This window comes from Cupressus sempervirens, chromosome 1 (assembly GCF_028749045.1).
Source record: "Cupressus sempervirens isolate cs-2001-9-10 chromosome 1, ASM2874904v1, whole genome shotgun sequence".
In the NCBI taxonomy this organism is placed as follows: Eukaryota; Viridiplantae; Streptophyta; class Pinopsida; order Cupressales; family Cupressaceae; genus Cupressus; species Cupressus sempervirens.
In genome coordinates this window covers 217,621,877-217,693,965 of record NC_143118.1, presented here as the reverse complement: position 1 = coordinate 217,693,965, position 72,089 = coordinate 217,621,877, and the positions used below count along the sequence as shown (strand labels likewise).

The window sequence follows — 72,089 nt, the reverse complement described above, 5'->3', positions numbered from 1 at the left end:
CATGATCTTGGTGCTTATTTGAGACCATATAATGCCTTTTTTAACTTACATACCAATTCTCTTTTGCCTATTTTACAAAACCTTCACGTTGAACAAGACAAATGTATTCCCTAAAAATGTTATTTAAAAATGTTGATTTAACATCTATTTGATGAAGACCCCAATCAAATTTAGTAGCAGGAGTAATCCTTAGTCTAATAGTATTCATTTTAGATATTGGTACAAAAATGTCTTCATAGTCAATTCCCTCCTTTTGTAAGTATCCTTTTGTAACTAATCTAGTTTTGAATATATCAACAATGCCATCAACATTAAACTTTATTTTGAAGAACCATTTACAACCAATAGGTATTTTACTTTTTGGTAGTTTAATTAGTTCCCAAGTGCCATTATTCATAATTGAAACATATTCTTCATGCATTTCATTCATCCATTCTTTATGACTCTGAGCTTCTTCAAAAAAATTAGGTTCATCTGCACTCATTACTTGAGTTGTTAAAACCATAATCATTATACTTGATTGATGCCTTGATTTTCCTTGTATATCTTCTTATTGCTTCATCATTGGATGGAGTGGCCTCAAGTTGACTTGTCTCATGCCCACTTTGATCATGAGTTTGTTGATCTACAATATCTGAACTTTCATTGTCTCCTTCAAGTAGTTCCAATGAAATGGTTTTGTCCACCTTTTCTTCTTCTTGAACATCATCTGCAAATTCATGAAATACAACATCTCTACTAGAAAACACCTTATGAGTAGTAGGATTATATATCTTGTAGGTCTTGCGATCAATACAATAACCAAAAAATACACATTTGAATGACTTTTCATCAAGTTTTCTTCTATTCTCTTTTGGAATATGACAACATGCCTCACTTCCAAAAATTCTCAAATGAGTAACAAGTGGCTTAATTCCAAGAAGAGCTTCATAAGGATTTTTTTTTTGAAATATACTTGGTAGGTCTTCTATTTAACAAATAGACAGTTGTAAAAACTGCGATGAAGAAGCCCACATTGCTTGCGAATGCGACTAAGTCTGCTCCTCCTACACAAGCATCTACTCTTGTCCTTGTCTAGGCCTCTGTGTGGGCTTCCTCCAAGGGTGTGGTTTTTGCTATAATGCCTCTTGTGTTTACTTTCCCACCCCTGATTCCTTTTGTCGCGACAGTGCCCTAGATGGGTTTCTTTCTCTGGCTTTTGGTGCTAGTTTTGGTGGCCCATTTACGTTTGTTCCTGATGGGGCGGCTCATGTTTTGACTCATGTTGCAGGTGGCTCTACCATCTCTTTTGTTGATGTTACCACTTATGAGGCCATTATTAGAGGCCAGACTGTGTGATCGAATTTTTGTGATACTGTGTTGGTCACGGTATGTAACCTGATATTGATTGATTTAGAACTTGATATAGTTGATGAGATCTCTACCTATGTGGATGATTTCTCATCCACTACTAATATCTTTCATTTTAAGGGTTTATAGCCCTGTCTGTCAGACTTGCACACCTGGATTACCTATGTTTGGGAGCCCATCATTTCATAAATAGCCCAAATATACCCTGTGGCTAGGGTTTTTTTCATTGTGAAATTTGAAGTTGTTGAAGATAGAAATGCCATCTTGTGTTGTGGTTTCTCATGGGGAGAGAAGTTTCCCTTGATGGCTAAACCTTGGTATAAGGATTTTGACCTGTTGATGGAATCTTTTAATAAGATCCCTTTGTGGGTTAGGTTGTCAAATCTCCCCCTTCACCTTTGGGTAGATTCTATCCTAGAGGCAGTGGGAGAAGCCCTTCAAGACTTCTTGCTAGTTGATATGGCTTCATCCAATGTGTTTCTGATGATGTATGCTCGCATTTTGGTTGAGATTGACATTTCCAAGGGACTCCTAAAAATGATTAAATTGGCCTCTCCTCTTGGATCTTAGATTCAACATCTTGATTATGAGCGTATCACCTTCTACTGCAAGAAATGCCACAAGACAGGCCACCTTACTACCAGTTGCTCCTTTGATAAATCTAGACCAAAAAATTCCCCTTAGAAGGGGGTCTCAAATGATCACTACACAGTCTAGAAAGTCCCCTTTACAGGGGATGGTGACTCTTCTTAGGATACTTTAGTGGCAGATTCGACTACTGTCTCTGATTGCCTGTCTATTGCCCCAACAATGGTGACCTCATCTATTCACCCTCTTTTGGATTTTGTTACTAGTGATTCAAAGGTGGCTCCTCCTGTGACTCCTTCTCAAGCTATTGTTGGTCCATCTTTGGATATTGTTGTCCCTATTACTGGCGATTTGAAGGCGACTCCTCCTGTGACTCCTTCTCTAGTTGTTGTTGGTCTGTCTCTAGATATTGTTGTCCCTTCTTCTACTATGATCTTTTCCCCAGCTTTGAGGGTTTTGGGGGTTGGCTGTGGTGTTGCTAACTTTGCATGGCAGAAGGCTACTAGTTTGGTGGAGGATGGATGGACCACAATAAAAGGAAAAAAGGTCAAGCCCTCCACTCCCTCTTTTGATATGGCATTTTGTTCTCAAAAGATGGGACCAAAAGGGAAAGCCTGATGCGGCTATCCTATTTTTGGCTCTCCTAGCTCTTTTGGCCTATAGTTCTTTTTAGTTTGACATGGTTAGGGACTTACTATCTTTTCACCATGGGGTTTCAATTGCCTGGCCAAAACCAATTTTTGTGGTTGTAGTGTACTGTGTTATCTGTGATGCCACCCTGGTCACCTTGTCTTGGTTGGTTTCCTATTTCACCTTGGGTTGTAGTCTTATCTGGTATGGTCTTCATTGAATATCTTTTGATTTGTAAAGGGTTTCAGGCACCCTTCAAAACCTGTTTTCCTTAATCAAAAACAAATACACAGTTGTATTAATTGCTTCAACCAACACATTATTAGGGAGATTATTATCTTTCAACATACTCCTAGCACATTCAATAATTGTTCTATTTTTTTCTTTCAACTACACCATTTTGTTCAGGATTATGGCCAACTACATATTGCTTAAAAGAATGTGATTATCTTTACAAAATTTGACAAAAAAATGATAAGTATATTCCCCTTGATCTGATCTAAGAATCTTACTATTGTGTTTTTTTTTTCTAGCATTATTTTGAATTCTTTGAAACATTCAAAAACATCACTCTTATTCCTTAAGTAATATACCCAAGTGTAACTAGTGTGATCATCAACAAATATAATAAAGTAAGATCCCCCCCCCCCCCCCCCAAGTGATTGAGTTCGCATAGGACCACACACATATGAATGCACTAATTCAAGAATTTTTTTTTATTTTAATTTGGTTCTTATTGGAAATTCATTTCTATGTTGTTTGCCTAATGCACATCCATCAAAACTGGTTTGGTCATCCTTAAATATTGGAAGACCTTGCATCATTTCTTTTCTTTGTAGATAAATCAGATCTTTTTAATTTAAATGACCATACCTCTTATGTCATAGCTCTTCAGTAGATACACATGTAGTAGACATTTCATGATGACTTTCCATTTTGACATCAAATTTATACAAACCTCCCATCATGATTCCTTCAACAATCACATTATTATGATTTTCCATATCTTTAACTTGACAACCTGTCTTAAAGAATCCAACTTTTAGACCTTGATAAACAATTGTTGATACTAAAATCAAATTCTTCTTAATTCATGGGACATACATAATATTAGAAAGTTCCTTTTCATGACCATTAGATAGTTGTACACTTATATCACTGCATCCTTTTACATCATGTGACCTATTATCTCCCAAATAGATCTTTCTACTGTTATCTTTCTCTTGATTTATTTTAAACCAATTTATATGACATGACATATGGATTGATGTCCTTGAATCTATAAAACAATCATTGTAATCACTTAATTCAACTAAAAGAGCATAATCAGAGACAAACAACTTTAAATCATGAAAGTTATCACTTATTGTATCATCCCTATTCACAAAATTACCCTCGTATTTATTGTTTTTGGACTCATTATTTTTCTTCTTGTAACATTCATATGCATAATGACCAAGTTTTCGACAATAACTACAATTTCTATTTTTCTTTACATTTGATTTTGATGCTTCCCCATCATGATACATTTTTTATTCTTTGTTCCTTTGGTTGCAAAAATTCCCATCCTTTGTTCTTTGAACATTGTTTTCCTTTATATGGATTCTTGTCTTTCACCATCAAAGTTGACTCTACGCTTTGAGATCTTTTATTCACATGCTTCTTTCTCTCCTCTTCTTGTAGAAGGATACCTACCCAATTCCCAAAAGGTGTATTAAATTCTCTTGCACACAAACTAGTAATAAAAACTTGATAGTCACTAACCATTCCATTCAAAGTAATTGTTACTAGATCATTACTAGATACTTGTTCACCAACATCAGCTAACTTTTCCCTAAATTTCTTAACTCTTGGTAGAAATTCCCTAACACTTCCATTTACTTCCATTTTTGATGGACAATAGTTTTCTCTTTAAAAATAAAATTCTATTTGAGTTTGTAATCTCATACAAACCTTTCAGAGATGACCATGTACCACTAGAAGTAGTAATGTCTCTTATGTGAGGGATAACTGAGTCTTTTACTATCATGTTCTTTTACTAACATGTGCAAGATAATCTTGGCTTTTAATTCTCTTTTCTCCCAATCTTGGACAATAGTTGGTGTTTTTGTAGGTGATTTAGGCTTGACCTCTTTGCCATTTACAATGGCCCAAACATTAAGCTTCTCCATTGGAGTCTACATCTTAAAATTCTAATTAACATAATTGGTACCATCTAACTTATTTGATTCAATTAGATAAGAATCTACAAAATTGGCCATAACAAGAGAAAAATAACAAGAAAAATTTACCAAAAAAAATTCTTACACTTGAGAGTACTATTACAATGAGTACTCTTTCCCAATATTGCCAATTAGATCAGCACACTAGTTGATATAACTTGCAATAGCTCCTTCTTTTGCAAAAATATTATGTCTTCAACACTCCAAAGAATTTTGAAAACACCACTAAATGAATCTCAGACTTGGCTCTATTACCATATTGAAAAAATAGAGATGCAATACACAAGAAGAAAATAGACAAGAGAAGAAGAAACAACAACTTAATATTATTAAATAATGGAAGCCTATTTATACAATTGAATGAATAACCTACATTCCTAAAATATTTCAACGGATATTGATAACAAATTGTTAAGAGTTAGATAATGCACTAAGAGTATTTGACACCACAACAAGAGTAATGGACAAGTGGACTACTCTAGACAGGTAATTGGATCTAAGAGAAAGATCTATAGTTAGCCAGTTTTTCTAATTGGAACACTATGACACAATGACAATTAAAATGGACTCTTACTACCAACAACTCAAACTTGAGTTGACACATGTACATCATTGTTATTCATTACTCTAATAACTTCTTTATAGACATATTTATTCTTCCTTTCTGCCTCATTCATTTCAACGAACTCATCAATTCTTACATTTTCACTCCCAATCATAATGTTAGTAGCTTTGTTCAAACATTTATAAGCCTTGCTCTTAGATGAATAACCAGGAATATACCTTATTCTCCTCTTGAATCAAACTTACCATTACCTCTATCCTTGCGGATTTAACACCTACTTCCAAATATTTTGAAATAACTTACATTAGGTGTGTGACCATACTAGAGTTCATAGGGTGTTTTATTTGTTCCTTTCTTCAACTGAACTTGGTTGAGAGTATAATGATCATTGCTAATGGCTTCTCTCCATAATTTTTGTGCAACATAATTTTCAATCATTAATGTCCTTGCACAATCCACAATAGACTTATTTCTCCCTTCATTAATACCATTCTGTTGGGGTGTTCTCAATGCAAACAATTATCTCTTTGTACTATTTTCAACACAAAAGTTTGTGAATTCAATAGACATAAAATCACTTCCTTTGTCAAACCTTAAGAATTTCAATGGTTTACTAGTTTCTTTCTCTATTCTAGACCTATACCACTTGAACATTTCAAAATCATGTGATTTCAGTGTCATAAACACAATAGTCATAATTCTAGAATAGTCATCAACAAACAAGACGAAACATTTGTTACCATAATAACTTTCAACACCAATAGGACCACATATATTAATATGCACTAGTTCCAAGATGTCAGTAGAAGTGTGTGATTTTCTTGAAAATCTTGACTTTGTCATTTTAGCAAGTTGGCATTCTTTACACATAGCATTCTCAGGTTTTTGCAGATTCAATAAGCCTCTTACTCTTCTCTTTGTACTAACTTTATCCATGTTATCAAAGTTCACATGACACAACCTCTTATTCCATAACTAGACATCCTCAATTTTAGCAATTATTTACCTATATTAGGAGATCAAGATAAAATAATTTATCTTTTGTTTGTACTCATGTTCCAATTAGATTTCCCTCATCATCGTAGATCTTGACCTTTCTTTTCTTAAATTCTAATTTGTGACCTGAATTATTCAATTGAGCAACACTAAAAATATTATACTTTAGTCCTTGTACCCAAAAAACATCATTACATCTTATTCTATCATTCAACATTAAAGATCATTTACCTTTCACAAGACATGGAACATCATTACCTAGCTTAAATATTCCACCATCATCAATCTCTTCAAGTTTATCAAACTTACTTATATCACTAGTCATATGATGCAAGCATCTAATATCTATAATCCATGTATCATTCTTACTTACATGTGAAATAAGGGCTTTTTCATCTTTGTGCCTCTCTTCATTGGGATCTTCCTTCACTACAACATACACCATCTCAATTGTTTCTTTGTCATCATTAGAATTGGACTCGATGTGCTCTTCCTCAGCCATGTAGCATGAATTCTTGCCTTTGTCTTTGTAATCTATATTCTTTAAGTACTTGTGATCTTTCTTATCATTTATGTCACTCTTACTTTTGTCATGACATTTAGCAACAAAGTGACCAACTTCATTACACTTGCAACAAATTAGGGGCAATTTACCTTTGTGTTTACCTTTACCTCTTGACAACCTTCTTGCAATCAATACTTCAAGTTCATCCAAATCATCTTCAATTTCATATTCACTTTCTTCTTTTTCTTTGAATTACTGATGATTAGTGAAGACTTAAATGCATTTCCCACTGTAACCATATTGTTATCATAGTTTCTCAAATCAAATGCAATTAACCAATCAGCTAGACCATCTAGAGTCAAATCCATATTAGGCATAGCTCTAATTTCTTGAATTTCATAGACCTTTATAACATAAATGGGTAGAAGAGTTCTAAGAACTTTACTTACAATTTCAAAATCACTGATGGTTCCTTCTATAGCTCTGATTGCACTGACAACTTCTTTAATTCGCTTCACATATTGTGCAACACTTTCACCTTCTTTCATTCCCATGTCATCAAACTTACCTCTCATACTTTTTGCTTTGTCTTGTAGCACATTATCATCTCCTCCATGTACAAGTGTCAATTTATCCCACATTATTCAACAATAGTGTGATTCTTCATATCATCAAACTCAATGCTATTGAGTGCAGGTGCAATCTCAATCACCATGTTTTAATGATTCCTCTTCTCATTCATTTGTTCCACAGTCAGAGGACCATTAGGCATAGCATATTCATTCTCCAACCAGTTTGTGACATTATCTACAATGCTAGATATATGCAACTTCATTCTATCCCTCTATGTTGAGAAGATATCCCAGTTCAGCCTTGGTACCTTTCTCTTATACATCTTTGAATTTTAGCTTAAGTTCCTTTAAACTTCTTTCTCCAAAAATTGTGTTTTGATACCAAATTTTAGATAACTAAGAGGGGGGGAACTGATGTACTACAAGGTGGGAGGATCCCCAAAGGCGATGTTCTAGCCCTTAGTAAATAACCACACAACAACAATGCAAGATCTGATACCAAATCAGAACACTTTATTCATAAAATAATTGATTACATGTAATGTGTTAGGCTATAAGGCCTTCCTAGTTATGGCCAATTACAAATCAAGTAATAGATCTGTAAGATCCAATTCAAACCCTAGCTAGTCCAAATCCACAACTGGATAAGAACACCAAGAAGAATCTACACTTGTACCCTCAGGTCTACCAAGAAATCCTCTAGTTCTCAAGCCTCAGCTACTAGCCCCACTCACAAACTCACAACTCCACCACAATTCTATTGTAAACTACCTCACATTTAGTTCTCTATCCACATACTGAAGGAAACTCGCCCTTTAGCTACTCCATGTTGAACTCAAGATCCACTCCCTCTAAATGAATGAATGATCAAGACTCCACAAACACCCCTACTTATACCCAACTAAGCCACAGGTCGGCCCAATTCATTAAAAATTAAATTTAATCCTCACATTAAATATATGTTGAGCCACAAGTTAGGCTCCAACAAATATTAATTACCAAAATGCCTTAAAAGGCTTACAACAAAAATTAAATGCACATAAGAGAGACAATCAAGACCCAAATAGGTCCAAACAAACTTCTAGATTGATCCACATCATGATCACACACTACATGCATTAAATACACCAACTCAATTGAGAAAACCCACAAGAATTCCAGTTGGTCTAACACAATATGGAGTGTTAGCAACCTCCCAAGAATTTTCGAGCAACCAACACATGCCAATGAACCAACACATGTTGAGCACAACAAGTGTCAAGCTCCAACAATGATTGAACCCCACAATGACCTAGTACCTTTAGCGACCAAGCACCATGGCCAAAACTACGCCCAATAACGACTAAGCATCCACCTTTCTTTTTTGACTAAGCACCTCTAGCTTTCCATAAAAATGCCCGAATATTCAGGAACCTTAGAAACCCCTACATAAAAAATAGTTAAGTTATCCCATAGTCACTTCAAACACTTTAGTTCCAATTCAACTTCATAATCATCAATAGAAAACACTCAATTATCTCATCCAACTTATCAATTAATCCTTTCAACCAACTTACTTCAAATAGTTAACTTACTATTCTTTGCATTACTGAGTGTAAGTAAAATAGCTTAGTTATAACCTTACAATTAATGAGTTATTACTGAGTTATAGTAATATGTAGAACATGTAAAACAACTTGCCACATAAATAGAATTCACACATTTGACACCAACATTTTAACATGGAAACACTGTAAAGGGAAAACCCACCTGGGACTGACAACCAAAAAATATTCACTCTTCTGAAGTGAGCTTTGCTAGGAGCCAACCTTGTTAAAAGTTTACATACACGTTGATAATGTGACCTTGTTAGAGGATTTTAACCAAAAGATCATCTAGACCTTATCACTCCTTGATCCTATCTAAAGAGTGGCCTTCTCTAAAGGACTTATAAACGCCACTAATTGATGTTACTATATAGGATTCCATAAACTTGTTAAGGCTACTCATTGTTTTGAGATTTTCCACTACAATGGTTAGAAAGTAACAGTTGAAATGATTTCTTAAATATAGCAACTACCTTTGTTTTTTTAGATCTTCATTATTTACTCTTTCTCCTTCTGATCTCTCACTTAGTTGATTCACACCTTCACTTTCACCAACTTTTCTCCTCTTTTTCCTTTGCTTTGCTTTGTTCACCTTGATATGTTATTCTTCTTAATACTTCACATTCACAATAATATCAACACCACCAACATAATCAATAACATAATCAACAAACCAAAAATATCTTAAACATCTCCTAAAATAGTATTCCTCAAGCTTCTAGATTCTTCCATCTATTGTTGCTTAATCACAATCATTGATCTCAGGTTCAAACCAAATATTTCTATATTCAAATCACATACAATTAATCTAGTCACTTAGAAAGTAGAACTTGCATAGAACTTTGTGCTCATCCTTATCCTTCTTCAATTTCCATCATATGATCTTTATTGAATTTCTCCATTCATAGATCTTGCAACAAAATTTTAACTTTACCTTTTAACATCTTGAACATTCATAATTTCCAAATTAAGTCAACCTTGGATTCCAATCTCCAAACTTGTTCTTTCATTTATTATTTGACAGACATAACATTTCACTCAGATAATATATCACTTGGTCAATACTAGAATTTCTCAGGCAAAACTAAACTTTAACTAGTCATTGATAACTACAGTTACTCAGTGAACACTGACTTCCTTCTTTGACCTTGATACTCGATGTAGCTTTCAATAGCTCATTACAAGATTACACATTATTGTAAAACAATCAAACCAACATTACATTATAACTATCCAACTCATTCAAGTACCCATTGAATAGCTTACATATCAATACTCTAACTCATCAACATACTTTCTTCAAATCATCTTCATCGATCAAATGATATGGTACTCTACTTAAATAACACAATGTCTAATCAACTAAGACTTGCCATCGATGAAAATATAACAACTGATGTGACTCTTTCACATTACATTCATAGCATAATTAGTTAGGGTTAACAAAAGAGTAATTACGATTCACACATAGGAAGGAGTGAGTTGTGCATATAAAGTACACGCCACCCTATGAGTAGCCTTAATTAACATAAAAAATGTTCCCAAGTACATTGAATGCATCTATCCATGATTGATATAATTATGTCATATTATTTAATGAAAATGTTCGGTATTTAGTAAAATAGTTTAGATTAATAATTAAAATATTGATATTCAAAGAGCTTGTGAAAGAGGAGAGAAGATGGATTCATCAATACTATTTGTCCCTTTATTTGCTAAATTGTCCGCAGTTTTGTTACCTTCTTTGTATATGAGATAAGTCATGATTAAGAAACTTGTTACTAATTCCAAGGCTTTGGTTAATAAAGTTTACTTATTTTAATTAGGATTGGATAGCTTTCTAAAAGTATTAATCACTGTAGCTAAATCATTCTCGATTAGCTACTTAATAGAGATCACACTACATGAGTCTTAATTAGCTCCTCTATAGAAATCAATTTCAATTAATGTTTTTAAGGTTAATATTAGTTGAGTATATGGATGGATAAAGATGAGAAATAAGTTGGTACCATCCTCCCACAAATTGGAAGATGATCAAGGTGGGTATGGGTGGGGATAGAAGATGGTCTCACTTATCCCATTTGCACCTTTATTAGCCAATTTATCAGCCATACAGTTTCCTTCTCTATATATATGGTTAATAGTTTGTTTCTCAATGTTTTTAAATAACTCTAATGCCTTAGTTAGTAGAGAATTCAATCTCTAGTTAGGCATAAATTTATTTATGAATGCATTAATTACTATTGATGAGTCACCTTTGATTTCAACTTGACATAGTTTTAGTTTCAAGCATATACAAAAGCCCTCAATTAGGGCTCTAAATTAAGTTTCATTATTAGTAGTGCTGCCTATTGGTTCCATGCATTTGGCCAGAAGTTCACCTGAATGATTTATAATATAACAACCAATACCTGTTGTACCCAAATTACCCCTAGAGGCATCATAAGTTCAGCCCAAATCTCAACAGGTGGAGACCAAACACATAGTGCTCTTTTTCCCTTGCTATCCTTACCACCCTTGCCATAAAATAAGGGTGGTTTAAGTCTTGGCCATTAGCTCCTCATTTTATCATCCCATGGTGACATTGGTTTAGATGTCCCATTAAGGCTTAGCATTTTACAATTGAAGGTTTCAATTATGGATACTTCTATTTAAATAGTAAGTTGATCCCATGGCATACTAGTATTATTGAATATTCTTTTATTTCTCTTCTTCCATAATTCCCAAAGAATTATGGAAGAAAATATTATCCACAAACCATAATAAATACTTCTAGGATTCAACTTTGGCCAAGATGGTAATAGGGCTAAAATAGAGTTGGGTAGAGTCATCCTATAATTCATTTTACTGCATAACCAATTCCAGACTTTTGAAGCATATGCACAATTCAATAAGATACGATTTGCATCTTCTTCAGATGTTTCATATAAGGGACACCAAGGGGGCCCCTCAAAGTTAATCCTTCTGATTCTATCTACAATTAAAATTCTTTTTTGAAGGGATAGCTAGGAGAAAGCTCCAGCTTTTGGCAAGCATATGGAGTCCCAACATAAGGAATATGGTAATTCCACCTTAGGGTGATGCCTCAAATTATAAATTTAGTTATTGCCATCTTTTAAGATATATTATCTAGTCTTGTATCCATCCCATATTAGTTTATCATCTTGTCTTGTAAAGGTAATATTCCTTTCATTTAATATTTTAATGAATTTTACTTCCTCCCGAGGAGGAATATTCAAGGTTGAGAATGGCTTCTATTTCCATCTTGCAAAAGTATAACTATCTTCCTCAACATAGTTAATGAGAAATGAACCAAGTTTATCCTCTAGAATTGATCTTGTTGATTGAAAGTTTGCTATTTTGATAGTAATTTGATATCCTCCCCAAGAGTCCATCCATAATCACACTTGATCTCCTTTTTCAATCTTCTATGTAACTTTTTTTCAGAATGTTTGATCTACAACTTAACATGAAGTTCCATAACTTAGAACCCCTTAGAAGATTTCTAGTTCTAAGGACACTGAGTGGGTCACTAGAGTGCAAATATTTGTTATACAGGATTCTTGCCCACTTCAGGTGGGGGAATCTAATCATTCTCCAAATGAGCTTGACGTCAAGGGCCACTACTTGATCTTTCAAAATTTTTACTCCAAATCTTCCTTTTGACCTAGGTCAACAAACTTTATCCCAGGCCAGGAGGGATATTTTCCTTTAATCTTTAGAGCCATGCTAAAGAAAGTCTTTTAAAATTTTGTTAATATTATCCTTCTTTTGAGTTGAAAAATCTAGAATTGATAATTGGAAGATTGGAATACTTGACAAGACTGATTTGAGCATAGTTATTCTTCCTACTAAAGACAACCATTTTCCTTTCTAGGACTGAACCCTTGCTTTAATTTTACTTATTAGGATATCCCAACTAGAGGTATTTCTCTTCCCCTATTCTAGCTAGTTGGATACCTGAGTATTTGTAGGGAAGAGATCCCTTCTTAATGTTCATAATTTTGTAAATTTCCAATTCCAAAGCACCTGTGGTATTAAAAAAGAAGATTGTAGACATAGATAAATTTATTCCTGACCAAAAGCTATCATGTAAGTTTGGAGACTTTTTTAATAAACTTTTGCCTCTTTAATGTTGGCTTCCCCACATAGCACTGTGTCATCGACAAACTATTGGTGGGTAGTAGCATCTTCCTCTTAGGATAAAAAAAATGTCCTTAAGGGAATGATTAGTTTTATGGTTTCCTAAATCTCTACCCAATGCTTCAAACATAATGATGAATAGGAAGGGTGATATAAGGTACCCTTGTCTAAGCTCCCAAGAGGGTAAGAAGAATACCTATGGAGTCCAATTTACCATGATGGAAAATTCAGAAGTTGAGATGCATTCAAAGATTAGAATAATCAATTTCTTCGAAAAGCCAAAAGTTTGTAAGCATCTGCAAAGAAATCACCAATCAACTTTATAGTGAAGGGAATGTATCACTTCTTGGGCTATTACTATCCCATCATAAATGGATCTACTTGGGATGAAGCCAATTTCTTTTTCACTAATCGAAACTAGTAAAAGATTTAACAAACTATTGGCCAGAGTCTTGATAGCCGTTTATAGAGAGTATTACATGATGCAATTGGCCAAAATTCCTTAAAAAATTCACTGAATCTTTCTTTGGAATAAGAGAAAGAAAGGTATGGTTGACCTATTTAAGGAGGCTTCCTAAAATTCTAAAGCTCTCCAGGGCGTCTGTGATCTCATCTCCTAAAAAATGCTAGCACTTTTGGAAGAAACATGTTGGGAAGTCATCAGGTCCTAGGGACTTATCCGGGGTCGTTTGGAAAAAGAGCATTAGTGACCTCTTCCTTATATATTTTGTGTAATAATACTTTATCATGTTCACCTGAGATCAACTTAGGAATATTATTTAAGGATTTTTCGAAGGCTAGAGAGGATCCTTCCAAGTTTTTTAGCATATTCTCAAAGTAAGAAACTGCCTCTTTAGCAATTTTAGTAGGAGTTTCTATTATGGTTTTTTCTTTGTTTTTAATTTTAGCAATTTCATTAGTGGCTCTTTTCTATTTAGTACTATTACGAAAAAATTGAGTGTTTCTATCTCCTTCCCTTAACCAAGTTTCCCTAGATTTTTGTTTCCAAAAGCTTTCCTCTTTGGTTAGGATATCCTCCAATTATAATTTGAGGACCTTTTCCTTAAGATACAAACTTTCATCCACGTCTTTCTTCATAACCTTTGAGTTTACACTAGCTAGTTTAGATTCAATTACAACTTTAGTATCAAAGATGTTTCAAAACTTAGTCTTATACCAGTGAATAATTGATCATCTTAAGTTTCTATACCACCTTAAACATCCTAGAACCTACTACTTTTGAGTTTACCCACCAATCTTCAAGTAGGTTAATCAGAGATTCATCTTTGAACCACATTAAATCAATTTTAAATAGGTTTCTGGCCAGGGTTCCTTCTAATTTAAAAGTTAAGAGGATCGAGTAGTGATCAAATTCAGAGAAAGGAATAGTTTCAAAGAGAAGATGAGAGACCTCATTATGATTTTTTTCCTAAAATAAGTAATCTATCTTAATCTTCTGCTATTTGACTAAAGCCTTGTCTTTTGTTATTATAAGTAAAGGAATTAGCTTTGGATTTGATTTCTAATAGGGCAAAGAGATACAACTAATTATTAAAAACCATTGAAGCTTGAGACAATTTTACCAATCCTCCTCTGTCTTTTGAAGAGGTTGATATTGCATTAAAATCCCCTCCCAAAATGTAGAGGGTGTTAATTGACTACAAAACATGGTCCAAATCTAGCCAAAGGGTTATTTTCTCTATTGTTGGCGTAGACCCATAAATATTAAGCATTATATATTAAATATTATAATTAAGAATTTTAACTTGAACATATACCTGGGACCTTTCCCACCTTAGGGAGTGAGATAAATTAAATGAGGATTCCATATAATTTCCAAACCTCTAGATGCCCCTATGGCAGTGTTACTTTCCTAAAACACAATTTTTTCCCAAAAATACGAAGCTCTTCCTAGGTCATTTAAGTTGCTTAAATTGTAATCATATTAGGTTTATATTAGGTAAGATAACACTTTCATAAGTGTTGTTTGTTAGGGGTATTTAAGCCCCTAACATTCCATATAATGACCTTCATTTCTCAATGGGAAGGAACTTTCCCTTCCCTGCATCAAATAGTTTGGTCAATTCAGTTTGACCTTCTGCTAATGCATCTTGAGATCTAAGCTTATTAAGAGGTTTTCTGTCTCTTTTCTTAGGGACTTTGTTCAGATTTGGAAAGGCCTGAGGTTCCTGAGATTGTTGCAAACCTCTAAGGTTATCCTCTTCCCCATACCAACTATATCATTCCTCATATCCTCATGGATGTAACCTTTTTCCCCAAACATCAAGAATTTATTGATTAGTTTATCATTTTTAACAATGAGACCCTCTTTCACTGATTCATATTTACACGCATTGATAAGATATTCAATGAGTTGAGCACAAAAGGTTTCCTAGGAGCTCTTACTATTTTGATATGGAACATATTATTTTGTAGGAGGAGCTTAAGGGGTTATAACAATTGAGGCAAGGGGCACCTTTACAGCTAGAGTCTGAGGCAAAATAAGGGATTCACCTAGATATCTGCTAGATACCACATTATTATCCAAAACCAATTTTGGAATGGAGTTTATTTTTGGAGCAAGCTCTACATCCTCACAGATCATTGTATGCAGAGTAGAGGGAGCCACTTCCTCTAGCTCCTAATTTTCAATAGTTTCTCGTTCCTTGATAATGGGCTCTAGTGGAGCTCCCACCATACCTACAGTAGGAGAGGATGACCTATTTGAAATAATAAAACCTCCTCCCTCAGGGTTGAAGGAGATATCTAGATCAAGGTTAGAAGAAGGCAACCCTTGTGAATTTAGAGATTTTAAATCTTTAAGTTTATTGCATCTCTTGCACGGGGGAGGTTACCAAGTGATTTTCTTAGAGATCCTTCCAAAGAAGATCTCTGGTTCTAGGAATATAAAGAATTGTTTGTAATAATCCTTAACTTTTTAAAATTCACTTTTGAGAATTCCATTTCAACCAAGAGTTTAACATTATTGTATGAGAAAAAATATTCTTCAAGGCCTTTAAAATCACCCAAAGAATTGCCTATACGACTAAGAATAGGCCCTTGCAGTAGTTCTACCATAACTTCCTTTAACATAACCCATTTCATTACTTTAATTTTTTCAAAAGAAAATGGATTGAAGTTGGGTTCCCATCTTATGAATTTTAAGTGACAGCCTTTCAGAAAAATTGGATCTCCATACAATAATTTTTCCTTAGTTCTAGTGTAGAGCAATCTAAGAAAATAACATTGCTTTTAAGGTTACAAATTCTTACATGATCCCCAAAGGTGGATTCGAGCCAATCCTAAGTTGGGGTTCTAGAGGGATCTTCTAAGTACCATTTAGTGAAAAGACCATTGGTACGATAGTAATCCCATAGCCTATTAGTGTAAACATCATTGATAATTAGGGTTTTGGGTTCACCAAGAGACATCCCAAATACCCTAGTATAATTAACCTAAATGTTTGCCTCTAATTATGGGGAAGAAATCCGATGATCCACGACCGTATGATGCAAAGGAGAAGCCGAGGGAGAGCCCTTATGAATGTTATAAGGGCCAAGAAGAATTGCATTGACATTCAAAGCTTTACTGGACCAACTTATGGGGAGAACCCATATTTGTCTATTCGGAGATAGTCCATTAGGTTTATCAAAGTGGGCATTAGTTTGCTTGATCCTCCTCTATTTAACATTAAGATTCATTATCTATTAAAATTTATTTATTTAGTTTGAGAAAAGCAATTTTTTCTCTTATTATTTCAAATCCCAAAGGGACATCTTTGTTTCTAGCGTGGTTGCTCCTAAGTAGTTCAAATTAACTTGTAGGTTTCATGTTGTTGTTGGAAAGAGGACAAGATTTGTGAATGTTATTCAATACAAAACATATATATATATTATAAATTTTTTTAACAAGTTCATATAATTAAACTTCCAAATAATAAAACAAAATTAAAATAAATAATCTATTATTTTTAAAAATAATGTAATTAATATTTTTTTTCATAAATCCCTAAAATAAAACTTCATATTTAATTTCATGGAATTTATAAAAATCATAACATAGTATGCATTTCACTCATTTGATGAGAAAATTATAGTTTTTCCATCACTTAATACTTAGTAGTCTTAATAGTTTCACAAACACACTTGTGAGTAGTACTTTCTTCCTCTTCTTGTTGGGTTGACCTGCTATGGGATTACTATCATACCAATGGTCTTTTCTCTAAATGGTGTGGAGAAGATCCCTCTAGAACCCTAGCTCAAGATTGGCTCAAATCCACTTTTGGGGATCATGTAAGAATTTCTAACCTTAAAAGCAATGTTATTTTCTTAGATTGCTCTACACTGGAACTAAGGGAAAAAAATTGTATGGAGATCCAATTTTTTTGAAAGGCTATCACGGTTTTCTTCCTCTTCCTATTGGGTTGACTTGTTGTGCATCAATGTGAGCAACAAAAAAAGTAATAGGAAAGAGGGAAGCAGTGGAAGCAATAAGAAAGTGGGACCACAGAGCGACTGAGTAATGTGGAAGGAGGGTTTAGCCCACAGACAATAGGCAACAGGCAATAGAAGAATACAAAAATACAAATCCCAACATCGAATGCAAACTTCAACGGGTTTGTTTGCTACATTACCTATCTACTTTTATTAAACCAAAATTGGTTGACACGCATTCTACATTGGTTCAATATCCTAAATATTTCCAAGTTGGAAGGGCACCTGCCATTATTTCACATGGGGATCAGTCAAATGGAGTCAAAGGGAAAGTTAGTAGTGGTCTGTCATGGGTCAAACACATAAATTTCTCAAAGAGCAGTAGGGAATAAGGTTTTTATTCAACCAAACCTAATGGATGACACCAATTTCAACAATAATTTTCAACTGTTGGGTCCAATGCTCAATGCCATATATCAGGAGGGTTGTAATCAATTTTTGAGAGAGAAAACAACCAGTCACACAAAACCACTATCTATGGTTAACACAAATGGTTTAACGGGTGTGTGGGAGGGTGTCATGTTGGACTTTCTGCAAAAAAAGGCGAGTAATGTGAACAGAGGGTTGATACTGGTAAATGTAAAATAATACAAAAGGATTTTAAAATGCAATTAGATCTAGAAGTTCAAGCAACAACATAAGAGATGTCTTGTAATGATTTTGTCGCATGTGAATGACATCTCAGATAATATTGGACAAATCAATGGGGAACAAATAGGGCTAGAAGAGAAAGGACATGGGGAATCAAAGGCAGGCAGTAGCAAGCGAGAAATATGAATCATTTACATACCAAGGAGAGGTAGGCATAGGGGCTAAAGCATCCAACTTTTTAGAATCATAAAGAGATAAAATATATTACAACCTAACCAATACACCATTAACGTGGTGCCCAAAACTATATGTACAACAACTCATGAACTTAAAAAAGAGGCTTGAGGCTGTGGAAATGAGGAATTGGGAAGAAGAGAACAAAGTGTATGAGGAAATAGAGTACACAAGTCAGGTGGAGTGGGAAAAAAAATCTTTAAAGGACCATATCTTAGACATGTAGGAGAAAATGGAGATGGGAAAACAAGATCTAGAAACCATAAAGCAAGAACTTGAGCAATGGAGAATAGTTGGAAATGAAGGGACATGTCTAACAAATGGAGCTGACATAACATAAATAAAGGACATTCAAACATACATGGTGGATATTGAAGTCAAAGAGTCTTAATTAAAAGCACAAATAGAAGAAGCAAGATCTTGGTCTTAGGTGGTTAATGGATCAATGGGCAAAAAAAGGAGATTATTAAACCATAAGTCAAAATACAAATGAAAGTAGAGCAAGACAGATGAGGCAAAGTGGCTAATATCATAGTCAAAGGAGTGAAAGATTTTAGAATGAATGAGAAAACATACATGCTAATGAGAGATTTTCTTAGAGATTAGCTAAAGTAGATAGGTGGCAATCAACAAGAAAACATAATTGGTAAATAGGTAGACAGAGGGAGGGGTAGGCATATATAGGTTACCTTAAAAAATATAGAAGATAAGAACAACATTCTTAGGAGTAGAGGGCTATTCTGAGACACACATTTTTATTTGGATGAAGATCTTACCTTTTCCCAACAAGAAGATCAAAGAAGGGAGTGGGAAAAGGTGAAAATAACAAGAAGTCAAGGAAAATGGGCCTTGTTGAAGAATGAGAAATCCCAAATTAGTGAGTTTTTCTCAAGGGAGAAATAGCAATTAGGGACCCCACAAGATTGCTTAAGTATTGTAAGTTGGAACTATAGAGGTTATCCATGGAGAAGAGGTATGAGATTGGGGCTCGTAGTGGAAGAGAGGGATATTATTATCCTTGTAGAAATGCATGAGCATGATGGTTGCAAAGTACTAGATTTCAAAGGTTACAAAAAAAAAAATCAGTTTAGAATAAAGGGAATGCAATTGGTAAAGGACATGGGTGGATTATGGTGTTGATTCGTGAGGAGTGGTGTGGTACTGTGAAATTTGAAAAGGAGGACCCAAATAAATAGTATATTTGGCTGCAAATATTAGGGAACACAATAAATCCAAGGCTAGTTGCATGCTACTTTGCTACACAAAACTCTAAGTTTTACAAGAAGAGGAAGTTGGACAATGAAGATCCTTATGCATCACTGTAAAAAGACATTTTAAAGTTCAACAACGCTAGAGACATAATGCTAGTGGGTGACTTCGATGCTAAGAAAACTAACAATCAATTCCAATTGTTGACCAACAGTGACAAAGAGGCAAATAACCCTATATGGCTAGAAGAAGACAATGATAAGCTTTGGAAGATAGCCCCCTAGGCTGGTGAGGGAGGTGTCTCACACTTTAGAGCTGAATTACTAGGGATGTGTAGTGTGTTTGATATGGCTATTTGCAATGCATTGAAGAGTTGGCCAAAATCAAGATGTATCACGTGTAAAACGTATAATGGCCAAAGTGTGGTTGACTATGTAATCTGTTTGCAAAATCTTATAGCTAAAGTGCTTGAGTTTAAAATTGGTGTTTGACCTTTAGAGTTGAACTCCGATCACATGCCTCTTTTTTAAAGATGGACTTTGCCTCAAACAACCCACAATATAAACATGACTCATGTACAAAAGACAACAACCAATAAAGGCAAATGAAATATCATTTTAAATTAAGAGAACAAAGCCATTTTCAAGGAAGTGCTAGAGCAGCAACTTTGTGAAAGTAATAATCTTTTGGTGGATGTCAATTTCAATGAGAAATGTGAATCAATTCATAGTAGTGTGCTGACCTTTAGTGTACATAAGGCTCTAGATGCATGTAATAGATCAAACAACAAAAAGAAGGCTACTAATACTTCTCTAGCTAACCCATGGTACGATGAGGAATGTAAAGCAACAAAGAGATCTATGAAATAGAACAAAACAAACAAAGAACTCAAGAAATGGTATGAAAAATTGGTTCACACAAAGAAAGAAGAGTACATCACAACTAGAAGGCAAAAGTTAATATCCCTTGGAAAACATGACCCCAAGAAGTTTTAGAGAGAGTTGCAGCAAGAGAAAAAAAATAAAAATAACAACAGTATAGATGCTCAATGGATTGAGTATGCTAAGCTACTTTATGAGCGCCCGTAAGAGGAGAACACCCCTCCTTTTGTGAATACAATGAAGGAAATATTTATGGTTGAATGAAATCTCTTGAACGAATGTTGACTTGATTTCTTCCTCAAAAATATATTCATAACTTAAGCATAGCTAGATGTATTATGAAACAACAATAGAAACCAATAGATACTCCAATCAATATTAACTCGTTCTTCCTCAAAATAATATTCAAGATTCAAGCATGTGAAAATGTTTTACAAACCAATAGTATAAAACTAGTAAACTCTCATAAAATTCCTTAAAGCATGCTATTGCATTATACAATAGCAATACAATAACCAACATTCAAAAACCAACCTTAAATACAAGTTTATAGTCATATTGGAACACTAAGAGAAGAACCTATAAGTGAATATGAGACACCTGAAGTGACATCTCCACAGATAATGGGTTTTTGTCTATTGTTTGCCAACATGAGGGGCTACGTCCTCACACTAGCTAAAAGATGAAGCATCCTAGATAACTCTTGCAAGAGATAAACTAAAATCTAAATCATAAATCAGGCATGCCAAATAAATGAGTCTCTTCTCCTTTTATCCTCGTAGCTATGAATCTTTGACTCCCCTCCTAGCTTTTTGCCTTATCTCTCCTTGTCATTTTTAGCCCACTTTGAATATTAAATTGACCTTTTATAATTTGAGTTCATGCTTTCATTGTCAACTTTAATATCATATGAATGTGTCCTTTAAATTCTATAATGTCCCAAAAAGGGGACATTACAAATCTCCCCTCCTTAAGATTGCTTACCCTCAAGCAATCACTATTAGGGTCCCATATGAATCTGTAGGTAGCTTTGTAGCCCAGACTAAAAACAAATCCTACCACAATGTGAAGCAAGGTGTCAAATTGCAACCCATCCATCAACCAGATTCCTAGATCCCAAGTTAATCTGTGAAATGTCGTTGCATCTGTAGGTTGTACCACTCTGGTTATCATCACATCTAATCTCAAACTAAGTACAATCACAACAAAATCCTTAACAAGCTATAGATACACATGGTCAACACCTGGATCCCAAACCCTATTGTCATAACTAGTTGATACGATGAGGTAGAAATGTATCAATGAACTATGTATAATCTAGTAGATGGTGACAACCTAACCTAAATAGATGATGTAAGAAATAAGTTGCTCAAAAACTGAAAATGACACCATGGGCGCATCAAATACCATATTATCATCATCAATCTATAGAACCTCCAAGTACATAAGTACTATGAATAAGAATAAAGCTAAAGACCCATTCCTGTTGGTTGAAACATAATTCTCATCAACTCTCCAGCAAGATCTATTCAATGGCTGATGTAGGAAATCCATCAATCTCCTATGAGGGTTGAAATTGGGAACCATATTTGGACTGATCAAATGATAAGCAACAACAGTCAATTCACCACTCTCATCCTGTGACTAGGTTTCACAGCTAGGAACTATAACTGGATCCAAAATCCTCAAGTTTGGATCATTCTTTTCATGACAATCAAAAGGAGTGCCCTTGTTTATCTTAAAAAGAGGATTATCGAAAATCCAATCAGCATCCAGTTCAAATTTGAAGTTCTCTATAAGCTGAATGTGATCTAAAAATTTGATACTTGGTCTTTTAGGACAGTTGTCCAAGTCATAAGTCTATTGAATGCTATCAAGTTCCTCAATTACTTCTTGGAAAAACTACTGCCTCTCTTTATCCTTATGTTACTAAAAATGATTTGTGATCCTAAACTGATCTTCTGCTTTCTAAAGAGAAACCTAAGTCTCATCCGATGCCTCATGAGCATACTTAAGCTCCTTGTTGAGTTCCATAATCTCATTCCTTCTTTATTCAACTGATCAACATATATTCTAGCAACCTTAAGAATATAATCCCTATCAAAAAGCAAACACAAATAATCTAATTTCATAGTTTAAAGAGCCATTTTGACTATGTACAAATCAACAACAAGCCAATCTCCTTCCACTTCCCTTTGAGCCTTCTTGTAGAGATCCTCAACCATCTCGTGAGTGTTGTCATAACATACCAAAGATGCCACAACCATGTCTCACTAACCTTTAGTTGATTCTTTAAGGTATGCTTTCATTGTTATCATGTTGAAGCAATTTATCATCTTGCAGTGTCATCTTAGATTATTCCTTTGAATTCATGTCATGATCATAAGAGATGCATGGCTCATCGCACCTCCCAAATAATAGGCCTTCTTCCCCCCATTCTCTTGATTTATATGCAAAGACCAAAGTGTTTCAATGTTATCATTTGTATATAAAGACTCATCATACAAAGATGCCAACTTGCTATTACCTCATGTGCAACCGACCTCATCGACCTTCTTGTCAAAGCTAATCTCCAATTCACCAAAGTAGAAACTTGCACCCTGCATAACATCTTCTATGTGATCATGAGAAGGATGCAAATCAATGGTAGTTTACTACTCTTCTTTTTCAAGACCCTCTATTAGATGATTTTGGTCTACTGGAAATTCTTCATACACATTTTTGCATTGATCTTTTGCAAGGAGATCCTGAACCAATACCGAATACTTCCTTTTTGCCATATCAGTCTCATTTTGCTGCTCTAGATGAAAATCCATGTAATCACTGAATGATAAGTCATTCTAAACTTGGTTAGGAAGTTTTATATACTCTCTATAGTTATTGAGTATCTATACTCTTATATCAGGTTCAAATTCTAGGCTAATTGTTGTTGTCACTTCATAATATTTTTCATGATTTTATCCTAACCTTGTATTTTTCCCAAAGGTAGACTACTTGCTTGTGCAAGTGAATGTTTAAAATATCTCTCCTATGACACCAAATGTAATTAGTGAAACTATACGTTGCTTAGAAGATCTTTATTCCCTACACAAGAGCCTCTCCAGATCTCTGTCAATCTTTACCAAGATCTTGTCGTTTCCCCTAGATGCATTTTGTCAAACATTTGTCGTGAAGGGGTTAATGTGGTTATAATTTCATACATTTGACCCCAAACACTCAGCATTAAACACCATCATACACTTCTTTCTAGTTTGCAAATCAGACTTTAACATTGTTGGTGCTAGACTCAAATTCAAATCAATGTCACTGTTGCTAATCCAATTCTTGATGACTCCAACCATCTCCTATCGTGAATAGCTAGCTAGCCATTCAAGGTAAGATATTCTTAAGTTTAAAGAGTTCAAATTTGGCATAGGACATCTTTGTTACCAACCAATTAAAACTGGAGATTTTGAAAGATCTACTGCCTAAATTTCTCTGTACAAATTATTGCCCATGTCCTTTGTGATGCTTGAAAAAACTCATCAAGGAAATCTTTATTACTAAATGCACACCTCCAAGGTTACTCCTTGTACTCACAACTATCTACCTATTCCCAAAGAGTAATGATTGTGGATTTGAATGAATAATATCAGACTAGTGCAACCTAGAATCAACTTCAAAAATATATTTCTTCGTACTCAAGAACTCTTGCCCAAATTCATAAAAACTAATCTATAATATGGAGCAGAATCCTGGTTGGATCTATGTGTATGCCCAACTTGTTGAATTACATGATAAACACTCCATGGCAATTCAAATGTTGTGTACACTCTTCACTTTTGATTATTTGCTCATCTATCTGATTGTAAAGATACCCTAGCAAACGCTGCCTTAGTAATAATTGCAACCGATTTTTTTTCCCATTCATGAAAATATGTTTTTCATTCATGTTCACCATTTCTATAGTGGCATCCTTTGTGTTACGCGATTGATAAGAAACTTTGCCATTCAAAGTTCAAACTACACTTCCCCATCTGCCAGCAATCTCTGCAATACTTATTCCAATCATAGTTACGATACACCTATTCATAGTATTTGTTTGTAGTTTTGCACTGCTCAATGATTCTATTGTAGCCACTTGTAATTTGGATATTAGTAATAACAATTATATTGACATCTAGAGACAACTTAGGATTATTTTTTGTAAATGTAACAACTTCTTTCGATAACAAAGAAAAACTGACGCTGCTCAAAATGCTTTTGATGCTTCCAAAAGAAAAAGCTATGGTGTATTCAATGACTTAGGCCCACCACCTGTCTATTTGGTTTGAGTTGATAACTGAACGGGTCTGGTAGCTTTGCCAAAATTGCAGATGGCTATCAAATTGCTCCAATAGTGATGATGACTATTTGATTCAATTTGATAGTTGAACAATATTGTTGTCTACAACTTAGTATGCCATTACAATGAATTATTTACTTCTAAACAACCAAAATGTAATAGTCCACACAATAAATTTCCTTTAGTGATAAATATTGTTTCATGGTTCTTGTCACCTAACGCTAAGTCACTTGAATGATAAATAATTAGCGAGATAAAATACTTTCTATCTTACTGGTGTGGTAGCTTTGCCAGAATTGTGGATGAGAAGATGAACCATCTTATATAGAAGACAATAGCAGACCATCCAAATGATTTCTCCCGTTAATAAATTTCCATCCCATATTTTTTGAAATTTCCAAGAGTGATGCTTAGCTAAATTCTATAATTAATTGAAAGGCGCCATGTTACATTAGCAACAATTTCATCTCCAACCCAAAATTGCCCTTTGATACAACCGGTAACTCTAAATTCTTCTGAATATCTCACCACAGTAATGAGATTATTCCTCCTTCATATAATGACAGACATGCAATGACAAACAAGGACTCCATGCGGTAAGCATACAATATGAATTTCACTTGTATTTTCACATATAAATAAGCCTTCGATGGAAGCTTAGATAAAATTTATTTCCCAACTCTATTGTTTCAAGAATTGGCGATTCCAACCAAGAATGCGTTACTTTCAGCCTGGTGTTAATCGTACATATTATTTTCTCCCATATTTATGACTTGTTATTGACATAGGGTCCTCTGTTCAAGGTATGTCATGGACAATGATGGTCTGGACAACTGATTGGTGCCACTTATGTGAGATGGATGTTGCGCTTGCTGTCTAGATACAAAATCTGTGCCTGTTCATGCTCTGCAACATCTACAGTTTCTAATGGACACTTCTATGAAACTCGGTTTCACCTGTACTTCAACTGTCAACCTCAATGTCAAGCTCCCTCCTAACCACACAAGGCAAATGTTAACTAGCGGACTGGAGCTTTTCCCACTAACATTTTTGCCAGACTTATAGAACGTGATTCAATTAATGTTTCTTGTTGCTAACATACTTGTATACCTTCTGCAGGCTTGTCCTCTACTTCTTGATTATTCCATCATAGGGGTCCACAAACTATTTGCCCAACTTTTTACTACTCACTATAGTCCTTCAAATTTGAATATCCTACACCACTTCATAATATTAATCAATACCAAAGGCCGCCTAATATAATTTTCCTTTTGCATATAGTATCAGAACAATAAACATGGGCCCATAGGAAAATAGTTTGACCATCAAATATCTACCCAAACAAATATTCTTCCACGACAATATTAGAAATCTCCAACTTTATAAACCTGTTTCCAAAATCTAACCAATATTGTTCAAGGCAATAGACTTTATGAATCAACCCTTTGGTAAAGTTTATAGAATATGAGCTCAAATCATTAAACATATCAGTCTTCGGAGAGCGACACAAACTCCCCATCAGGTTTGATTCTTTTCTAGATTTGATAAAATCAATAACCTCACAGGATGGCAGGAAGCACAACTTTGATACCACTGAAATATCCCGAACGAATATTAACTTGATTTCTTCCTCAAAAATATATTCAGAACTCAAACATAGGCAGATGTATTACAAAACAACAATAGAAACCAATAGATACTCCAATTTATATTAACCTGTTCTCCCTCAAGATAATATTAAAGATTCAAGCATATGAAAATGCGTTACAAACCAATAGTGTGAAACTAGTAAACTCTCGTAAAATTCCTTTAAGCATGTTATTGCATTATACAACAACAATACAATAACCAACATTCAAAAACCAATCTTAAACACAGTTTTATAGTTAGCTTGGAACACTAAGAGAAGAACTTGTAAGCGCATATGAGACACTTGAAGTGATGTCTCCGTGGACAATGGGTTTGCGTCCACTATTTGTCAGCACGAGGGGCTACGTCCTCACACTGGCTAAAAGTTGAAGCTTTCCAAATAACTCTCACAAGAGATAAAATCAAATTTGAATCATAAATCAAGCGTGCCAAATGAATGAGTCTCTTCTCCTTTTATCCTCGCAGCTGTGACTCTTCAACTCCCCTCCTAGCTTTCCGTCTTATCTCTCCTTGTCATTTTAAACCCACTTTGAATATTAAATTGACCTTTTATAATTTGAGTCCAAGCTTTCATAGTCAATTTTAATATCAAATGAATGTGTCCTTTAACTTCTCTAATGTCCCAAAAAGGGGACATTACATTGAGGATATCAAAATAGGGATAAAGAAACTGGCAAATGGTAAAGCTAGGGACATTGATGGGTTGCAAGCTAGATTTTTAAAATGGGGAGTGGAAATCCTTGTGCCTCATATAAAGGATATCTTCAATCATGTTGCTTGTGAGGGTTTCCCATTAGACTGGATAACTAGTGTGGTTATCCCCCTCTTTAAGAGTGGAGATATCAATAATCCATCAAACTACTGCACTATTATGGTTAATCCACTTTTGGGCAAACTTTTTGAGAGCATGGTAGAACACTAGATCAATAAATGGGCAGAAAATGAAGGTAAGAGAGCAAGAGGGCGAGCCAATTTCAGATCCAGACACTCCACAATTGATCATTGCATCACTCTTCGACATATAATAGAGAAAGTGTGGGACAAACAAGGAGAAGAAGCCTACTGCTATTTTGTAGACTTCAAGAAAGCTTTTGACACAGTGCTTAGAAACAAGTTATGAAATAAAATGAAATATTTGGGGATTCGAGATGATTACAAAGAAACAATGCATAGGTTCTATGATAGACTTAGAGCCAAAATCAAAACTAGTGATAGAATGTCAGAATGTTTTGGGAGTGATATTGGCGTTAAACAAGGATGCCCTTTATCTCCTACCTTGTTTGGGTTGTACATTGATAATCTAGAAGCTTGGTTAGATAAAATTGAGGGGGAGGGTGTTCATCTGGTAGGGTATGTTGTTGATCTTATTTTGATATAAAAAAAAATGCAAGGGCTAAGAGATCATTTAGGGGCCTTAGAGAAATTATGTCAAGAAGTTGGGATGCAAGTAAATATTATTAAAACCAAAGTCCTAGTTTTTTCTTTAAGGAGAAAATAAAAGCATATCACATTCTTGTTTGAAGGCAAACCACTAGAAATTGTGAAAGTTGACTTCCATTATAAGCTCAACTGAGAGACTTGTAGAACGAAAAGGATTCAAGGGGGCTGGAAAGCTTGAATTTTACTCCAGAATAGATGCGAGATAACATAACTATGGGACTAGAAAACCAAGAAGCTCTCTTTGGTTTGTTAGCCACACTGGTGGTGCTTTATAGTTGCGAGGTGTGGGGGGGCAACGTGTCAAAATGGGGTGGAGACAAATAGAGAGAATTCAAAAATAAGTAATCACAAGTAATCTCAAAGTCAAGAGTTTTGTACCTTATAAAATTCTTTTAGCTGAGGTCGAGGCTTTTCCCTTAGAGGCTTCAATGGTAATCTGGTTACTTAGTTACTTAAAGAAAGATTGAAAACATGCAAGATCATTGCTGGTCAAAAAGTGTGAAAGGAGAGGCTCTTAATCGAAGGAAGGCAGAAAACATGGATGAAGCAAAACATTAAATGGTTGTATAAATGGAACATCAAGTTACAAGATTGCCCGAACACAAATGCTAACATAAGAAAGTTTGTCAAAGGGAAGTTTCACAATGCCATGTGGAACAATAATATGAGTAGAAAAAAACCCTATTATATTAGGGTCTGTTTGGCAATGGGAATATGAGTGGAATAGGCATATGTAAATTCTTAAAATTTTGAATTCTTCGTTTGGGTGCACCAAATTGGAATTGCAAATTGGAATAAAATAGTAATAGGTATTCCAATTTTGGCTCAAAAATGAGCATTTGCAATTCCACCTAAATAGGTGGAATTGGAATACGTATTCCTATTCTAATTTTATTTATTTTAAAAAACATTAATTTTTGGGTCTGTGAATTCCCCATCAAATTTTGGCTGAACCAAACAGAGAATAGGAATATGCATCCCTATTATCTATTCCAAAATAACTATTCTAGAATAACAATTCCTATTCCCATATTTGTATTTCGGCAGCCTAACGAGCCCTTAAAGAATTTAATCCAACATGGGAACTTGGCAAAAAATCGTACCTTGGGGATGCAATTAAAGGAAAGGCAAGGTTATTAGTGGCACAACTAAGGACGAGATCTCATCACCTCAGGTGCGAGACAAGAAGATAGAAGAGGTCCAAAGAGGCTTGGGAGGAGAGGATTTGCATATTTTGCCAATTTGGAGTGGTTGAAATGGAATGACATTTTCTCTCAAAATGTGCGACATACGACAACATTCGATCTCTCTATAATGTCATCTTGAAGGCGAACAACATGCATCTAGCTAATTTGAAGGGGACAAGATAAAGCAAACTATGAAGAACCTCCTTATAGCAATATCGTGAGAATGCTCGAAATAACAGAATACAAAGTGATAGCAGAACTCAGAATGAATCTACTGATCGCAGGCCACTTCGAGGGGGTAACCTCCTTTGAGCAAGCTCAATACAATAAATTCGTCCGTGCCCATCAAGGGCCTCAACCTATTCTTATATACTGAGTACGATCTAGAAAAGTAATACTACCTATGCATGTGGGATAATAAAATATACTCACGGGACAACTTACAAAGCATATGCGTCCAACAACACTACTCTAACAAAATAAACAGAAGGAACACACAGGTTCCTAACATCCCCTCTCCCTTAGAAAAAAGCTTTGTCCTCAAAGCTTAAGGTGTGGAAATTGTTGTTGAATCTGAAGAAGGGGTTCCCAGGTAGCATCCTCTGGTTGCATGCCATGCCACTGAATCAAGACCTCAGAGATGGAGCGAGAGCGAAGCTGGCGAGTGCGCTGGTCAATGATTGCCACCGGCTCCAGGATAATGGATCCTTCCGTATCCATTTCAGGGAGAGTAGTTTGTGCTCTGACAGTGGTACCCAAAACTTTCTTTAGACAAGAAACATGAAAGACTGGATGAATGCGGGAAGAAGGAGGAAGTTCCAGTTTATAAGCAACTGAACCAATCTTCTGCAGAACCTTATAAGGCCCATAAAATTTTGGGGCCAGCTTATGACGCCCTTTCAGCTTTAGGGAGGATTGTTTGTATGGCTGTAGACGAAGAAAAACCATATCCCCAACTTGAAATGAGCGCTCAGAACGGTGTTGATCTGCTTGCTGTTTCATCCGATTACGGGCCATGTGAAGATTATCCTGTAAGGTACGAAGAATCTGATCCCTGCTGCGGAGAACTATGTCAACTGCCTGGACTGGTGAGCTGTTGGGAGTGTAGGGAAGGAGCACTGGAGGTGCCTGACCATAGACTGCTTCATATGGAGTCATTTTAGAGGCAGTGTGGTAAGAGGTATTGTACCACCATTCAGCTAAAGGGAGCCACTTGGCCCACTGATGTTGCTGTTCGGAAGTGAAGCAACGAAGATAAGTTTCCAAGCATTTATTGACAATTTTAGTTTGACCATCAGTTTGTGGGTGATAGCCCGAACTCATCTTCAGTTTGGTGCCAGTTTTCTAAAACAGTTCAGTCCAAAAATGACTGGTAAAAGTTGCATCACGATCAGAAACAATGGAAGAAGGGAGTCCATGAAGACAAAATATCTGGTCCATGAAGATTTGTGCAACAGAGGAGGCAGTATAGGGGTGGCTGAGGGCACAAAAATGACTATATTTCGAGAGACGATCAACCACAACCAAGATCACTGTCTTGCCACCGGATGTAGGAAGCCCTTCAATGAAATCCATAGAAATATCAGTCCAAATCCGTGTAGGGATGGGCAATGGTTCGAGCAAGCCAGGAAGGAGGGTCATTTCACCCTTGTGGCGTTGGCAAGTATCACATTCAGCCACCATCTGTTGAATCGTCTGTTTCATCCCTTTCCAAAAGAAGTTTCTCCTTGCTCGCTCATAAGTTTTGAGGAAGCCTGAGTGCCCTGCTGAAGGAGAAGCATGGAGTTCATAAAAAATAGCCTGATGTAGAGCTGGGTTCTGAGGAAGCACTAGCCGACCCTTGTATCGAAGAGAAGCACCATCCCAAGAGTAATGTGGTATAGCAGAAGGATTATTGGCTAGCTGGTGAATGATTTGAGATAAAGAAGAGTCACTGTCATAGCCCTGCTGAACAGACGCTAACCAATTGGGAATGGGCATAGAAATAGCGGAAAGGGAAGCTTGATTATCAAATGTGCGAGAAAGAGCATCTGCCACAATATTCTCCTTACCCTTCTTGTAGGTGATCTCATAATCATACCCCATGAGTTTGCTGACCCATTTCTGTTGTGTAGGAGAGGATACCCGTTGTTCCAGGAAGTATTTCAGACTTTGGTGATCGGTTCTGATGCAAAAATGACTCCCTAAGAGGTATGGCCGCCACTTCTGTACAGCATGCAAAATAGCCATCATTTCTTTTTCATAAGTAGAGAGGGCTAGATTCTTACCAGAGAGGGCTTTGCTAGTGAACGCAATAGGATGGTCATCTTGCAGAAGAACAGCACCCAATCCATTGCCGCAAGCATCACTCTCAATAGTGAAGGGTTTGGAAAAATCTGGCATCGCGAGAACAGGTGTACTGCACATAGCCTGTTTCAGTTGTTCAAATGCAGTCTCAGCAACAGGGGTCCAGGAGAAGGCATCCTTTTTTAACAGAGCTGTCAATGGTGCTGCAATTTTCCCGTAATCTTTGACAAACTTGCGGTAGTAGCCAGTCAACCCCAAAAAACCCCGAAGGCTCTTGAGAGTTTTAGGATGCGGCCAAGTTTTCATGGCATCTATTTTTGTAGGATCCACCCGCACTCCATGGTGTGCAACAATATGCCCAAGATACTCCACTTCCTCCTGGCCAAACACACATTTAGATAGTTTTGCACAGAGTTGATGATCAGAGAGAAGTTGCAAGACAAGCTCCAGATGATGGAGATGCTCAGCCCAAGTTTTGCTATATATGAGGATATCATCAAAGAAGACCAGAATGAATTTCCGGAGGTATGGTCGAAATATGTTATTCATCACTGCCTGAAATGTTGAAGGAGCATTCGTGAGGCCAAAGGGCATGACTAAAAATTCATAGTGACCATCATGTGTGCGGAAGGCAGTTTTAGGTATATCCTCCTCATTAACCCGAATTTGATGATACCCAGAACGAAGATCTAACTTGGAGAAAAAATGAGCCCCATGAAGTTCATCAAGAAGTTCATCAACAACTGGAATGGGAAACTTGTCCTTTATAGTGAGATGATTAAGTGCTCGGAAATCAATGCAGAGTCGCCATGACCCATCTTTTTTGCGAACAAGCAGAACTGGAGAAGAAAAGGAACTGGTACTAGGGCGAATAATACCTTGCTTCAGTAAGTCACGGACAAGTATCTCGATTTCGGTCTTCTGATGAAATGGGTAGCGGTAGGGCCTGATGTTGGGCGGAACACTGCCAGGAAGGAGCTGAATACGGTGGTCCTCTGGACGAGAAGGAGGTAATCCCACAGGTTCAGCAAATACACCAGAATACTTGTCCAAAATGTGTTGGAGATCGGCAGGAGTGCTAGAGACTGCTGATGGCTGCATCTGAATGGAATGGAGCTGAGCGATGACACCATGTGAATTCTTCTTAAGAAGTTTTTCCATACAGTGTGAACTGATGATGCTGAGAGACCCTGGTTGTAAGCCTTTCAAAGTGTGTTGGTGCCCCTTGGCTGAAAACTGCATCCAAAGTTCAGCAAAATCCCAGAGAATGGGGCCAAGAGTGCGTAACCATTGGGCACCCAAAATCACATCACAGCCACCTAAGGGTAAGGCAAACATGTCAGAGCGCATGTTATAATCTCCAATAGAGAGACGCACATTGCGACATTTCCCTTTACAAGGTAAAGTGCCCCCATTGGCAATCATGACTTCAAAGCTAGAGCAGGGATGGATAAAGCAATCAGCCTGTTTGGCTATTCGTGGATCAATGAAGTTATGAGTGCTACCAGAATCAATGAGTATAGTAAGAGGGATCTTCTTGAAGAAACCCTGGACCCGCATGGTTTGTGGAGTAGTGACTCCTGCCAAAGCATGGACAGATATCTCTGGTGGAGCTTCTGGTGAAGGAGGTTCAGGCTGGTGAGGCTCAACCTCATCATCCACTGTTTCCTGAGCATCTACATATTCTTCCAGTTCCGGTGGAGAATCCACATCCAAGAGATAGAGCTTTTGCTGAACACATCTATGGCCCCGAGACCATTTCTCATCACAATTATAACAAAGCCCTTTGTCTCGCCTGACTCGCATCTCTGTTTCAGACAAGTGCTTGATCGGAGTAGTTCTGGGAGCTGGTATGACTGGAGGGTTGTGAGAACCTGTATTTCTGAATGGAACAAAATTAGATCTGGAGCGTTGTAGAGCACTAATCTTGTCTTTCGCTAACTTAGCCAACCCAAGGGCTTCCATCATTGTAGTAGGTCGAAACATTTTGACTTCTGAGTGAAGTGCATCCTTCAGACCACTGACAAAACAACTACGGAAGAATTCATCAGACAAGCCCTCTGTGTAATTAGCTAATTTTTCAAACTCTGTCTGGTATTCTCTTACAGTGCCTGTTTGACGCAGTTTAGTGAGTGCTCCTGTGAAATCATCAAAGGAACTAGGGCCAAAGCGCTCCAAAATGAGGGTGCACAATTCTCTCCATGTTGGGCCTACATTAGCCTTGATGTACCAACGGAACCATTGAAGAGCTTCATGTTCCAAATGAAAAGATGCAAGGGGGACTTTGTGGTTATCCAAAGTATTATGCAAGCTGAAATACTGCTCTGCCCTATAGATCCATCCAGTCGGATCAGAACCATCGAAGCGTGGAAAATCAAGCTTTGGTCCACGGAAATTGCCAGAAGAGGACCCAGTATCTCCTGAATGGTTTCGGCTCATGGCTGACTGCTGAAAGTTAAGACCCAGAATTTTGTCATCCAGATCTTGAAGTTTGGTTTTGAGGGATGCAATTTCCTCTTCCATGATTTTTGCTCCTGTACGCGTAACAACCATAAAGCAAGGTTTTTTTTTTTTTTTTTTTTTTTTTGGAATGGGTAGAAGATGAGAAACAAAAACTTTTTTAGTTACGACAAACTTGGATTTGGGTAAAACTCATATAGGAAATGGGTGTTCGACGGGTGGTGGGAGACTATCTGGGGACAAGGGAAAAAGAAAAATGAGGGTTTCAAGGGTAGGGAGGCGAAATGAGGCGAACAGTCCAAGAGGGATAAGGGAGCAAAATGAGGAATTGAATCTTGTGGCTCAGTTTGGTGGCGATTGGATGAGAGGTGAAAAAGATAGGGCAAACCCTAAAATTAGATAAATGAGGGATTTAGGGCTTTGATATGTAAAATTTGGGGTTGGGTCGCCAAGGAAGGAAGTATGCGAAATGATATTGCAGACGTTCTGCGGAAGTATGAGCAGAAACAGAAAGCAAACAAGGAAGCTACGACTAAAAAACAGAAAAATTTTTACTCTTTTTTTTTTTTTAAATTTTTAAAATTTTTTTTTTTTAGAACAGTCGACTTAGAAAAATTCACTCACAGACAGAACAACTGAAAAGAGTTATTGCAATAACAAGAGATATTAGAAGTGAGAGGAACCTGAAGGCCACGACAGAAAAAAAATTTGATGTAATTTCCACCCAGCGAGCCCAAGAGAGTGCTCTGATACCAGATGTGAAGAACCTCCTTATAGCAATATCGTGAGAATGCTCGAAATAACAGAATACAAAGTGATAGCAGAACTCAGAATGAATCTACTGATCGCAGGCCACTTCGAGGGGGTAACCTCCTTTGAGCAAGCTCAATACAATAAATTCGTCCGTGCCCATCAAGGGCCTCAACCTATTCTTATATACTGAGTACGATCTAGAAAAGTAATACTACCTATGCATGTGGGATAATAAAATATACTCACGGGACGACTTACAAAGCATATGCGTCCAACAACACTACTCTAACAAAATAAACAGAAGGAACACACAGGTTCCTAACACAAACCACTAGTTTTTTGGTTAAGATACATATCAAAAGATTAGAAATAGAAAGAAAATCAAAATATATCTAATGCGGTTGTTCTTCGGTCCCTTAGACTACTCTAGTTCGTGGACGTCATTTAAAAACATTAATTATTTTTTCCCTACTTTAAAATGAATAAATGAAATATTTGCAATTTTGATATTTCTTTCCATTTCCAATCTTTTATTATAAATCATGTATGACTAAGGTCACACCCCATGCTCCACATGACCAAGAGCTCCACCAAGGAGGAATAATTATTACTAACAACAAATGAATAATAAATAAATTTAACAAAATATTTACAGTATTTTTTTTTTCTCCTTTGGAGCCGCAATTTCTTCACGGCGAGAGCCAGATGGGGAGCCAATTCTCTCTCGGGCGCTCACAGAGGCCGTCAACACTGTATGATCCCCTATAAATAGTCCTACGAGCTCAACTTCCATTTTAGCATGCATTCCTTGTGCTGAAACCCTAGCGCGGAAGGATAAAAGGACGGAGAAAATCATCAAACCCTGCTGAAATTTTCAACACAGGTATTGCTTTCGTTTTTTTCTGTCATTTTTTGAGTGTTTTCGATGTTTTCGACCGACTCATGAGTTTAGCCTGCTGGGGGCCGAAACCAGTTTGCTGGAGATAAAAATTGCAAACCTGTGGTAGGTGTAATTCGATTACCATTTGTTTATTTAGCGTTTTTTAATGTATTTGAGAGGTTGAGTAGAGTTAGATTGCTTAGAACCAAAACACTTTTGTAGAAAGACGGAAGAGAAATATCATAGAACCCTAGGAAAGTCTTTAGCTCGGGATAAGCTTGTTTGTATTCTCGTCATTTTCTTCGTGTTTTTCATTATTTTTACTTGTAGATTGAGTAGACTTAGATTGACGAAGATGAGTTCAAATCGCTCTTCAATTTCGTGTTTTAGGGTTTTGAAAACTTACGCTTTCCGGTTCTTGGAACCCCCGTTCACCGAGAGCAACGGAATTTATTAACTTGGTGGAGAAGCTGTATCTGGTGTGATCATTTTGCCTTTTTTCGATTTTTCGATTTTTGTTGCGTTTTGTAGAAAAAAGGGAGTATAAATTTAGAGAGATTCACGATTGTTGTAGCAAATGTATATCCTTTACTTTTGTCTATTTCATTAAGTTTCTTCAATGTTTTCCTCACAGGATACGTGAGCTGTACTGCGCTATTCCGAATTTTGCAGGCGCAGGTTTTAAATCCCCAGTTTTCAACAACTGTTAGAAGCTATAAACCTTGTAAAATAACAGAAGACTTGCAATTATTGTTCACTGCAGGTATAAGTTAGAACAGGCTTTCTTTTCTTCTTGATATTGTGTTTCTCTAGATTTTTCCTTACTGAGAAAATCAGTGGTATTTGATCCCGTGATTCCATGCAGAAGAGGGTTCTGAAACTTTTACAGTTCATTATTTTAATTTTTAGGTTTTTATATAAGATAAGCCGAAATGGCACGACATTACGAGGATGAGGAAGATGAGGAAGAACCAGAAGAAGAAGAAGAAATGGATGAAGAAGAGGAGGAAGATGAAGATTATGAGGATGTGGGTTCAAGTCGCAAACGCAAGTACAAACGCTCTCAGTTCATTGATGATGTTGCAGAAGAAGATGAAGACGAGGAAGAAGATGAGACACCCAGAAAGAAGAAGAATAGGCGGGCTTTACCATTCATTGATGACACGGCTGTTGTTGCCAGTGATGAAGATGAGGATGAAGAAGAGGGCGAAGAAGGTATTTTTGTTTCTCTTCACTCTTTATCAAATTCAAATGGATGTGTTCTGAAAGGAATTTCAACTTCCTTTAGCTCAAATATTAAATTGACATGTAGGACCAATGAGACTATTAATTTGTTGAGGAGGGTGATTTAATGGGTGTTCAATTAATGAATGAGAAAAATATGAAATATAATTAATGAATCTTAATGAATGAGAAAAATATGAAATATGATGAATAAACTATAATGAAAGAGAAAAATATGAAATATTATTATAGAAATATGTATGTTGATGCAGGATGCTTTGCGTCTTTCAATTGAATGCTAACTACAAAATTCAGACTTTTTGGTGTTTGGGAGTAATTGCTTAAGGATTGGTGCTGTGAATCATTCTTAACATAAATTGTCTACAACTTATAATTTTAATGTGCATTTATTTGATTTTTGTTTTTTAAATGGTGTTTGTTTATTTTCTTTTGGGGATGAATCTTTTCCTCCTCAAGCAAATGATGTAAATGAGATAGATTGCCATAGTTTTCATTTTTCCATTTTTTCCCTTTTTAGTAACATGAGATGAATATCTTTATATATTTTTGATTGGTAATATTAGTTTATTTTATTGATTACCAGAAAAGTACATAAGCATTTTGCGGTAAGAAGTATTGTTCAATCCTAACCATCACCAAAATAGTCCAGAACCTTCACCCATCACATCATCAGCCCAAAACCACCACTAAAGTATGTATTACAGGTGTTCATGCTCGATCGGCTTTTTAAGCATTAAAAAAAAAATCTTCTCAGTAATTTAACCTATCTACTAACTATACCCAAAAACCTCGAGTAAGTTTAACAGTCATTTAGAAACAACTCAAAAAACAGCAGTGAAATAATGGCACCTTGTTATTGCTATTTTTGCATGTGTTTTCTAGTTGCCAACCCACACCCCAACTCCCTCTCCACTTCCTGGACTAAGCTCCTTGGGCCTTTCTGACCCCAGGTCTCTATCTCTGTGATTGCTTCTTTGGCACCTGCATTTCTACCAACCCTGCTCTGGCTTTCATCTCCTCCAATTCCGTTTCTACTTCCATCAAATCCAGAAATGACTTCAACACCTCGCACTTTGCCTCGTCTGTTCACAGCTCTTTAAATCTCCCCTTTAATCCACATATAAAGGGGATGTACCCACTGCCACCTTCATCTTCCGACTTTTCTATGTCTTCACTAATGTCCATTTCTTTTCCAGGGACCGCCCACTTGAGAATTGAGTCCATTCCCACCAAGAATTCTGCATTCACAATTGCCTCCATGACTTGCTTCACAGTTGCATGTGGTTTCCCAAGCTCCAAGCCCCATGCCAAAATCATGGGGTAAACGTCTATGTTGGTGCGGTATTGATTCCTCAATTGATAAAAAATTGTTCTCAAAATCAATTGCACACATATTTACCAGTCTTTCTCATGGCTTCTAGCTGATTATTAGTCACAGGGCCAAAAAAGGGTTATTTCTGTTTGTCGCCCTCATGCTAAATGTAGTTTCCATTCTTTCATCTGTCAAAAACAGCTCCCTTCACAACTTCCAAGACCTCTGCTCACACTTGACTTCGTCTGCTTCAGTGAAAATAAACCCATCTAAAGGAGATTTATCGAGTCTTTTGAACGCTCCCAAAAAAATAAGGTGTCATTCCATTCATTCCACTGTCCAATCTGCTACCTTTAGTTTTTGTAATCATCTACTTGTATGCCGTCACCAGAGCATCCCCAACTTATTTAATGTACCTTACAGAAAAGCCTAGATAACTACATCGTCACCTGATAATGATCAAATGTTGTCAATCCTAATTTCATCGTTCCTTTCAAATGCTAAAGCCCAATTTGACAGTCTATCAGCTTCTTTATTTCCTGCTCCTTTTACTTGAGTTATTTTAAAATCATCTAAAGCAATTAACTCCTCTGTTATAAGATTGATGTAGTTTTGGAGGTGCCAAGCTTCTGTCTATCGTTTAATAATTGGGTGGATAATGATGAGCAAGTCCCCTTCCACATGCAACTTTGTAACATCCATCTTCTTTGCCACCCTTATGGCTCTGTAAGGGCTGTTGAGGCTTCTTCCACATTGCTAGTGCCATTGGCTAATTTCTGTCCTCCAATTTCCATGGTGTTATGATTGCAGTGCCGAATTATAAATCCTGCTCCAGATGGGCTGGGCTTACCTTTTGATGCCCCATCAAACTTTACTTTCTGCCACCCTTCTTTTGGTTTTGCCCATTCTACCACCTCAGGTCCTTCGGTACTGGGTTAACCCAGCAAATCCTATTAGAAGGCGAGATGAATATCCCTATTACTCTCTATTAGATTTCTTAATTTTAGGAGGATGTCTTAGGATGCAGGATATACGTTTTGAGTGATATTTCTTATGTTTATAAAATGGGGGGTCATTTTTTTTCAATTTGAAATCACACCCCTCTTTTACCAAAAAAGAAAAAAAGAAAATCATATTCAAGATGCCTAAAATTCCAATTTATATTGGCAAATTGGGTACAATGAATGCTTGGATCCAAATGCACAGGGTATTTCTTTTCCAACATTCCAAACCTCACTATTGGGCTCATCAGGGGGGAAACAGTATAGCATTATAGCAACAACTATGCAGTTGGTTCTGCATTGGGAAAACATTTTTGATGTTTGAGATTGGAGAATACAATTATATTGCATAATTTGGATGGTTTTTTGAATTGTTTGTGTCATTTGAGATCCATTAAATTGTAAGTTAACCTCTGTTTCCCAATCAGATAAGCCCCTGTGGTGAAGTTGTACAATAGAACTTGTAACTCAAAGCCTTTATTATCCGAGATTTTTTTTTACCATTTAGATTAGCAGCTAGTGTGAAACATGTACCTGAAACTTCCAACGTTTTCCCCATGATTAGGAAAAACATTTTTTTTTTGCACCAGAAATACTATGAATTTGGTATGTTTGCCTGGTCTAGTCAATGTAAATGGGAAAAAATGGTTGCCAGCTTCTGTGGTATTCTGGGTACCTCGGCAATAATAGAGCTTTAGCTCAGGTGAAACCGGTCTTAGAATTCTCATTTGGAGTTATTTGGAAAACATAAATCCAATGTCTTTGAACAAAAAGTTGCCCCATTTTTCCATTGCTTGCTCATAGTTAGCCCCAGAGGGACGACTTTACAAATGAACACAAGTAAAGTGATCCATACAACTTACCTGAATATGACCAAAATGAGAAATCTGGATTTCATATTTTCACAGGCAAAATAGTTTTAGACAGATTAAGTGGGAATTAAACACTTTAAGTCTTTATGGCATTCCTAAGATTTTTCCTTTTGCTTGTGTAGCTCCACGTCCTCTTCTCTGTAGAGTGAATACCTCTCAGTATTTTTCATTTAACCTTATTTTTTATTTATTTCCTTTTTAAAATTGTGACTTACAGAGTAGATTTGACTGCATCTAAACACTATTTGGTGTGTGCAGATTTTTTCTTTTTGCTTTTGTAGCTTCGTGCTCTCTGAAGAATAAAGATTTAACAGCTGTTTCCATAAAATATTTTTTGTTGTTTTCATTCTTTTAACTTTTTATTGTTTTTAAGCTCATTTATATCATATGTTAGCTTTTCATCAGGCTTATCATTTAATGAATTCATATTTTAATATTTTGTTTTTCAGAGCATATTTTGATGTCATCTATAATCTTGTTTCTCGAAAGAGGGGAAAAAAACACTCCACAAATTATCTAGAAATTTTGGTTCTTTTAATGATGCTAACCAAATGTTTGCCTTTGTTGTGCTTTGATTGTATTGCAACAGTAAGAATTAAAAGCAGATAATAGAGGTCCAAATTTATCTGTAATTTTCACTACAACTATTGGGAAAAATCTGTTAGGGGCGAACAACCCAGTTAGTTGCAGTGATTTCTCTTCTACACGAGTGTGTTCCTCAAATAGACTAGTAGATGTCTTTGTCAAGCCTATAACTTCGATTTCTACTTCTAAGAGATGTCATTTTTTGATTCTCCTCCTATTTTTAAAACCCTAACAGGCTCCCTTATATGACTGCTACTGCTAGAACATCCTTCTTGTGTATTAGAGGGATATCCTAATGGAATTGGACTTGGACAACTCAACTGTTTCCTTGACATTTTAGTTGGGTCAGAATTGCAGTTGGAGGTTTCGACCCTGCAAATGGGGTTTCTATTTCTGTTGCCAATCTTTTCCTGCATGCACTCTTCTGAATTGTTTCCCTTTGTGGATGATGATGATTTTATACCAGAAATGAAGTTAAGTAGCACAAATAGATAGTGAATGCAAAACACAGTTATTACCCTGGGAAAACTCTTCAACTTGAGAGAGAACAACCCAGTCACAAAATCTCACTTTTATTTTGCTCAATCAAAAAATATTACTTTATTAATGAATATTCAGAACTCTGATTAAAGTTAACACAACTAAACTAGCTCCACTGAAGCAAAAAAAATCATAGCGTTTAAGTATTTGCAGACAATAAAGAAATACTGCATACATACAATCATGTCAGAAGCAAAGAATATCAAAACAGTGATTGTAATGTCTCCATTCGAATACCCACCAGACTAAATGAACTTCTCTTCTAGATGAAGAGTTGGACACTTCATATTTAGACTCTTCATTGGCTTGATACAAGTTTTTAGAGCTTTTGCCATGCATCCACTGACTCTTCACTGTCTTGAACTGCTGACGATACAATCTCTCAAGACATTACAAAGAAAGCATCTGCTGATCTAGAAATTCTAATGGATGTTTGTGTTGATTCAACTTCCCAGCACATGAAACAACACCATATTACAGAGACTGCTACACCAGTCATTTATTTAATTTGAATTTTGCAGGGAAAGATATCTTTGCAGCTATATCATCAACACTTCCTCTTATTAGCTAGGGAGGTATCTCTCCAATATCCATATTATGGAGTCTCAACATGGCACCCACAATGGCTGCACCCATTTATGGAAAATAGTCTATCACAAAATGTCTCAACATGATAATGTCATGGAGTCACTCAACATGACATACACCATGGCTACTCCCATTGTTGAAAGAAGCATATACGCAAGTGCTCATCATGGGGTCACTTAATGTGATGTTGTCCTGGAGTCTCTCAACTTGATGTCCATTGTGGCTACTCCCACGAGTGGAAAGAGTTACATCTCTCAAGAGCTTTCACCTCACATTTCTCCATCTTAGAGAAATATGCATCTTAGCACATTGTAAGGGTCACTGATGCTGAGACTGTATCTCAACAAGAGCACCATTCTCCACAACACCAAGCTTGCCTCAAAAAAATGCAAATTTCACTTGAGAGAGAGGCTTGGTGAGAATGTCGGTTTTTGTTCATCAGTGCAAATATATTTGAGCTGAATTGCTTTTTTCAGCACTATGTCTCTGATATAATGATATTTGATCACCACTTGTTTTGTTCTATCATGAAATCTTGGACTGAAAGAGAGCTTCAGACAACGTTTATTACCACAAAAAAAATCACTATAGGCTCCAATGTTTGACCAAACAATCATACAAGAAGCGAAGCCATATTGCTTCTTGAGTAGCTACACAAGCTGAAATGTATTCAATTTCAGCTGTGCTTTGGCCCATACATGACTGTTTCCTGCTGCACCAAGAAAATCAGGGCAAACCCTAAGTTGAAACAACATCTAGAGGTGCTTTTCCTATTAGATGCACTCTCAACCCAATCAAAATCAGAAAAGCCTTACTTTAGATCTTCATTGGAAGTATATCTCAAGCCATATCCCACTGTGCTACACAAGTATCTTGAGATATGCTTGGTTGCAACTAGATGAATTTGTCTTGACTCACATATGAACTGACTGAGAGCGCTTACTGCATAAAAAGTATTTGGTCTAGTACTAAATACATCACAGACTCAATTAGTTGTCTGTATATGGTGGGATTTACAAAATCTGAATTAGCTGCAACATCACCTAACTTCTTTAAATTTGTTTCCATGGGTGTTGACATGGGTTTCACAATCACAAAATATCGATGGTGTATTTCCCTTAGCAAAGGATAAGTTCATTGGGTATTTACCACACTTCTAGTCCTAGTAAGTAATGAATAAGAACAAGATCCTTCATCTCAAACCCGAAGGTTATATCTTTCTTGCATTTGAGAACAAGACTATCTTCTCTTGTAAGAAATTAATCATCACCATAAAGAATCAATATTAAAGCCTTACCATTAACTACCTTGAAGTAAAGATTTGAATTTACATCAATTGTGGCAAATCCCAAGCACTAATGGTTTGACATCCTGTGGGAGCTGTTCTTTCTTTGAACTAGGTGTTTAGGTGTGCTGTTTACCTTGTTTGTTGTTCACCATTCTTGCTTTTGCAAGAGTGAGCAGCTAAAAGGAGAGAAGTAGAAATGTAAATAAAAACTAGCAGTTGCATGCTTTTGTACATGCAACGAGTGCGCCTATAGGAGATGAGATTTAAGAGAAAAATGTAGAATGAACATTAAATAATGTAAATATAAGTTTTTTTAAAATGAAAATACAAAAATAAAAAAGTTGAAGATTAAAACATAGATATCAAATTTACAATATTTAAGAAATTTGAATATTGCTTAAGAAACGTGTTCAATAATTTCAATATTTTACAATTAAATTCAATTTATCAAATATAAAAAAATTAATCATTTAAAAAAAACCCCATCAGAAAATTTATAATGAAAAATTAATAAGAGAAATACAAAAAAAAATAATATGAAAAATAGCGACATCTTTAACAAATATTCTATTGACTAAATAAATTATAGAATTTGAAAAAACAATATTTAAAGAAAAAACTAAACTAATATAAAAAAAATTTGAAAACTTAAACCTAAAACAATTTAAAAAATCAAAAGTTTAATAAATAGAGATCTCAACATAATCTAATGTGGAAATCACAAGTAATTATTTTTTAAATATATAAGAAAAGAAAAACAATAGTTAAAAGTGGATATTTAAATTATAATCTTATGTGAACAAATTAGATTATTAATAATTTTGAAATTTAAATAATATAATATTTACTAAAATCTTTTAAATAGATTAATAAATATTGTTTATTTAAATTAAATTTATCAAATATGAAAAAAAATCATTTAAAAAATCCATAAAAAAAAAGTTAATAAGAGAAATACAAAAAAAAAAATGTTTAATAAATATTCTATTGACTTAATAAATTATAGAAACTAAAAAATAATATTTAAAATAAAATTAAACTAATATAAAAGAAATTAAAATAATTTAAAATCTAAATCAATTTAAAAAATTAAAAGTTAATCGAATAGATCACAACATGAGCTAATGTGGAGATCACAACTAATAAATAGTTGATGGGAAAAATCTTTACACAATCTAATCCAGAAACTAAGTACCATAAGAAAAACAATAGTTAAAAGTGGAGATAACAAATAGTAAATATCAAAACAAGAGTTAAAAGTGGAGGGAGATAAAAACTGGCCGGTAAATAATTAATGGGAAGGATTATCAATTTTACGGCTGAACTCTTGCAAATTTTCCGTCAAAAATTTAATTTCCAGGAACAAAGTTCCCACAAATAGCCTATCAACTAAAATATAAAATAAAATAAATAAAATAAGTCAAAAATTAAAACATAAAAGACAACTTAAAGTATAACATAATTTTAAATTTAGTTAAGTTTAATGAATGGTCAAAAGGCATGAAATGAATAGTTGCAACTTCTAAAATGATGAGATAGAAAAGGGAGAAGAGAACTTCACTTAAAAGGGGATAGGTAAGAAGAAAGAACAAGGGGAGCTTGTGAATCAAGGTAGGATTAATAAAAGATGAAAGGTATGGGGAGTAAATAAGGAAGTGACTCTTTTTAGGGGCATAAATTATAAATGTTTGTCCTTTTTCAAAGGGTGCTACTTGTGAAAGGTTGTGACTCTTTCAAAGTGCTGAAATTGTCAAGGTTTGTGCTCTTTCAAAGGGTTTCATTTGTGAATGGCTGTGGCTCTTGCCAAAGGGCAGACATGATGAAGAGGTACGACCACATCCCTCACATTGGGAGATACAAGGGAAAGAAGGTTTCATTTGAGTGAGACCATCAAAAGAGATAATTTTGGAAAATATTTTTTTACTCTCAAAGAGCAGCAACATAAGGTGGTGCCTCAAGACTCGTGGAAAGTGGTGATTTGAAACTCAAAACTCGTGGAAAGTGGCGACCCTTTCACAAATGAAGTGTAAAAATGATCATGCCAATCATTTATGGATTACTTATGAATCCACAAAAACTATTATCACTTATAAAATCAAGCAAGCAATCATTCAGCAATCCACTCTATCAAATCAGCATTCATTCCAATATCATTCACTAATATGTCAAACCATAATTCAATCGATAAATCATTCATACAAATATCAATCATTCAACAACAATCAAACGTTCAAATTCTGATTTGAGTAGAACTTAGAAAAAGCACATCAATCTGAAATGCTAAGTAATGTGATTGGTATGCAATATTATTATATTAACTATTTATTTATGAATATGGTAGGAAGATATAATAGAAACAATCTTCCCTCATTAAGTACACCATTCAAATTTGGTTTGCTTGTGACCCACTTGGAGGCTCATTCTGTGCCCTTGGGCTTGGTTGAGGAAGATAGTCTCATGTGTCTAAACAAGAAGTATAAGATCAGTAATTTTTCCTTCAATTTTTATAAAGCAATAAGAAATTGGCAAGAAAACATAATAGGGAGATGTAGGAGTACGAGTTTACTCAATTAAGTATACCACCTATTGAATTGGATTGCTTGTGGACCAAGGGGTCAAATTGACTTGCTTGGTTGTTTGTGTTGGAGATTGTAACTGCGATAGAGATCTTTGTCTCTAGAAATATGGACATTATTATCGTTATGATCACCTTCTGTTGAAGAGGATACTTATGATTAAATTTTAATATTAAATATAAAGTCTTGTGTCATTCAACACGTGTATAGGCATGGAAATACAATCGTGAGTAATAAAGAGTCTAGTCTTGGAAATTGAAGAGACATTCGGTTAGAATGCGAAGAGTATGTCGTTATGTTATATATATTGCTTCAAATGAAAGGCACTTTACACTTGAATTTATTATCAATAAAATGATCTTTTCTCATGTGGCTAAGTTTTCCCCTTCATTCTATAAGGGTTTTCCTAGGATAATCTTGTGTGTCTCGTGTATCTTTTTGGGTCTTTCGTATTGCAGTTTATTTCTGTTTTTGGGTTAAATCCAACATGGTATCAGAGCGAAGTTATGCTCACTGATAAATTTTCTCTTGTTGCATTATGAGTATTTCAAGATTATGAACGATAGTTTTGTGGTTTTATATCCTTGTTATCATCTATGATACAGATGCTTTGGTAGTTTTAGTAAGAAATGTCTTTGTAACATTGCATATAAGGCATGCTCCATTGATACCTGCTGCAACAAGTTATCGACAAATGTGGGTCTTATTCCAAAGCATCGCTAAATAAAATAATGGATCTACTTCTTACCTCGACTGTCTCTACCAAGTCTTATTTTGCAAGTATATTGTGTGGTGTTTTAGCTCAACAATGTTTTGTCAAAATCGTAGTATATTTTGGTTCAACATATAATATTGGTTGAGGCCTTGTTCCGTACGCATTCAACTTGGCTCAGCTTGTTTCTTGCCATTCTTTTCACCATTTCTTATGTATTGAGAGTCTTTGTGTTCTTCATTTCTTGTGTAACGTCTAGTGGTCAAAAAAAAAATATTATCGCTACTTTAGAAATGTTCAAAGAGCTAATTAGTTCGAAAGCAATGGAAGATATGTGGCGATTTTTGACTTGGCTCAATCAACTTTTGCAGTTGTGTGTAGAGATCATGCGACTTTGAGAAGGATTTTAGTGGCCCTCAAGTCAGCAAAATCCTTGGAGATGTCTTGTAATCGCATTGGACAAGCCCAAATGGACCTGAGGAGATTCTCATAAGTTTGGTTTTTCATTGATGTGTCTGTGTCGGAAGGCACTGGGAAATCTTATTCATTCCGCTATCAAACATTAATATTATTCATATTTGAAGACATGCCTAATATACGTTTTCTTTATCCTATCAATATTCATTGTTTCGAAGGTGAAGGTTGATACATGATGAGTAACTGATGAGATCTTGTTACAACAAGTTTTCTTTTACTTGCCTTTCGTGTCATCTTGTATTGTCAAGCATCATCTTTAACTTTCACATTTTCATTGGTTAAAGCAAAGGAGTTTGTAACAGCAATTTGTTGCCATCCTCTTATAACGTTCATTTGCCATTTTGTGTCACATCATTTTACATGCGTATTTGATCTTGTTACACACATATGCTTTGGGTGAGCTCTATCATGTGCAAGCATGTGTTAAGTGCATCATGTAATGACTTCATGAGAAGCTTCCAATCGATTTTTTGGCACAATATAACTGTTTGGTTTTCAAGCACAAGAGTTTGGAGTTCATGCAATACCAATCAAAGGAGTGTGATGATTATTTCTGGATTGATTTTCCACCATTACTCTTCTTGCCTCTAAAGTCTCGCTTGTTTGGAAGGAAAAGATTGACTTTTGGGCATCAAGTAGATCCACCTTAGGAGATGAAAAGAGATCCAATTTGAAAACAATCGAGTTGGTGAAGCAGGAGAGGAACTTTGTCGGTGTTTAGAGCAAATCATAAGAAATCATTCTCTCAAATTAGACATATTCTTCTGACTGCGAGCAAATTTCTACACAGAAAGAGGCTAACAAAAGTTCTTAGAATAGCAAAGGATATTGGCAGGTTGTTGTGGTTTTGATGTTGCTCAAAGCTTAATCCTTATTCATTAGTTTCATTTTTCTTGATTGATGCTGTGTTTGTGTCATGACATCGGTGAAAGTAATTCCAAGAGGGCTTAAGGTGTGTCTTTTAAAAGATATGTGTAAAGCAAATGCACATTTCATCTATTTGTTCTGCTTTTGGAGATTAAGTATTATAGTTTTTCCATTATGCATTTTGGTTCATAATGGTGTGTAGAGGCATAAATTAATCTCTTTCGTGTGTGCGGTGATTATTAATAACCTTTGTTGGTTGCAAGATGCAACTAGAAGCAATAAAGTTAAGGATGTTGATTTAGAGGGTAAGGGAGATGTTTTAGCTCTAGAGGGAGTTTTCATCTACTTGTGATGATCAAAATTGTTTATGTTAAGAGGGGTCATTTTGAATCTCCACCATTAATACATATGCTGTTAATATCTTGGTATTATAGATTTTGAGACTCTTGTTGGAATAGAGTTTCAGCTGTGATTTTATGTCTTAAACAAACTATAGGTATGGTTAACTTTGAGACTTAAATGGAACTAAGTTTTGTTTTTGTTATTTGTATTTCTGTTCTTTTGTGAATAACTAAGATTGTAAGAATCAACTATGATAACTCTTTCACTTTGGGAAGTGAACATCATGTTGAGAGTCCATGATGAGATTTTGAGAGTCTTGTTGGAAAAGAGTTTCAGCTGTGATTTTATGTGTTAAACAAACTAGGTATGGTTAACTTTGAGACTTAAATGGAACTAAGTTTTGTTTTTGTTATGTGTATTTCTATTCTTTTGTGAATAACTAAGATTGTAAGAATCAACTATGATAACTCTTTCACTCTGGGAAGTGAACATCATGTTGAGAGTCCATGATGACATCGCGTTGAGAGAATCTGTGCTAGGAGTTGGATGTCATGTTGAGAGAGTCCGTGATTAAAGACTTAGTTGTAATTCTTACAAGGTCATCATGTTGAGTGATTCCATGATTTTTGTAGTGAATGAATTATTCTGGTTATTATGTTGAGTGATTCCATTATAATAAGTAATTGTTATAGGTCTATCATGTTGAGTGATGCCATGATTATTAACAATGAGTAAATTGTTCTCTTAGTGTGATAATAACATCATGATGAAAGTTAGTTGTGTTTCTTGTAGGGTTTTCATGTTGAGTGATTCCATGAATTTTATCTATGTGATTAGATATAATGATTGATATTTTGGTTGTAGCCTTGTGTGACTCTTTAGCTAAAGATCTATTTGTGGCTAAGAGAGAGTGTTGGAGATTGTAGCTGCGATAGAGATCTGTATCTATAGAATTATGGACATCAGCTGCGATATAGGTCTTTATCTCTAGAAATATGGACATTATTATTTTTATGATCACCTTTAGCTGAAGAGGATACTTATGATTGAATTCTAATACTAAATATGAAGTCACGTGTCTTTCAACATGCGTGAAGGCATGGAAATGCGAAGAGCTGTATTTGTCATAGAGAGTTATGTTTTGGAAATCGAAGAGACCTTTAGTTAGAATGTGAAGAGTTTGTCTTTATGTTATATATATCGCTTCAAGGGAAAGGCATTGTACACTTGAATTTATTATTAATAAAATGATTTTTTGTCATGTTGTTGGGTTTTTCCCTTCATTCTAAAAGGATTTTCCCAGGATAATCTTGTTGTTTGTCTTGTATCTTTTTGGGTCTTCCTTATGGCGGTTTATCTTTGTTTTTGGGTTAAATCCAACAATTTGGAGCATTTGGGCTTTAGATATTAAGGACAATTTCCTAGAAGCATAATGTGCTTTCCCCTCACGTTTCTAATATGGTCTGTTCTTAGGACAATGCTATAGTATACATGTTTACGATAGGAATCTTCATTATCATTTGTCATGACCCTCATTTGAAACCCTAATTATGATGTCCCCTTTTTATTGGTATTAGTATATGTTATAAGAAATACTAGGAAGTGTACTTGTAGTAGTAGTAATAGCCAATTTTGCACACTTACAAAGTCCAAATGTAAATTGGATTCTGACATTTTTGTTGTTATTTTATGCAACTTAACCACCTATAGCTAGTAACACATGTTATGGAATCCATTATATGTAGAAGGGTAAAAAAGGTGGTCATTTTAAAGTATCACTTGATACACGACCACTATTGTGTCATTACACATTTGGGGGACAACCAATTTTTAAAAAAATACCCAATTATATATTAAAATAATGCTTGATTCTGTGTGGTCTGTCATGTAGGTCCACTTGGTGCAATTTAATATTCCTTCTTCCTTTTATCTTCACTCTTAGCAACTTGGGTGTTTTTTGTAAGTAACTCCTTGTGTGTTGTTGTTGGATTCCACCATTGATTATGTTAATGTTGTGACCAGGAAAACAACAGTAAGTAGAGAAAGAAGGCACAAAATATACAATAAATTATCATGGGAAAACCCTTCCACTTGAAGGGAAAAGCCCAGCCACACCAGCAAAATATCTTTTTAATTGATATAAAAATGTTCAAGTACAATGCTTTTTGCTTGATGCTATACATACATTCATATATATATGAGAGAGAGAGAGAGAGAGAGAGAGAGAGAGAGTGTCTTCGTTACCCAATTGAAGGTCTCTTCATTTTCCAAACAAAAGAACTTCAAATTTACATACGTATGCCTCTTTGCATGTCACACGACACATGTCTTTATACGATATTATTTCAAATATTATTACAAATGTCTTCTTCAGCTAAAGATGACCATAACAACCATAACACAATTTCATAAAATCAGAGATAAAGATCTCTATTACAGCTACAATCTTCAATACTCCCCCTTAGCAAGAGAGAGAGATCTTTAGTATGGCATGCTTACACATCTCCAACCAAAGATGTCAATATCACATATATTCTCATAAACACATATTATCTCAGCATAACATAATTTACCATAATTACTTCATAAGTACATAAAATTAAAGTCGTGGAGTCACACACATGACTTCCACCATTCCTACTTGCAGTACCTATCGAATAGGGTGGAGCAAGGGATTTCACCTCAAACCTCTCCCAAAGAAGAATGCATTTCCACCATACCTAGTCACAGAAACTGGTCCACCAGATCTACTCGCAGAGGGCTGAAAAAGGGCTTTCACCTCAAACTTTTCCCAGAGAAGAATGCATTTCCACCATGCTTACTTGAAGAGGGTGGTCCACCATACCTTCCCGTAGAGGAGTTGAACGAGGGTTTTCACCTCAAACTTCTTCCAAAGAAGAATGCGTTAACAATATGAATTAGAATGGCTGAGATTCTCACTCAACAAAGTCTTCCTCTCAAGATATCGCCACATTTAGATAAAAAGCTTGCAAAGAATTAGACATCTCCCTTTGTCACGTAACCTCCCTTTGAAGCTGAAAAATCTCCTCTAGATATTTTTTGTATATAATTTTCCTCTTTTATGAAGATATGCAACATCAATTTAGTTCAAGACTGCAAGAAGCATCTGCATCATATAATCTCTCATCATCCCATTGCTTCTTGTTACATCTTGTAGCCAAGAGAGATGAATAAAATCAACCTATCATAAAGAGATATATAGAGATCAATACTAAAAAGTAAACACTATTAACAAAAAATCATAATCATAGAATACTTATCTCTTTAAAATAGACTTCCATGTAAGTCTAGGAGAGATGACGCCAAATCATCATTGAAGTGAGATCCTCACATTAAACTATTCAGGTTTTTGAAACAAGTTGCATGTAGTGGTTATAAACAATAATCTCATTATACTTAATTCTAGGTTATTTATTTGCAATCTTGTAACATGATTCTAAGAAAGAGTCCTTTTACAAGCTTCATGATATTGGCCTTGTGGATTGTAGTCACTGTTTTTTGATTGTTGAGACATGCATACTCAAATGCATGGTTTGCAATCCCCTCTGAACAAAACTTTGTTATCAGCTCGAGGCTCTCGATGACGTTGAGAACTACCTTGTGTTTAAGACTAGAGTACTCCCCCTCTGTATTTTGCCTTATGACGACAATGCCAACATGGTCGCGATGAGTTGGAAGGCCAGGGAGTGTGAAGTCGTGGACAAGTGAGGTATAGAGGTCTAACTCCTTCTACAACTGTACATGCAGAGAGCTCATGCCACCACCAATGGGTGTGGCTTGGTCACCCTTCAAACACACCTTGTTTTTGCGGACGGAATTGATGACTTTCAAGGGCACGTTGGTCATGTTGCCACTCACACGGAATGTCTTGAAAAAGATTGAATCGTGCATGGGCCTCTATTACCTATTGCGCCGCTCCTGTCACAAGGGAGCCTGTGCCTTCCCTTGACATCATCACATCTTGTGCTTCCCTGTCCCTTGGTTGTGGTATGTATGTTATGCCCCTCCATTCCACCTCCACAACTCCTTCAGTCTCATTGCTCCACACCTGATCTTCTACTTCTTCTGAGCCCAATTGCTCCAAAAACTAATAGTTTTATTTACACCCAATGCGCCATCACTCTAGAAATTTAGATATATGTTTTAAAACTTTGAATATCTCTTGTTGAGAAATATCTATCATCATTACCCACTCTTTCTACTTATCAACCATTATCTTATACGATGCCAGAAAGAATGTGAAATTTGTCGCCATGGAAGAGGTTATTCCCATTTCTGCCTCCCTATCAAACACTAATCTTGCTCCTGCACTAGATCTGCCTTCAAACCTTAGCCTGTTTAGTTAATGGCCTGCCTTGCTTCCTTCCAAGTTTGACTCGATCCTGCAGAAGCCTTCCAAGATGTGCGTGATCATGCACTCACTTCCCAAAAGAGTAAAACACGACACACATCACCATATTTCACTTAGAATGCTAGAATTCACCACTTAACACCAAAAGGCATATCATGCCGTTTGGAAGCTATGGATAGCTAAATTTTAGTGCACAAGAAATATATTTGTGGTAGAGCTCCGTAACAATGTAACTACCGACAAAGATTTCACTATTGGCATGTAGTAATCCACGGAAATATCTCTACTCAGATATAGTTGACAATGAAGTATTTAGTTCTGGTACCATCAATGAATATAGCGGATAGGAATATTTCCCTAATACACACTCGAAGCCTTTGGAAGGCCGATTAGATTAATCTCAAACTCCAATAATATTCATGACAGATGATTTCAACACATTACATAACTGCAATATACCAGCCAAATAATATATAGCAGAAATATGGAAGCAACACTTTCAATACAACATAGGGATATGTCAGCTCTATAGGAGATCCTTAGCAAATACAATAATCAATGAAATTTTGACTCCACTAATGTTATGAACAAAACAAATTATGCTCATGCCATACTTGACGATAAAGCTGTAAGAGAGAGTTAGGCCTCCATTAAACAAATAATAATACTCAGCTTATATTTTAATCGCCTAATTACAGCCACAAATAGTAATACTCAGAAAATTATAAACCTATGTTCTCTCAAGTTTGCGGGACGGGGATGGCGGGGGACGAGTTTCTGGGACGGCAAATATTTTTGGCAATTTTGGGTACGGGGGGACGGCAAATGGGGACGATTATTTATCTAGGAAAATTTTAAAATATACACTGAAAATTGCAAATATACATGTCATCATATGAAACTAAGCACAAAACATGTCATTTAAACATTATAGAACCTTAACATACACCATTTGAATGCCATCTAGGAAATAATAACCAATTTCAGTACTTAATTGACAATATGCATAATATAAGTTTAGCACTGAACAATATCATAAGAAATTGGAAATCTAAATATGCCCAAAGGCTAGGGGGTTGCCATAAAGTATCATCGTCATGTTCAAGTTCAATATAGAAAACAAAATATAGAAAAATGAAGCAGACTGCTGCTCAAGCTCTTGGAAGGAAAAAAAATCACCTCTTCTTGCAAAATGAAAACCCCAGCCAGCTGCAACACTCTCCAACTTCACATGCAAAACCAAACAAATGACAAAACAACTACAATGTGGTCTTTTTTGACCTTTTAGGGCATTTGGAGAGGCAGAGCCAACTGGACGACCAAGTAGGGACGCACAAAATAAAGTTTTTTGTTTTAAAATTATTTTTAAAGGTTCACAAAAAATGGGGACAGCTGGCCGTCCCCGGTATGGTTAGGAGACTTCTAGACGTCCCCTTTCCGTCTAGCCGCCCCCTTTTTTTCTTCCAAAAGTCCCCAAGAACCGGGGACATCCCCTGCAATTTTTGCCTAATTGGGGACAGCGAGGGGATGTCCCATACCCGTCCCTCCATCCCGGGGACGTCCCTGTCTCGGAAACCTTGGCTTTTTGGGTGGGTACGCGTCCCCGGGGTACATAGTTATAAACTCATTGCCACGGAGAATTTCTTAATCACTCTTTCATGATTGCACCCGCTCTGAATTTTTTTTAATCAAATTTCTATACACATGCCATGATGCATGACGCATGACCATGTCTCTCATATAATATTATGTCAAATATTATTACATGTCTTCTTCAGCTGAAGATGACCATAACGGTCATAATGCTGTTTCATAAAATCAGATCATATAATAGTATGTCAAATATTATTACAAATGTCTTCTTCAGCTGAAGATAACCATAACGGCCATACTGCTGTTTCATAAAATCAGAGATAAAGATCTCTATCACAGCTACAATCTTCAACAGATTATTAGACAAGATAAATTTATGAATTATGCATTTGTGACCTAGAGAGACCATATGTTGTGCATTATTGTTATACTGGTTAATGTTTTGTTAAAAATAAAATATCTTTAGAGTGTTATTGTGAGATCTAGCATCTTAAACTTATACCTTGTGACCTTTCCATGCATTTTGATTGCAAAGGTTTGTAGGTTGTATCAACACTTCTTTTGCCCTTGTTCATATCTAGGCATGTATGATGTTAATATCAAATAAAACAAAGCCAATAGCGACTTTTTGTATGTCAAGGTAATTATCAATTCCAAAAAATATTGTTGTTCTTGTGATTTATTGTTGATGAGATGGTAATAGGCAGTTACTCTTGTTGCCATAATAGAATGTTTAACATGATTTAAGTATTTTATATGATGTCATCCCGAGTATTTCTTGAACTTTAACAAATTTTTAAGGATAACTCACCAAGCACTCCTATCAATTTCACCAGAATTAGAATTATAGGTTCATAGTTAAGCTATTAGTCATTACTATTTAGTGAAGGGTAGTATATTTTGAAATTGTTTTATTTAATTACAATATTGTAAATACAATTATAGTAAGAATATGTCTTTTTTATGTTGATCTAGTAATTATTGATTTGGTTCAAGAATGTCCCTAGATGACCCCATGCTAGTGAATGAAAGTGAATTTATCAAGGGAGAGTAAAAATATAGTATTTGCATTATTTTTAGACATTAGTATGGTAGATACAAACACAATTAAATTTGAATAAACAGGCCTACAGTTTTAATTAATATAATTATTGGTGGCTTAGTCCTAAAGGGTTGCTTATTCAAACTCACAAGTTGCAGTAATGAGGAATCAGAGATATGTACTGAAGAGTGTTTGAGGTATGTTATTCTATTAATTTCAAGATTTAATGAATTTTTAAAATATCTTATATTGTTTTTCTTATTAGAAATTTAACAATGGAAACAGTGTGCAAGTATATGAATGGTCAATGGTAGGACAAGAGGATCAGCAAGACCCTGATTTTCTCACTTTATGAGTGTGAAGTATCAGGGTTTTGTTCGAATGTGGGATGAGAGTTATTTTGTGAGTCAAAAAGTTGTAGATTACGCAAGGTAAGCCTTTGGATTATCTGCAACTCAAGAATTACCTGTTAATACACATAAGACCTTTTGGCTTGTTCCTTGTTCTATGCTCAAGTTGTGAGCATATATTTGTATGCAACTTAAGTGATTTTAAGTTGTGGCCACATCTTTTTATGCATTGGAATACTTGGCAGAGGTTAAATCATTATTCTAGGAGTCATTATACAACATTTTAGGGTTTTTGTGGGGCTCATAACTTTACCAGACTTTTCTCTATTTCTGCTGCATTGTTTGGCTTGGGGCTTGAAATACTGAAGTATCCCTGGTGACAGAGAGTGTATGGGGTCCCAGTCAGAAGGATTTGTTTTGGTGGAAGGGCTTTTACCTGTGATGCCTAGCACATCATTTTTTGAGAGCTGCAATTCTTTATCAGGTTTGGAGGCCATTTAAAAATTAAGGTGAATCAAAACTCAAAGCAAAATCTGCTGTATCACATTGCTGTGAGTGGCCCATGAAAGATAAAATGGTTGTCAAGTCTAAAAGATTGCAATCAGTATGTAATGGCATGTTCCATACAGTGAGCCATTTCTCTAGCAAAGGTGACAGAGTTGATGGTGCTGTTGGGGAATGTTTCTCTTATGTCTCCAAGTCTTTGAGATGTCTCATATTGTGTACACAAGTTTTTGGAGGGGGATGCGCATCTCTGTGTAACTGTTTCTTGCAACAACTTTGTTCTCTTCTATTATCAACTCCTCTTTCTTTGGTGTTTCTAAGCTTCTTTTGAGATTTTGTCAAGGTTGTCTCCCTTTACAACCTGCACACCTTGGTGATAATTGTCAAAAGTGGTTATACACAATTCCCTCTGTGACACTTAAATCAAATGTATTGACAACTTTCAAGGAACCTTTTGGCTTTGATACCCAATAATTTGTATGCTTGACTAAAATATTTTGCGAAGATTTCAAGCATATAAAATTATGGTTAAAAACTATAGTGGGACATGCAAATGACAATGATCATTAAGAAGAATTAAAAAATAGTTATTTAATTAATGAAGTGCTTAAATGTAAAGATGCAACACAGACAGAAATATAAATATTTATTCCTGGATAATCCTCAAAGGGGTGAAAAATGTGGTTGGTAGATGCAATTTCTCCACCCCTTTATATAGTTGCTCAAGCTGGAACATCTTCCTTGTTTATTTAAAGGCTATCCTAATTGAATTGGAAGTGGAATAATCAGCTGTTCACTATGCATTTTGCATTTTTTTATGGCAAACAGAGTTTTGTTGCTGATTTTTCTAGTATTAATATTTTCTGAAGTGTTTACCTGCCTGGATGAGCTTTACTCCTTGATCCTCAATGTTTTTTTTAAAATTCCCCTGTCATCAGTTAAATGTGAATTTGGGTACAAATGCAAGCAAGTTAAAATATATCTGTGGTGGGATGCTTTAAAAAGACACAAATTTTGGAAGTGTTCTTTGTTCTTAACTCTGATTTTTGAAAGTAGATATTTCTTGTCTCTATTAAACATTTAGCTCATGTGTAGGGAGTTTCTGTTTTGTGTTAGCAATTTTGCAGACTTGTATATATTAATTCTTTTGACTCTTGGGTCTTTATTATAAAGTATTTTCAATCTTTAGATATGCTTCATTAACATTGAGCCCTTTTTTTGACTTATGCGATCACCTGTATTGGTGTGATCATTTATTTCTTGTATGTGGTAGTGCTCTTGCACTGTTTTCTTTCTCCAACTTGTTAATCATGCATCATTCTTTCATTTCTTAAATCTAGACCACAGTGGTACACACAGCTTTTAAAAGAAAAATGAACAATCATGTAGGACCCATGTAAGGTTCCACATTTGTTAATCCCTTTCTTTTCCACAGCTACATGTTTTTCCTGTGGATGTCCAATTTACACTTAGAATTTTGTATATGTGTGTCCTTGGAAATTTATGAGCCCAACCCAATTTTCACATCCTCTAGTTTGCATCCTTCACCTATTATCATTTTCACGAGCCCGATCAAATTTTCACATCCTCAAGTTTTCATGGTTTACATATTATTTGTTTTATTTTTCATTAAAAGTTAAACAAATCATTCAGTGGTTGAAGACAAGGAACTTTGAAGCTCCACTTGCTATTTTCTCTAGGTCAAGTGAAGTATTTTTGTGGGCATGGAATTTCTTCTCTAGTGGGATCTAGTTTGAGCTTTACGCCGGAGGGTTTTCTATGTGCTTATGAAAAATGTGTTGCATAAAGTTCCATCAATCATGAACAGTTTGAAATTGAATATAGATGGTAGCATCATTACCTAGTGTGCTCTGGAACTTAATATTGGACTTTGTTAAACATATCGGTCAAGTATAAGTGGGGCCCATTTTGAGCAATGTACCACATGTCACTTTTATGTGCTTATGAAAAATATGTCTCTCAGTGCTACAATAACTATGGGCAGTTTGAATGGCTAGCAGTATCGTTACCAAGTGTACGATGAACATAATATCGGACTTTGTTAAACAAATGTGTTTCCTGCATTTTCATGAGTCTTTCTTGCTCATTATCTCGGTAAGTGTCCTTAATAATTGATTTTTGAACAGATTTTATTAATGATGCTGGGGCTGAACTACAAGATGAAGATGATGCCCGGATTCATCGCCGTCCTTTCCTCCCTCGAGATGATCAAGAGGAACAGGATGTGGAAGATCTTGAAAGGTTGATACAGCAAAGATATGCGGCACGCTCAGATCATGTTGAATATGATGAAGAGACTACAGATGTTGAACAACAAGCATTATTACCATCTGTGAAGGATCCAAAGTTGTGGATGGTCAGATGTGCGGTATGTTACATAAATTTTAGTTTGGGAACCGTGTCATTATTCACAGCTATGCTCTCAAAGGATTTGAATTATGGTTATCTGATCAAATTTATTGTTTGCTTTAGATCGGTCGTGAACGTGAGGCAGCTGTTTGTCTTATGCAAAAGTACCTTGATCTGAAGTCCCAGGGGACAGATTTGCATATCACATCAGCTATAGCGCTTGATCATCTTAAGAGCTACCTTTATGTTGAAGCAGACAAAGAAGCACATGTTCTTGAGGTAACACAATTTGATTGCACCTGTTTCCTTGTTGGTTTGTTTTCATTATATTTTTTAGGAATCTGAATCCATGGTCCGTGCAGGCATGTAAGGGGCTTCGAAACATTTATTCCCAGAAGATCAAGCTTGTCCCCATCAAGGAAATGACAGATGTGCTTTCGGTAGAAAGCAAATCAGTTGACCTTTCCAAGGATACCTGGGTGCGGGTAAAAATTGGAACCTACAAAGGTGATCTTGCAAAGGTGAGTGAGCACATGTTTTGAGTACTTTATATGATATTGTTTGTTTTACAGTCTTTGATATGTCAGCTTAATGTTTACTATTTCTCAGGTCATGGATGTGGACAATGTGAGACAAAGAGTAACAGTGAAGCTGGTTCCTAGGATAGATTTGCAAGCCATGGCAAATAAATTGGTAAAGTGGGAATGCCCTATTGTTTAAGGCATGACAAAAAGACCTAATAGCTTCAAAATTGAGATTGCTTTTTTAAACATGTACTTACACTTCACGAGTCTGTCCCTTGCATGCAGGAGGGAAAGGATGTAGGGAAGAAGAAGGCCTTTGTCCCTCCACCTCGCTTCATTAATATGCGTGAAGTCAAGTAATTTATTTTGTTTTTCATGTTATCGATTTTTTTTTTCTCCCTGGAGAATTATAAGTTCTAATGGATTGTCAAGTATTATTCAACGGGCTTCCATATTTTTCTCAGAGATATGCGCATTCCCGTTGAACGGAAACGGGATTCAGTTACTGGAGAGGTATTTGAGACAATTGAGGGCATGATGTTCAAAGATGGATATGTCTACAAAACTGTATCTATGAAATCTATAAGTTCCCAAAACATTCAACCATCATTCGATGAGCTTCAAAAATTTCAAAAGCCTGGAGATGATGCAAGTGGTGATGTAGCTGGCTTGTCAACGTTATTGGCCAATCGAAAGAAAGGTCATTTCATGAAGGGTGATGCAGTTGTGGTTGTTCGAGGAGACCTGAAAAATTTAATGGGATGGGTGGAGAAAGTAGAAGAGGATAATATCCATGTCAAACCTAAAGAGAAGGGCATACAGGTATTATTAATTCAACTTGATTCTTTTCTGCAATGCTATGAAATTTATTATATTTCCAGTTCACAGGGTTGAAACTTTATGAAATGGTTAATACTGTTTTCCTGTACAGGGAACTTTGACCTTCAAGGAGAATGAGCTCTGCAAATTCTTCAAAGCTGGTGATCATGTGAAGGTTGTGAGCGGAAACCATCAGGGTGCTACTGGCATGGTTGTTAAAGTGGAAAATCATGTTCTGGTGCTCGTATCTGATACAACCAAAGAAGATGTGAGTTGGTTTTATGTTTGAAATAAATTGCAGTGATGCAAATGTGTTTTCTTGTCATTGAATCAGCATTCTTAAGGTATCTAGTGTATCATTTTTTTGCTGGGTTAGAGTTCGAAGTTATAGGCAATGCTCATGCATTGATATTCCTATAATTTTATCATTATGTATAACAGATCCATTAGAGTTACAGCTATATGATAAAACTTTGTCTGCATGATGTTATTTGTTTCTGTTATGGTGTCTGAATACGAACACTTTTTTGCTTTTCCCTACAGATTCGTGTATTTGCTGACAATGTTGTTGAAAGCTCTGAAATAACTTCGGGGGTTACTAAACTAGGAGACTATGAGCTACATGATCTTGTGCAACTTGAGTGAGTTAAAGTAGAAATATACATGTGATGCTTTCTTGATTTCTTTTCCAGTACTTACCATTATTTATTTATTAACTAATTTATTGGTTTCCTGCAGTCACACAAGTTTTGGTGTAATTGTACGTGTTGAGAGTGATGGGTTTCAGGTACCATGAAACTGGTTGAATTTGTGAATGATATAATTTTGTTCTACACGTTCCTTTACAATGTTGAAAGGATTTTCTTATTATATATTCAACACTTGTTATCTCGTAGGTTTTGAAAGGTGTTCCAGAGAGATCAGAACTTGTCACTGTTAAGTTGAGAGATATTCGGAAGAAACTTTTTGATCGGAATTTCAAAGCACAAGATCAATACATGAATACTGTCTCTCTGAAGGATGTCATTAGAATTCTTGAAGGCCCATTCAAGGTGAGATCTTTATGTTCTATACTGTTTGTTATGTAAGGTTCATTTGGAGCTTCACTGCATGACATTAAGAGATATGTTGGTTATATTAACATCAAAAATATATCTATATCATTTTTGTTTCAGGGCAAACAGGGATCGATTGAGCACATGAATAGAGGTGTTGTTTTCATTCATGACCGTCATCACCTTGAGAATGGTGGCTACATCTGTGCACGGGCTCAGTCATGTGTTGCCGTTGGTGGATCACGGGGAGGAAATGAACGAGATGTAAGTATATCTCTTTTTGTATGCATTTATCTTTTTGTCCCCCACTCTATGCAAGTGTTTCTTGAGTTGATGTGTTCATAACTTCATATGATATAACTGATAAAGCATTTGGATGTATTTTCCTTTGCAGAACAATGGTTCGCTAACTTCAAGATTTGGAGCACTAAGGCCACCATCAGGATTAATGCCATCTCCAAGGAGGCCACCTCGTGGTGGCAATCCCCAATACGATGGTAGGCGCCTCATATATTCAATGTTAAATTTGGTGGATGCACTAGTGTCACATGGATGATTTACTGTAACTTATACTAAAAATTTACCAAATCTGCAGGAGGACGGCACAGGGGTGGAAGGAGGCATGAGGATATCCTTATTGGTAGAACTATTAAAATACGCTTGGGTCCTTTTAAGGGGTATCGTGGACGTGTTGTAGATGTACATGGTCAATCTGTGAGGATTGAGCTAGAATCTCAAATGAAAATTGTTACTGGTATGTGCTGATAGCATCAATTTTGAGTAGTCATCGTGCTAGAATTTTCCATTGTTTCCGAGTCAGTGACAGACCTAGTGTTTTGCAGTCAATCGTGATCATTTATCTGATACAGCCACAACAGGAACTCCTGCTAGGTATGTCTGTCTGCATTTCATTTTCAAGGACCGCTTTTGCAAGTTTAATGATTGCATTTTATTGGAACATCTAAATTTATGTTTTTGGTATACTTTCAACAGAGATTCACCTCGATATGGAGCCGGAAGCGAGACACCAATGCATCCTTCAAGAACACCAATGCATCCCTACATGACTCCCATGAGGGGTGATCCATTAGGTAAGCATCCTATTTTAATGTACAGTTAGAAACTCCGTCTTCAATGGGTAGTACATTGACCACTGGAAACAAATGAAGTAATGCAATTGAATTTTTTAAATGATGCTATTTCATAAGATTGGATAGGTTGGCAGAGAAGTATTGGCACTGGCTTTTGGTGTGTGAGGGTGTTGATAGTTTTAATTATACTGCAGTTCTTACCGCCACCAGATATGGAAAATTACTTCTGATCACAAAACCTTAACTTGTTTTTTCCAGCAACTCCTATTCATGATGGCATGAGAACTCCTATGCGGGATCGTGCATGGAATCCTCTTGCAACAATGACTCCTATGAGGTATACTTTGGATGCTTGTCTCATACAATGTGTCATTTCCCTTGTATTTTGGTTTGATATTATGCCTTCCATTTATACAGTCCTGTTGACATCAATTTTTAAATCCTCTGCTCTCATAGTTGCTTGGGTATGAAAATTAGTCTGGAAGTGCTCTAAACATGTCATACCTGTATCAATTGTTTTTGGGGTGCCAATATGGCTAGATCTGCCCTCAAGTCAAGTTTTTGTTGGACTAACCACAACGTCCCTTCGGGATTCGTGACATGGCTGAACTGCCTCCTGTATTCTACAAGTCTAATGCCTGTATCAGGCATTTATAGGTCAATCTTTTGGTGCAATGGCAACCGTAGCTTGTAACAAGTGGTATCAAAGCTTGCAATAGTATGCATATCTACTATCTAATCAATGATCATATGAGTCATGACATAAAGATGATTACAATAAGTATCATGTGGCATTAATCATGATATCAAAATAAGTATATAATGCAAAAAAAAAAACCAAGTCTCCAAGAGTCCAAATCAAAATGCCAAATGAATGAGCAATGATCATCCCCTGGAGGCTAGAAGTTAAAACTCATCGCCAAAAAAATATTAAAATAATGCCTTGTTTTTAAATTATTTAATGTCCCCTATCTTGTTGCCGCGGGAAACGACCCGGCATCCCCCGCATCCACAGGTGATGTGGAGATGTCTTGCCGTCTCCGGCGAAGGTGGCGCTGCCCGAGACGCTGAGACAGTGCCCCCCTGTGCAGCCCAGTTTTAGTGGGGGGACGCATCCCTGTGTTTCACTGGAAAAAGGGGACGACCGGCTGTCCCCGGTATGGTTGGACGTCCCGTTTCTGTACTAGGGACGGCTGGCCATCCCCTGTTTTTTTCCCAAGACATCCCCAAGTACCAGGGACGTCTTCTGCACTTTTTGCCAAAATGGGGACGGTGGAGGGACGTCCCATACCCATCCCGGGGACGTCCTTGTCTTGGAAACCTTGGTTTATCGTGTGGGGACGCATCCTCGGGGTACGTAGGTTTATGCTTATTCTATTAATTTTAGCTACAGGAGCTTGAAATAAAAAACACAGCAAAGGCAGAATACCATTTTTAAACTGAAAGATGTGCCAGTCGGAAACTTAAGGGGTAGACACTTAATGGAAACACGGGAAAATAATTAGTTGTCCTAGAAAGTCGGGGTAACACTTGAAGGAACAGATGCTCAGCATTGAGGAACAGGAAAATACGTCCAAGGTCAACTCTGAGCGATTAACATTACATCCCTCTCCAAGCAAAAGGCAGCTTTGAATCTTCCAGCATAATCAATTACCACATGGCACTTCATTGGCCATCCTTTTTGACAAGGTGAACTTTAAACTTAGGCCCATAGGAGCATGTACTCACTGAGCTCAGAGCTTGAAATGAAAAAACACAGCAAAGGCAAGTTTTACAATACTGGCTCCACTTCACTGCTTCAAGACGTTTTATGCCTAAATAGAGTCAAGGTCAGAATACCATATTTAAACTGAAAGATGTGACAATCAGAAACTTGAGGCAGCAGACACCTACTTTTTAAACAAGAAGCAAGACCCAAAGCAGTTTGTTCAGGAACTATAGGATTTAATTCTCCGCCCTTACATTTTCATTATTACACCTGTAAAATATTTTTAGCAACTTGAAACAGACATGCCAAGAGTGAATACAGAATATTGTGATGTAGTAAAATAGTAAGAGCTTTTAGGAATAATATAAACAATTTTCATTATAACAAAAGGGCTTGAGGGTAAGATAAAGTCACATTCCGAAATCAAAGGCAAGTTCTAATTATGCGTAAAATTGAAAGTACATTTCATCTCATGTTAAATAAAAGAGGTTACAGTCTCTTTAACATTATTTGATCTAAATAATGTATTAATATGTAAGTAGGAAAATGACGGCCATCATTCAGAAAGGGTAGGGTTTTAAACTGCAGGACAGCAGAGAGAACTGCACACATAAAAATGTAGTTATGAGCTGTTCAATGAGAAACATCTGGCATTTATTCATATTGTCTCTGCATCATCAAACAGTTCTAATCTCAGCAGTTATGGATTAATTACACTCCATCTGGGCCTTTGACAGTGCTAGGAAGATGGTGGACTGGTGTTTCTCCATTGAGGATTGGTGGAGCATTTCTTTCCTTTTGAGCATTTATAATTTATTCTTCTTAGGTTCTTCTTTGATTCTCCTCTTTTCTTCCCCCTTTTATGACCTAAAGTAGACTTGACTGACAAAACTCTTTCCATTTCTGTGTAAACAGCTTTTGTATTTGCTTGCTGTTATCCCACATTTTTATGAATATAATTCTTTCTGTTCACATTTGCAGCCTTGATGTGTGCAATTAGGTTTCGTTGATCATATTAGGCAGTTTCCAATCTTCTTTAATAAACGAGTGGGCATGTCTTTGCCTAACATCACTTAATTTGTGTCTATTTGTCTCATTGGATTATTAAATTTTATGTAGTTATTTCTATATGAATAGAAAGACTTTGATTGGCACATTGCTTTATTAAAATAGGTTTTTCTTCCTCCTTGGTTCACTCTTTTCATTCCAAATTGAATTCAAGAGCTTATTGAAATCCTACTAATAGACAACTTCTCAATTCTGGCGCCTGTCCTGTAAATCACATCCCACATTTTGTATGCAAGAGCTTATTGAAATCCTACTAATAGACAACTTCTCAATTCTGGCGCCTGTCCTGTAAATCACATCCCACATTTTGTATGCTTCCCATGCTTAGTGTTCACCCAAGTGCATTTTTATATGAAAATACAAATTTGAACACATCAAGATTGGCATGGAATCTGGACAGATACAGTTAATCGTAGGTCTACACACATGCCACAACTAAGAAGATTGAATGTCAATGCAATAACATTTGCCCAGATAGACATGAATAAATCTAATTAAATAGCCGAACAGGAGCAAACTAATACCATTGTTAGAACAGATCTGAAGTTGGATTCAAAATTAAGCTTCAATCAGTATGCTACAGGTGATATTGCTTTCTCTCCAGTTGCAAATCTGGCATCAAGGTATAATCTTTCCAAAAATATACTCTTGACATCATTGGAAGAACATGTAGAGGTATTTTCAAAGGTATTTGTTCTATTCTACCTGAATTCAATATGCCATTCACACTGGGTGGTAGGGAATGTGATGGTCAATTTCCTACATTTCTGGAATTTCCCTGATTATTTGGAGGTGGGCACAGCAAATGTTTCGCAGCTGTATCTATGTTGTCAAAGTATCCCGGGGATTGGAATGACTGGAAATCCATAAGGGGCATGTCCTTGTGTAACATTGCTCAAAATAATCATGAAAAGAGGTCCATAAGGTAAGACATTTAGTGAAAAGAATAAGAAATACGGTTGCATCCAGATATACGCTACTCTAAATATTGATGCATTAAAAATTTAAATGTAAAGATGTTAAGGTAAATAGGTAACAATCTTGCAGTGTTCCAATCTTGATTCTAAGGAATACAGTTGCTTACTCATTTTCAGTAGTTTTGAAAATGAGTAAGATCACAGAAGACCTGAGGCATTGGGTTTGTATCCAGATGCATGTCAAAAAATGTAAACCCTGGGAAATGTCAAAGCATTAAATTTAAAACATATTAAGTTGAAGTGTTTCAATGCTGATTCAAAGGAACATAGACTTGATTATCTATTTTCATCAATGTTTTTTATGCTGCATCCATTTAGATCCTCCTCATTCCTGTATGCCTATTGAATGGCCTTATGTTGCCCTGTATGTATAAGCAGTGGCGGAATTCATTTCATTCATAATTATAAGTAGCTTTGGTATTGCCTCTGAAACTTGGATGACCTTCTGGGTTGTTCTGAAAAGACTCGCGAAATATGAGGTGTTTTTACATATGCCATTGCTGAGTCTGGACTTTGGGGCATTCCATTTATTAGAGATGATTTTTCCTGAATTGATCTATTATAAGACACAAATTTGGAATTGGCGAATATCTATTATAGATGACCACAGAATAAGTTTCTTACCATCTATAAATATTAAATTTCCTTATCTTACCGGGGACTTTGTATTATTAATATTTGTTTGTGTTTGAGATGTTACGTATGTACACACATACATATATCTACATGTATATAAAGGGGTTTGTTTCTCCATTTACCTTATTGTGGAGAAGGAAAAACTCACCGATCTCAAGACCAATTAAGGTCTCAAGGGATCACTGATCTCAAGACCAATTAAAGTCTCAAGGGATGAACCGTCCCTTGCACCACCTCACTTGAACTAGTGCTCTGGTGAGCTAGGGGATCATGACAAACTAAGTGATAAAAGACAACTAAGATATCGAGTGGAAATCTTGGAATTTTTTTTGTTAATTAAACTGAATTCAGGTACTTGAGAATCCAATGTTTACTGGCCCATCTATACTAGTGCTTTGCTATTGAATTACGTGCTCATGTTTACAGATAAGAACTTAACATAGTAATCTGTGTAGTGGCACTCTTAGAAATCTAGGAATTTTTTTGTTAATTAAACTGAATTCAGGTACTTGAGAATCCAATGTTTAGTGGCCCATTTATACTAGTGCTTTGCTATTGAATTACATGCTCATGTTTACAGATAAGAACTTAACATAGTAATCTGTGTAGTAGCACCTTTAAGCACATATCTCACACCTGTTTTTAGTTTCTCATTGCCTAAATAAGATCGTTTAATAATATTGGTGTGGAATAATTGTATTGACAGAGTTTAGTTGTAAGAGTTTAGTCATAGGTGTTTTAATGCTTTCTTTGTGGGCTTAGATAAGAACATTGAACTTTTTTCTTTTGAATGGTTGCACTGTTTCTACAACAATTGAAATTGCATAAAATACTCTTGTAATTGTCTGCTTATGATTGTCCAGGGACAACAATTGGGAGGAGGGAAATCCAGCATCTTGGGGAGCTGGGACCCCTCAATATCAGGTTTTATTCTCCATTCGACACCTATTTGTTATCTGGACAAGCAGATGTTTTTGTTCTTGACAGGAACATCTTGTGGTTGTGGTTCACTTACAAGTTTTATGGTGGATGTTTGTTTTGGCTTGCAGCCTGGGACTCCTTCGTCAAGGCCTTATGAAGCTCCCACACCTGGCTCTGGGTGGGCTAATACTCCTGGTGGTAATTATAGTGAAGCAGGCACACCTCGTGATAGCCCCAGCTATGGTGAGTAGATCTTATGAAAAAACTCATATTTTTGTGTCGTGTTATGTTAAATGTTTCTATACCTAATATTTTTTCTCTATGTTGTTGCAGGAAATGCACCTAGTCCGTACTTACCTTCTACTCCAAGTACTCCTAGCGGTCCGTCATATTTGCCTGGCACTCCTGGTGGACAACCAATGACTCCAGGAAATGTTGGATTGGATGTTATGTCTCCAACTATAGGTTTTATTCTAGTCTTTCCTGGTCTCGTTTTCAAGTCGGGTTCTTTGCACTTCATCGAATTCATGTACTGAAATGTGCTTTGTATTCCTCTTTATTGTCTTTATGAAGGTGGCGGACAAGAGGGTGGGTTAGTTCCAGATATAGTGGTTACTTTAAGAAGATCTGGAGAAGATCCACAAATTGCAGTTATTAAAGATGTTCTATTGGTAAAAAACCTGCTTTACCATTTTCTTGGATGTACTGTCTCTATGCTTGAATCTAATATTTAAATGCCCGAGAAGATTCATTGTAAAAAGGTGAAAAATGTGATGTTATCTAATCTTGACTTCTGTAGGATGGAACGTGCAAGGTGTCATTGGGACCCTCCGGAAATGGTGAAATTGTTACGGCTTCTACTTCTGAAATTGAGATTATCTTACCCAAAAAGTCGGATAAGATAAAGATTGTCAGTGGAGAATATCGCGGTAGTACCGGCAAACTTATAGGCATAGACGGGGCAGATGGAATAGTTAAAATTGATGACACACTTGATATCAAAATCTTAGACATGAGCAATCTTGCTAAATTAGCTTCATAACCAAAGCTTAGTGTATTTTAGTGAAAATTGAGGGTTCAAGCTTATTTTGCTTTCGGGTTTTTCAGTGGCTGCAAATTTTTCATGGCCTGTGTACGTCAGGTTTGTCAAGAGCTGATAATGTCACTGCCCATATTGCAAAGCTATTTGTAGTATATTCATTTACATAAATTTTATTGTAACTCGAAAGATGTTAAGAATAGATGCTTTTGTTATTGTAATTTGTTTTGAGAAAAGCTTGTGCAATAATTGCACTAGTTGACTTGTTTCCGGTCGTGGCTATACAGCCACGAAAATGCACTCCCTTCACATTGTTTTTTCTAACTTTTCAAAAAAAAATTCTAAGTCCTCTCCTTCGTAAGACAGTGCATTTTCGTGGCTGTATAGATGTTGCCTTTCCTTGTTTCCAACGAACCGATATTCCTACTTTGATGGCATTTTTATAACGAGTTGCAAGTAAGTCTACAAATTCTCACACGCGTACAGGGAAAATATAATGACAGTATTGTAAAAGAGACTATTATAGAAATCAAATGGCTGAAGGTATAGATGAATATGATTGATATTGCAAGTATTTGCTCAGAAACAACGCATTTCAATGGTGCAACTGTAATGATTGGTCATATTTTGACCTTATCATTATGAGAAAGAGGTGTTGATTATACACGAGAACGATCGGAAATTAATGAAGGCTTGATGCAGAGGCATGCTAGTGAAATTTTTGAAAAATGATTGTTGAATTTGAAAGTTTTTGGATTTTTTGAATTAGACCGTATAAACATTTTAAATTAAAAAGAGATCCCACTTGAATACGAAGCATCCCAAGCATAATTTATCACGGCCGCTGTTTCAGTTATTAGATTTGATTTGTAATTTTAGTTGAATTCGTAAGTGTTCAGATTTGATTGTATATAATGCATCCCAATCACTACTGTTTCAGTTCAATTTAGCTCTAATTTGTAATTTCAGAAGAAATTATAAGTTCTTTCCATGTGGAGAATATAATAAAAAGTAATCTAAAAAGAGAGTTTAGTCGATTTGTGTGAGAATTTGGTGTAGCTCTGATACCATGTAAAAATTTGCCTTAGGGCAAAATAACACCAAGATCAAGAAGCTCAAACACTAGCATAATATGAACCAATGATGGATGATCATTGATAATATCATGTGTACATACAGATTAGAAGTGCTTATATATAAAGGCATCTAGAATGACTAGGAGTTAGCGAAGTGATGAGTCTCACCACTAAGCACATGTCTCCGAAGAGTGGATTATTCTTCATTGAGCACAGAAGTTAGTGCGATGATGAGGGGATAAGAATATCGAGGTGTATCTCATAAAGAGATGTAGACACTATGTGCCTAATTAGAGTGCGAACAACTGTATTGTCTAAATGACATTTCGAATAAATATGCAAATTCTTATGTTGTCAACAAGACAAACTCATATGACTATGCATGTGTTTATATTATAAATAATAAAATAATGTATTTAACTTAAGTATAATAATAACTAATTATTTACACTAATAATTTGAATACAAAGCCATTCCAATTGTAATTTTATGCAACTCTTTCAGTTCCATTTAGTTCTGGTTTTTAAAATTTATGATTCTTAGTTGAAATTTGAAAGTTTTTGGATATAATTTCCATAAACATTTGAAATAAAAGATAGTTTAACCGATTTGATTGCAAATCATCTCAATTACAATTTTAAATGGCCATAGTTTCCTTCCACTTATATATGGCTTGTATGTTTCTTGAAAATTTTGAAATAGAGAAAATTGAATTTTATTGCAGCAAATAATTTCATGTAGTATTATGTTGTTATGTTCTGTGAACACGAAGTATCGTGATTATAATTGACTGACTTGAATACAAATTATTCTTATAGTATTATAATTTTATATGGCTACTATTTCAATTCCATTTAGTTCTGGTTTGTAATTTTGTGTTGGCACAAATGGATTATTATTACAAATCATTTTTGCAATGTAGTGGATTATCCATTCAATCATGTGGTGAAAGCTATAATGCACTGGTGTCGAGCAGATTTGATGAGCTTTATATGAAGTTCACAAAGATTCATTGAGGGATAATCACATATTAGTAATTATAGAAGTCTATTTAAGGAGTGGTTGCTCTACACTTTTAGGTCTTGTATGAATGCTATGGAACAACTACCTTGTATGCTATGAAGTGTAATGGCAAAATTAAAAGTCAGAATATAACAAAGAGTTGTTGCTGGTGCATAAATGATCAAGTGAAAAATATTTTTGAAATAATTTTTTATTAATTTTCGCAATCATTTACTCATTGTATCCATGATCAAATTCAAATTTGCTAATATTTTATAAATGTTTTGAGTGTTATTACTAATGGAGAAATGGTTAAGCGAGCACTTTTAAAATACATTTGTTACAAATGTTTGCAAACTATTTTTATATCATATCTCTGATTGATTTTGATAACATTTAAGTAATATTATTGTAGTAGTGCTTATGAATTGTTTTCTAATTTGTATAAGTAAACAATTATGTCTATCAATACAAGGAATGAAGTATCTATATTGTTGAGATTTTGACATTGTTGAATTATTAATATTTAATTTATTTATATTGAATGCACTGTTTTAATGTGTATTATTTCTTACACGAAATAAAACTAATGAATGCCATGCATTCTTCTTCAATTTTACATGACTTATACATAACTTTGTTTTTATATTAATTGTAACATTTATAAATAAATGTCCTTGTTCTTGTTTAAATGATTAAATACAAAGAATTTCTTTATTTTATTGTGTTATAAAAATGACTAACTATTACAAAATATTCACGTTATTTTAAATATATTGGAACAATGTTTGTTAATTAATTAAGAAAATATATAATTTCAAACCCTTCATAAGAAGTTAGCTCGTTATTAACAACATCAATTTATTGAAAATGAAGATGATAAACAAGGTGACAATTCATGGGATTGGAGAGGCAACAAGCTATTCTTTTGGGCAAGCCTAAAACCCAAGCTTAGCCATTAAAGCTCTACAAAATGACAAGTGCATGGGACGATGACCTTGTAACAAATTTTCCAAGGTAAAGGTAGAATGGATCAATCAAGATTTGCTAAAGGTATTTAATGAAGCCAAAAAAAATGTTAATTTTAGATTAAATTTATATTAAACACTTATGTATACACATATTCTTATGATATGTATTCTCTATATTATACGAGGTAACTTTGAACAAATTAATAATAGTATTTAATAATAATATTGTCGCCACCCTTCACATGAAAGACCCTTTGAAATAAATGTTCGATATCATATTTTGAGACCATCATGGTCTAATATAAATGAAAGGGGACAAGGATAAGGAGGTGTGACTCTAGGAACATGACACATGGATCAAGGTGAGACATTAATTTTAATAATAACAAATGCATATTAGTCAATGCGGGACAAATACACTCAAGGTATGTCAAACGTGGAAGGACACCCGATCACATGCCATCACATGCGGGTTGGATAAGACTTGGCGAATAGTAATATACTCGTGCAACATAATAATAGTCTCTAAATCTCGCACCCTGTATCTCCCTTGCACACGTCACATCATAAACATGTGCAACATATATGACACCGAGGCCATTTACATAGTGCACACGCGTGCGCACACACACATATACACAAATTTTGATTTGATTTATAATCATACGATAATAGATATATAAATATTAAAGTTATCATATGATTTATAATCATACAATAATAGATTTATAATCATATGATTACACACACATGATATCAAACTTTTTGAGTACTTGGTGAATATCGAATGTCAATATTCTGGGAGACCAATACTCGTGATATCAATTGTGGTATCAACCTTAATTGCGTATTTGGTGTATATCATGAGTTGATATTTTGGATGACAAATACTCATGATATCGAATGTCATATCAAATGGTGGAAATATTTTGAGATATCAAATGAGATATCCTTAAAATTGTTATTTGTAATATTACATTTAAGTAAAATTTGTTCTTGTGTTTAACCTCCCTAGCTAAAG

The 72,089-nt window shown here is 35.6% G+C and overlaps 1 protein-coding gene and 1 pseudogene across 6 annotated transcripts; one reads left to right on the top strand and one right to left on the bottom strand.

Annotated features, from left to right (window-relative positions):
* The first annotated feature begins 35,230 nt into the window (after nucleotides 1–35,230).
* Nucleotides 35,231–68,240, top strand: GTA2 (global transcription factor group A2). Of its 6 annotated transcripts, none has more exons than XM_089820773.1 (25): nucleotides 35,305–35,548; nucleotides 35,936–36,024; nucleotides 36,180–36,308; nucleotides 36,435–36,760; nucleotides 57,959–58,200; nucleotides 58,305–58,460; nucleotides 58,544–58,702; nucleotides 58,791–58,874; nucleotides 58,991–59,061; nucleotides 59,170–59,527; nucleotides 59,637–59,792; nucleotides 60,068–60,165; nucleotides 60,263–60,311; nucleotides 60,421–60,576; nucleotides 60,700–60,843; nucleotides 60,974–61,076; nucleotides 61,175–61,333; nucleotides 61,422–61,470; nucleotides 61,573–61,670; nucleotides 61,929–62,007; nucleotides 66,923–66,983; nucleotides 67,109–67,223; nucleotides 67,314–67,445; nucleotides 67,554–67,651; nucleotides 67,780–68,240. In XM_089820773.1, the coding sequence occupies exons 4-25, from the start codon at nucleotides 36,478–36,480 to the stop codon at nucleotides 68,020–68,022; spliced, it is 3,093 nt and encodes a 1,030-aa protein (XP_089676899.1). In that variant the 5' UTR covers nucleotides 35,305–35,548; nucleotides 35,936–36,024; nucleotides 36,180–36,308; nucleotides 36,435–36,477; the 3' UTR covers nucleotides 68,023–68,240. The 6 variants fall into 6 exon arrangements, with proteins under 6 accessions (XP_089676937.1, XP_089676899.1, XP_089676917.1 ...); XM_089820766.1 differs by having other exon boundaries at nucleotides 35,344–35,548; nucleotides 36,455–36,760; XM_089820782.1 differs by having other exon boundaries at nucleotides 35,410–35,548; nucleotides 36,218–36,308; nucleotides 36,455–36,760.
* LOC149576927 (isocitrate dehydrogenase [NAD] regulatory subunit 1, mitochondrial pseudogene) lies at nucleotides 51,189–52,018 on the bottom strand (annotated as a pseudogene).
* Nucleotides 68,241–72,089: the final 3,849 nt, after the last annotated feature.

What these genes read in the sequence shown, in the direction of transcription:
- GTA2 (XM_089820811.1), top strand. Translation starts at nt 36,478, where the DNA reads ATGGCACGACATTACGAGGATGAGGAAGATGAGGAAGAACCAGAAGAA. An exon ending in TGAAGAAGAGGGCGAAGAAG is followed by an intron (nt 36,761 to 57,958) that starts GTATTTTTGTTT and finishes ATTTTTGAACAG; the next exon opens with ATTTTATTAATGATGCTGGG. An exon ending in TGGCAATCCCCAATACGATG is followed by an intron (nt 61,077 to 61,174) that starts GTAGGCGCCTCA and finishes CCAAATCTGCAG; the next exon opens with GAGGACGGCACAGGGGTGGA.